Below are 72,089 nucleotides of genomic sequence, written 5' to 3' on the forward strand. Positions count from 1 at the left end.
ACAAAAAACAGGTCAGGTCATACTTGCCAACCTTGAGACCTCTGATTTTGGGAGGTGTGGGGTGGGGGGCGTGGTCGGGGGTGGGGCGGAGGCGTGGTTTGGGCGGGAGCGTGGTTAAGAGGAGAGTATATTTACAGCCAATTCACCAACTCGAGTATTTTGTGTATATATATATATATATATATATATATATATATGTATGTATATATATATATATATATGTATATATATATGTATATATATATGTATATATATATATATATATATATGTATGTATATGTATATATATATATATATATATATATATATATATATATATATATATATATATATATATATATATATATATGTATGAAATACTTAACTTTCAGTGAATTCTAGCTATATATATTTATTTTATTGTATATATAGATAAAAGAAATAGTTGAATTTCAGGCGGCACCTATCAAATACACAGTAATAAAAACACAGTTGTTCTACTAACTGTACTGTGCTTGCTGGTTACTAAAAAAAACAACAACACTTACCTTTCACTATTTGAGTAATGTCCCTTCCGAGTTTCCAGAAGATGGCGCTAGTATGTGCTTTGCCCTGCCGTCTCTCGCTGTCAACTCTGTTCGTTTTTGTGTTGTTTGCGTCTATTTTCATCTCTGTCAGCTCACTGCTTGTGTATGACCGCCAAACACTGTTGGATCTTTGCCCCTTTCCCACTGATATGATCAACTTCGACGTTGGTTTTTCGACGTCCCAGGCAGTATTTTCACCTGGCCGGATTCCTGCCTTCCTTTCCCGCCTCGTTGCTCCTCTCCCCCGCCACCTGCGGGCTGTGTGTCGGGCCCCACCTGGATTAGTTGCGCCCTTGGACGTGCTAGTCCCCGCCATGTTCAGTCTTGTGAATGCAAGATCTTTGACAAACAAAACGTTTATCCTGAAGGAATTCTTCACTTCCCGCGGACTTGACTTCCTCTGTGTGACGGAAACATGGCTGAGAGCCGGTGAGTCCGCCCCTCTTAATGAACTTCTTTCTCCGGAGTTTTCCTACTTTAATTCTCGGTGGTCGTCCAGTCGAAAAGGAGGAGGATTAGCAGTCATTTTTAAAAATGACTTTAAATGCCATCAGATCCGCCTGCAATCCTCCCTTTCAAGCTTCGAACTGTGCATGTTTGAGCTGGAGGGGGCGTGGCCTCCAGCTCCAGCTGAATTTCGGGAGATTTTCGTGAGAAAATTTCTTCCGGGATGTTTTCGCGAGGGGCGCTGAATTTCGGGAGTCTCCCGGAAAATCCAGGAGGGTTGGCAAATATGCCAGCCATTATTTGAGGAAATATGGTATTTATTTTTTAAGAAATACCCACTACTTTCTGAACTTGCGCAAATAAACACCTTTAGCCACAGTTCGGAGAAATGTGGTATTTATCATTATTTTTTAAATTGTACAAAAAAGTCCTCCTGTCTAAACACCTTACCTCTTGACATGCCGTTTTCTACAGTTGTGTAAATAAACACCACCAGCCACTATTTGAAGAAATATGGTAGAGTATTTATTATTATTTTAAAAATGGAATTGTAGTACTATTGTCATTATTTCGTAGATACAAATATACAAACAAACAAAAAACAGCCTTATTTCTAAGAAATAAACATTACTTTCTACAGTTGTATAAATAGACACTTGGAGCCGCTAACTGAGAAAATATGGTATTGATTAATACTTTTGTCAAGTAATTGTACAGAAGGCCTATTGTCTAAATGCCTTACTTGTCAGAAATACCCACTAACTTCTGTAGTTGAGTAAATACATACTCCCAGCCATTAATCGGGGAAATATGTTATGTTTTCATCATATTTTTATATATAATTGTACAAAAAGATGTATTCTCTAAATACCTTACTCATTAGGTAGTTTAGTAAATAAACACCTCCAGCCACTAATCAAGGAAATATGGGATTTTTTATTTTTTAAATGCAGTTTGTACAAAAGTCCTCTTGCCTAAACACCTTACCTCTTGTAAACACATGCATACAAAAAGACATAAAGACCTCCAGTCACTATTCGAGGAAATACTTTACAGTATTACTGTTATTTTTAAATAGAATTGTACAACAGTCCTCTTGTCTAAACACCTTACCTCTTGTAAACAGATGCTACTTTCTGCAGTTGAGCAAACAAAGACCTCCTGAGTCTATTGGAGGAAATACAGTGTCTATTTGTAGGAATATATACTCATTAAAAGAAGATATAACATCGATCCATCAATTTTCTACCGCTTGTCCCTTTTGGGGTCGCGGGATAGGCTCCAGCACCCTCTGAAGATATAACGCAAAAGTGCAAAATGTTAGAAAGTTAGTATGCTAACAGTTAGCATATGTCACGTACCAAGTTATAAGGTTCAAGGTGGCAAAATGGGAAAAAAGGTTAGCATGTTAATGTTAGCATGCTAACAGTTGCCATATGTCACATACCAAGTTATAGGACTGAGGTGTACGGTGGCAAAATTGGTTAAAAAAAAGTTGGCATGCTACCCGTTAGCATATGTCAAGTACAAAGTTACATGACTCTGGGGTAAATAGCAGAGGTGGGACCAAGTCATTGTTTTGCAAGTCATAAGAAAGTCTCAAGTCTTTGCCCTCAAGTATCGAGTCAAAGTCCCGAGTCAAGACAGACAAGGCCCGAGTCAAGTCCAAAGTAAAGACTGGAAAGTCTCAAGTCAAGTCCCAAGTCCTGCATTTTTAGTTTCGAGTCCTTTCAAGTCATTTTAGCCACAAACTAATACATTTACACAGATTGTGTATGCTTTTAAAAATGCTGTATTTATTTATTAAAACAAGTGCATTTGAAATTGCAGGGAAAAAAATAGTGCTGACATTGCACTTCATGATAACCAGTCATTTTAAACATTTAACTCATTCCTTTGCAGAATAAACACATTTGAAAAAACAAGTGCAACTGTACTCATTTGTACAAAAGTGTTAACATTGTATCCCCGTGGCATATTGCATTTTAACTAGTTCCACAGCAGTTTCTATCCTGTTCTTACCTTATCTCATTGATCTCATCTCATACTGTATGTGTGTTTATGTGTGCATGCACATGAAAAACATAACAAATACATGAACATAACAATGAACAGAGTTGTACTTTTTAGATGTCAGTACCCTATGGAATATGCACACATATTTTTAATATAGTATACATTTTAACTGACCTTTATGTAGATGGCTAAAATATGCGATGCTCCTGACCGCTGTCTAACCTTATGTTACTGTGTGTGATACATTGACTAACGTAACATTATGTGTAGGTACCTCATGCAACCCTGCTTAAAAAAAAAAAAAATTTGACAAAAAGTATGAATAAAGTAGTAAACTGCAGTGGACGCAGAAGATTCCCGTGTTTACAATAACGTTATAACGTTAACAGTTTACAGCCTCGCTGATTTAACCACACAACAAATAAAAGTTACGTTACTTAGCCAATAAATGTTAGCTTACATTCAAAACGTACCATTCTCTGCAACTTCAAATGTCGAACGAAGTTGGAAGTTGTTGCGTCTGTCTGTATTCTTCGAACCGCATTTTTTGCATAGTGCAATTAGTTTTTTATGGACCAACTCGTAGTTTTTATACCCGAACAAAACTATCTTTGGTATCATTTTTCCTCACTGGCGCGTTGTTTTACAGCGCTTCTTCGTTGGTTGTCCTGCAATATGATTGGATTAATGCTGTGGGATGAAAACAACGTGGATCTAATTTGATTGGATGTTGTACTGACAGGCAGCACATGCGCACACAATGAAAGATACGGAGCGCTCCTGAATAACTTTTTAATCGTTGGGTTTTGGGGAAAGTAGCAAGTCTTGTCAAGTCAAAAAGTTCAAGTCCAACACATTGATGTTAAAATCTAAGTCGAATTGCAAGTGTCTTTACATTTTGTCAAGTCGGGTCTAAAGTCATTAAATTCATGACTCGACTCTGACTCAAGTCCACACCTCTGGTGAATAGTAACAAAATTTGCAAAAACAGTTAGCATGTGTCACATACCAAGTTATATGACTCAGAGGCATACGCATGCACAATTAGCGGAAAATGCTAGTTTTAGCACACATCAAGTACCAAGTTATATGTCTCTAAAGCAAGGGTCACCAACCTTTTTGAAACCAAGAGCTCCTCCTTGGGTACTGATTAATGCGAAGGGCTACCAGTTTGATACACACTTAAATAAATTGCCAGAAATAGCCAATTTGCTCAATTTACCTTTAATAAATAAATATATATGTATAATTTAAAAAATTGATATTTCTGTCTGTCATTCTGTCGTACATTTTTTTTCCTTTTACGGAAAGTTTTTTATAGAGGATAAATGATGAAAAAAACACTTAATTGAATGGTTTAAAAAAGGAGAAAACATGAAAAAAATGAAAATTAAATTTTGAAACATAGTTTATCTTCAATTTCGAATCTTTAAAATTCCAAATTCAACCGAAAAAAAGAAGACAAAAACTAGCAAATTCGAATCTTTTTGAAAAAATTTAAAAAATAATTCATGGAACATCTTTAGTAATTTTTCCTGATTTAGATTAATTTTAGAATTTTGATGACATGGTTTAAATAAGTTAAAATCCAATCTGCTTTTTGTTAGAATATATAACAAATTGGACAAAGACAAATCATTATTTCTTCTAGATTTTCCAGAACAGAAATAAAAAAAAAATAAATTAAAAAGACTTTGAAATAAGATTTCAATTTGACTTTACAGATTTTTTAGATTTGCCAGAATAATTTATTTGAATTTTAATCATAAGTCTGAAGAAATATTTTACAAATATTCTTTGTCGAAAAAACAGAAGCTAAAATGAAGAATTCAATTAAAATGTATTTATTATTCTTTACAATAAAAAAAAAATACTTGAACATTGATTTAATTTGTTCAAGGAATTTAAAATGTAAAAAGGTATATGTGTTTAAAAATCCTAAAATCATTTTTAAGGTTGTATTTTTTCTCTATAATTGTCTTACTGAAAGTTATAAGAAGCAAGGTAAAAAAAATAAATAAATAATTTATTTAAACAAGTGAAGACCAAGTCTTTAAAATATTTTACTGAATTTTCCATTTCTATTTGAGTTTAAATACAATTAAAAAAATAGAGGCAGCTCACTGGTAAGTGCTGCTATTTGAGCCGACGACTCATCTGGTCCTTACGGGCTACCTGGAGCCCGCGGGCACCGCGTTGGTGACCCCTGCTCTAAAGTGTAAGGGCGCAGAATGGACAAAAGAGTCAGCATGCTCACATTTGGCATACATCACGTACCAAGTTAGAAATAGAGTAGAAATATTTACTCATTTAAAGAAGAAATGTCACACACCTTTTTAACACACCTTATTTTCCGCTGTTGAGTAAATAACCTATTTGAAGAAACAGGGGTGCAAAGTCTCCTGGGGCCTTTTTACAGGAGTGTGCTTCTTCCTGATTTTGGATCTCAACTTTGACCTTTTTGAAGAGTGCGGCATTAAACAAGGAGCATTTATTGCTATTAGTGATTGTGTTGATATGAGCAACAGGCAATGTTCAGTCAGCAAAGTTAATGAGCTACAAAGTCATGCGATAACTAAGACATTCAAAAGTACCTGCTACACACACACACACACACACACACACACACACACACACACACACACACACACACATGCTTGTATTTCTTACCTTCTCGAGACCTCTGAAAAAATCCCCCCTCTTTAGGACCACCCTTTCTAGATATATAAAGAAGTGTATTTACAACATTAATAATATGTACATACTATGCAAATATAAAAAAGCTTTTTCTGAAAAATGAGTTGGAATTTTACAAGAAAAAAGGTCACAATTTCATAAGAACATTTTTGGCAGTATTATAATAAAAGTCATAATTTTACTCAACGCAAGTCAAAATTTTACAAGAAAAACTGGATGTTCGTAAAATTTTATGAAAAAAGTCGCAATTTTGCTTGACAAAAGTCACAATTTTATAAGAAAACTTTAAAAAGTCGGCGATATTATAATAATAATCGGAATTGTACCTGGCAAAATAATGACAGAAGTCATAATTTTACTAAAAAAATGTCACTATTTTACAAGAACAGAAAACAAATAGGCAATATTTTGATAAAAGTCTGAATTTTATATGATAAATGTCACCATTTTGCATTAAAAGGTAATATTTTACATAAAAGAGCAATCATTTTACACAAAGAAGTAATAATTTAAGAGAAAATATTGCAATATTACAGAAACAACAAATATAAGAAGAAAAACTTGGAATTTTGGCAGTATTATAATAAAAGTCATAATTTTACTCAACGCAAGTCGAAGTTTTACAAGAAACACTGAACATTGGTGCAATGTTATGATAAAAAGTTGGAATTTTACTCAGTAACAGTCCAAAAAAGCTTATCATTTTGGCAATTTTATGAAAAGAGTTGTAATTGTACTTGACAAAAGTCACAATTTTATAAGAACACATTGCAATATTATAATAATAATAATCTGAATTTTACTTGGCAAAATTATGACAAAAGTCATGATTTTACCCAAAAAATGGCACTATTTTACAAGAACAACAAAAACATATTGTGATACAAGTCAGAATTTTATAAGACAAATGTCACCATTTTGCATTAAAAAGTATAATTTTACATTAAAAATCAATAATTTTACAAGAAAATATTGCAATATTACAGAAACAGAAGGAATATAAGAAGAAACACTTGGAATTTTGGCAGTATTATAATAAGATTCGTAATTTTACTCATCGCAAGTCAAAGTTTTACAAGAAACACTGAACATTGGTGCAATGTTATGAAAAAAGTTGGAATTTTACTCAGAAACAGTCGCAATTTTACCAAAAAAGCTTATCATTTTGGCAATTTTATGAAAAGAGTCAGAATTTTATAAGACAAATGTCACCATTTTGCATTAAAAAGGGAAATTTTACATTAAAATTTAATAATTTTACAAGAAAATCTTGCAATATTACAGCAACAGAAAGAATATGAGAAATTGTTTCCAATTTTATAAGAAAAAAGTTGACACGCTGCTTTTAGTTAATTTTTTTTAATTTTTTGTTTGTAACTGGTTTTTAATCTTCATTATTTACTTCAAGTTATCACAGTATGACTCTATATACATATTTTTTTCATTTTCTTTATTCACTTTGGCCAAAGGGGTGGCATTGCAATTTCTTGCACACACGTGTTATTACATAAGTTGGCCAGAGGGGGAGCACTTCAAATTTTTACACACACTTGTTATTTCATATGTTGACCAAAGGGGGAACACTTTTAAAACCCACACACAGTCAATTTGAAAAATCTTTCCTTTTGGGACCACCCTATTTTTGATAGATTTCACCACCAGGGGTGCAAATGAGATATTCTCTATTAAATGCAATGGTTTACCATATGGAGACCATGATTTCGGTCCTAACTTGTTTACCGGTCCTCATATCCTTGTTGATGTCTGAAGAAGGGTAGAAATACAAGAACACACACACACACACACACACACACACACACACACACACACACACACACACACACACACACACACACACACACACACACCCATTCAACTTCAGCCACTCCCACCTTGGCTTGCCGCACAGATCCAGGCAACGTCTACTTCTATCCCGAGGCTGAACCGACATGACGAGACCGTCGCTGCTTGGTGTGACGGCCTTCTGTTTCTGCGTCTTTGTTGCCGGCGGCAATCCCGACCACAATGAGGCCGAGTCCCTCCCGGAGAAGGATGGAGTTTTACAGCTGGAGAAAAGACATTTCAACAGAGCGCTGAGGAAATACAAACAACTATTGGTGCATTTCTGTAAGTTCTTCTCCAGTATGTATTCAGTCATGACTAAATTGTCCTGAAAAGCTCAGTCAAAAATGAGCTAGAATTTGTTCAGAACATAGTAAATCCCAAACGGTATTGAGCAACATTAGAAAAATACAGTGTGTGTAACTCCGCCCCCTTCAAACTATTCTGGGGTATCAAACCGGGGTCTGCAGATTAAGAGTCGAGGGTGATTGGAGAAGTCAAAAGCCAAAGTTGTCTTGAATGTTAAGTTAATTTCTTGTCCTGTCATCGTCGTCCGGACAGAAGGATCACACGACAGTGCAGCTGGATCAAAAGAGACATCGGAGACGCTTTACGGAACCAAAAGTTATTTTATTGCAAGCGAGGGTCATTATACAGGTCTGCAGTACCTGGAGGAAGACAGGTCAAAAATGAAGGACTCCTGCCTTGGAGAAGCCAAACCATCAGTTTTATATTCCTACTAGGGCTGGGCGATATATCGATATACACGATATATAGCAGGTTTCTCTATGTGCGATATAGAAAATGACTATATCGGGATATTCGAGTATACGTTCTCACGCAGTTGCTTTTAGCTGCGGGCATTACACTACAGGCTCTCCTCGCTCTTTCCTGTCTCTCCTTCTCACAAAGACTTAAAACAAGCACACTTTCTTACATACGTCACATACTGTCACGTCATAAGTCACATACGTATACGCCCTCGCGGAGCAGAGAGGCAGCAGCATGGGTAACGTTAGCTGTGATGCTAGCGGAGCCGTGCGAGTGGTAATACGAGAGAAAGAAGGTGCGAATGAAGGAAGAATGAATTCCTGAGAAAAACAGCAGGGGGTCCGTCGTCTGGCGGAGGTTTGGCTTCAAGTGGGAATATGTCGAACAGAAAACCGTAAAAGTGGCATTACTGCTAATATGTAGCATCATTTGAAAAGGTTGAAGTGAATTATATTTATATAGCGCTTTTCTCTAGTGACTCAAAGCGCTTTACATAGTGAAACCCAATATCTAAGTTACATTTAAACCAGTGTGGGTGGCACTGGGAGCAGGTGGGTAAAGTGTCTTGCCCAAGGACACAACGGCAGTGACTAGGATGGCGGAAGCGGGAATCGAACCTGCAACCCTCAAGTTGCTGGCACGGCCACTCTACCAACCGAGCTATGTTAAGTACATAACTCCATGTGTTCAATCGATATTTTGAAGTAATTAGAATATAAAACCTGTTTTCATTTTTTTTTACCTTTTTTTGTTAAGTACATAAATCCATGTGTTCGATCAGAGTTGTCATGCCTTCAGTGACAATCTACAATGTAAATACTCATGAAAATAAAAAAAACCCATTGAATGAGAAGGTTTGTCCAAACTTTTGGCCCCACTTTTCTGATGGCATCATTGATTTTCTGTTTTTGTGGTATCACTATAGTGGTTTCAAATAGCTAAAAGCAGACAGTTTTGTAGACTGAGGTAACCGTTGGTACATTTTCCAGGGCCAGAAATGTGTGTGTATGTACAATACTAAGTCAAGTGTCAAGGCGACAAAAGTAGTACCTAACAAGTGACAAGGAGTTTAATAAGTGTCCTAGTATGAGTGTGCATCCTGAAAAACAGTCCAGTGGTTTGTTGCAACATTCACGATAACGTGTAGTAGAATCACATTCATTCAGACCTCAACTCAACCAAAAAAAAAAACATAATTATTTCATCTGCTAGTCACCTGCTAGAGCAGGGGTCGGGAACCTTTTTGGCTGAGAGAGCCGTGAAAGCCAAATATTTTAAAATGTATTTCCGTGAGAGCCATATAATAGTTTTTAACAATGAATGTAACTAAAAGCCTGCATTTTTTTAGTAAGACCAACATTTTTAGAGTATTGTAGGTCTCTTATTCTTTTTAATAACATTGTTATTCTGAAGCTAACCAATAATAAATCAAATACTTCTTATCATGAATCCGACTTCTTGAACAGGTGCGGTAGAAAGCTGATATTTTGACACTGTGATTACCAGCGTAATTATGTAGGTAGGTAAGTATTGTTATTGCCCAAGTACAACACAACTTTGTTGATTGACTGATTTGATTAGAACAGGGGTGCCCACACTTTTTCTGCAGGCGAGCTAATTTTCAATTGACCAACTCGAGGGGATCTACCTCATTTATATATATCATTTATATATATTTATTTATGAAAGAGACATTTTTGTAAACAAGTTAAATGTGTTTAATGATAATACAAGCATGTGTAACACATATAGATGTCTTTCTTTCACGAAGACAAGAATATAAGTTGGTGTATTACCTGATTCTGATGACTTGCATTGATTGGAATCAGACAGTAATGATGATAACGCCCACATTTTCAAATGGAGGAGAAAAAAAGTTGTCCTTTCTGTACAATACCACATGAAAGTGGTTGATTTTTGGCGTCTAATTCATCCAGCTTCCATACACTTTACAAGAAAAACATTGGCGGCAAATTCCGTAGCTTGCTTGATTGACATTCACGGCACCCGAGGGTCTTGTGAGATGACGCTGGCTGCTGCCAGTTCATTATTATGAAAAAATGACAGAGAGGAAGGCGAGAAACACTTTTTATTTCAACAGACTTTCGCGCCGTCCCTTCCGTCAAAACTCTAAAGGCCAACTGCACATTTCCTATCTTCACAATAAAAGCCCTGCTTCATGCTGCCTGCGCTAACAAAATAAGAGTCTCGGAAAGCTGGCTTGCACAAGTGATGTGCACGCCAGCTTTCTGAGGGATCGCTTGTGCACACCAGTTTTCCGAGACTCTGTATTTAGTTAGCGCAGGCAGCATGAAGCAGGGCTTTTATTGTGAAGATAGGAAATGTGCAGTCGGCGTTTAGGGTTTTGACGGAAGGTACGGCGCGAGAGTCTGTTGAAATAAAGAGTGTTTCTCGCCTTCCTATTGGTCATATTTTAATAATAATGATCTTGCAGCAGCCAGCGTCATCTCACGAGACCCTCCGGTACCGTGAATGTCATTTAAGTGACGTCTTGGTGAAGATTGATGATCACTAATTTTTAGGTCTATTTTTTTTAAAAGCCTGGCTCGAGATCGACTGACACACCCCCCGCGGTCGACTGGTCGCTCGCGATCCACGTAATGGGCACTCCTGGATTAGACAAACAAACAGTGTTTAGGGTCACAGAACAGCTATGGGGAGAAAAAAAAACTCCAGAGCAAAGCATATATACGTATCACAACATACATCTCCAGACTTGCAACAGAGGGGAGGGAGTGGGGGGCTACGGTGGCGGGCTGCAGCTCTTCAGACACTGCCCAGTTGTCCATCACCCCTAAGGGATTCGCGTCAAGGGCGTTGGATGAATTATTCATTACTTATCGTGTTAAGCAATGTCAGCTAAGATTTATCTTGAGAGCCAGATGCAGTCATCAAAAGAGCCACATCTGGCTCTAGAGCAGGGGTAGGGAACCCATGGCTCTAGAGCCAGATGTGGCTCTTTTGATGACTGTGTCTGGCTCTCAGATGAATCTTAGCTGACATTGTTTAACACAATAAGTAATGAATATGTCCGCTAGTAATCACAGTGTCAAAAATAAAGTTCAAACTATAAAACATTCTCATGCATTTTAATCCATCCATCCGTTTCTATTGCGCCTGTTCAATAAGTCGCATTAATGGTCAAACGTATTTTATTTATTATTGGTTAGCTTCAGAATAAATATGTTATTAAAAAGAATAAGAGATGCACACATTTAGTCTTTGTAATCAGGGAAAGTCCAAATAAAAGTGGAGGCATAGAATTCTCTTGTCAGAGCGTGGGACGACACTGTACAAAGGTACAGGTCTACGCGTTTCTCCTCATTGAGCTAAACCGAATCCTGTCTCTGTTTAATTCCTTGCTGCTTGTCTGTTTAATATGTCACCAGTGTTTGAACCTGACAGTTGTATTCAGGGTTAACAATATTATACGGCTCTCACAGAAATACATTTTAAAATATTTGGCTTTCGTGGCTCTCTCAGCCAAAAAGGTTCCCGACCCCTGCTCTAGAGCCATAGGTTCCCTACCCCTGTGGTAGAGAATGAAGAGTGTTTGAAACTTCGCATGTCAACATCTCCGTTCGGTGCCACACACCCACACCATCAAAATGCCGAGGCAAACATTTCCAGATCAACACCGTATGAAAAAATCAGTCAACAGAATTGAATAACGTCCGTAGTAACCTACCACATAACAAACGACGAATACTATTTGATTTTTTTTATTATGCAGCTAATTTTTATTCGACACTTTAAATGTCTCTGACAATCTTGCACTTTCTGTTTTGGAAAGGACATGAACGTTTGTGCCACTGCTTAATAACTGTTTAATAAATACAGTTTTGGTCAATTGACTTAGTTGTGATTTCCCTCTCTGCATGAAAGTTTAAAAGTAGCATATATTAATGCGGTATGAAGAAGAATGTTTTAATGTATCCATCCATCCATCCATCATCTTCCGCTTATCCGAGGTCGGGTCGCGGGGGCAACAGCCTAAGCAGGGAAACCCAGACTTCCCTCTCCCCAGCCACTTCGTCTAGCTCTTCCCGGGGGATCCCGAGGCGTTCCCAGGCCAGCCGGGAGACGTAGTCTTCCCAACGTGTCCTGGGTCTTCCCCGTGGCCTCCTACCGTTCTTGGACGTGCCCTAAACACCTCCCTAGGGAGGCGTTCGGGTGGCATCCTGACCAGATGCCCGAACCACCTCATCTGGCTCCTCTCGATGTGAAAGAGCAGCGGCTTTACTTTGAGTTCCTCCCGGATGGCAGAGCTTCTCACCCTATCTCTAAGGGAGAGCCCCGCCACACGGCGGAGGAAACTAATTTCGGCCGCTTGTACCCGTGATCTTATCCTTTCGGTCATGACCCAAAGCTCATGACCATAGGTGAGGACGGGAACGTAGATCGACCGGTAAATTGAGAGCTTTGCCTTCCGGCTCAGCTCCTTCTTCACCACAACGGATCGGTACAACGTCCGCATTACTGAAGACGCCGCACCGATCCGCCTGTCGATCTCACGATCCACTCTTCCCTCACTCGTGAACAAGACTCCTAGGTACTTGAACTCCTCCACTTGGGGCGGGGTCTCCTCCCCAACCCGGAGATGGCATTCCACCCTTTTCCGGGCGAGAACCATGGACTCGGACTTGGAGGTGCTGATTCTCATTCCGGTCGCTTCACACTCGGCTGCGAACCGATCCAGCGAGAGGTGAAGATCCCGGTCAGTTTTAATGTAGACACATAAAATCATCTTACTGCTGTGTTTATATTCATTCAAGGCCAAGGCAAAATATCGAGATATATATCGTGTATCGCGATACGGGCAAAAAATATCGAGATATTAAAAAAAAGGCCATATCGCCCAGCCCTAATTCCAACCCTCTGTCTGTCTGTGTGTGTGTGCTGGATCTGGAGCATGCATCCTGACCCATCCATCCATCCATTTTCTACCGCTTGTTCCCTTTCGGGGTTGCGGGGGGCGCTGGCGCCTATCTCAGCTACCAATAATAGAAAAGAATAGTATAGACTTTATTGTCATTATATTTGCATATAACGAGATTAAAGACTCCAATTTAAGGTGCGGTAGTGGGAACAAATATGGGGTAAAACAAATAACACAAGAGGTAATGAAAGAAAAAACTAACAATTGAAATAAACAGACTACTCTCCAATAAAAATAACAAGCAATCCTGTACAATATACAAAACACTATAGAAATACAAAATACTGTACAATATACAGAACAAGACAAGAGTCCCGAAGTAATAAATAGCAATCAGTGTCGGACGTATTGTACTCAAAGGGTAGTATTGCACAGTAGGGTATTAGGGCAGGATATTGTGAGTGAGTGACTTATTTTTATATAGCGCTTTTTCTCTGGTGACTCAACGCGCTTTACATAGTGAAACCCAATATCTAAGTTACATTCAAACCAGTGTGGGTGGCACTGGGAGCAGGTGGGTAAAGTGTCTTGCCCAAGGACACAACGGCAGTGACTAGGATGGCAGAAGCGGGAATCGAACCTGCAACCCTCAAGTTGCTGGCACGGCCACTCGCCATTGTACAGGGGTGAATTATTATTATTATAAGGTAGAGTTCAACATGGTGACAGCCCTGGGAAAAAAGTTGTCTCTGAGCCTGTTTGTTCTGGCTCTGGTGCACCTGTAGCGCCTGCCCCATGGTAGCAGGGTGAACAGGTGGTAGCCAGAGTGTGTGCTGTCTTTGGTGATGGTGGGGGTTTGTGTGTAAGTGACTGGAAAACAACAAATGCCGATCGTAGCTTAGATGTTTACATCAAGCTAAACATTTAGTCTCTTCTCACGGATAGGGCCATCACCGTTGCATACCAATGTCCAATTGTATTGCCTTTTCTTCCGGGACAACTATTCCAATCCACACACAAATGTGGGTACTACTGGGCCCTATTTTATCATGTGCTCAAAGTTAAATACCTACTACTTGACCTGGTGGTTTGCTTTCTCCAGATTATTTTAAACATTCACCATATGTAGATCATATTATGAGTTAATTATTTCACTTCAAGGGCAGCACAGTGGACAAGGGTTAGTGCAAGTGCCTCACAATACGAAGGTCCCGAGTAGTCCTGAGTTCAATCCCGATCTTTGTGTGTAGGGTTTGCATGTTCTCCCCGTGACTGCGTGGGTTCCCTCCGGGTACTCCGGCTTCCTCCCACTTCCAAAAACATGCACCTTGAGATAGGTTGATTGGCAACACTAAATTGTCCCTAGTGTGTGAATGTGAGTGTCAATGTTGTCTGTGAATCTGAGTTGGCCCAGCGATGAGGTGGCGACTTGTGCAGAGTGTACGTCGCCTTCCGCCCGAATGCAGCTGAGATAGGCTCCAGCACCCCCCGCGACCCTAAAAGGGACAAGCGGTAGAAAATGGATGGATGGATAGTTCACTTCAAATGTCTGCAAAAACATGTTAGTTAGGGTGATTGACGACTAAGGGCCTGATCTATTAAATGTTTGCATGGTAAATGGTAAATGGGTTATACTCAAAGTGCTTTGACACTATTTCCACATTCACCCATTCACACACACACATTCACACACTGATGGCGGGAGCTGCTATACACGGCGCTAACCAGGACCTATCAGGAGCAAGGGTGAAGTGTCTTGCTCAAGGACACAACGAATGTGACTAGGATGCTAGAAGGCGGGGATTGAACCAGTAACCCTCAAATTGCTGGCACGGCCACTCTCCCAACTTTGCCACGCCGTCCCCATGTGCACGTACTAACATGTCTACAAAAACACGTACGTTAGGTTAATTGATGAATAAACTGTCTTGGATGTCAACACAAACATGTTACTGTAGTTTAGTTAAAGACAAAATGGTTTGATTGATTGATTGATTGATACTTTTGTTAGTAGATTGCACAGTTCAGTACATATTCCGTACAATTGACCACTAAATGGTAACACCCGAATAAGTTTTTCAACTTGTTTAAGTCGGGGTCCACGTTAATCAATTCATGGTAATTCATTGTTTCCATGTCTACGAAACACATACGTTATATTTCAATGAAGACTAAATTGTGTCTCATGTCCATAAAAACATGTGCGATAGGCTGATTGAAGACTAAATCGTCTTGGACATTTGCCTAAACACTCATTAGTTTTGTTGAAGACAATATGGTATTCATTGTCTACGAAACACGAATGTAGTTTTGTTATGGACCAAATCTTTGATGTTTCATGAAAACACATACTTTTGGTTCATTGACAACTAATTAGTCTTTATGTTTATGAAAAGACCTGTCAGTTGTGTTGAAGACTAAATTGGCTCTCATGTCTACACAAACAAGTTTTAGTTTTGATGGAGACTAAATTAACTTCAATGTTTCCGAAAACACGTACGTTTGTTTTGTTTAAGACCAAATCATCCTCAATGTTTATGAAAACACATATGTTAGTTTTAAGACCAAAACAAAATCACATACTTCAGTTTTGTTAAAGACCAAATGATCTTCAATGTTTACGAAAACACGTATGTTCGTTTTGTTTAAGACCCAATAATCTTCAATGTTTACGAAATCACATACTTCAGTTTTGTTAAAGACGAAATAATCTTCAATGTTTACGAAAACACGTCCGTTCGTTTTGTTTAAGACCAAATCATCTTCAATGTTTATGAAATCACATACGTAAGTTTTGTTAAAGACCAAATCATCTTCAATGTTTACGAAAACACGTAAGTTAGTTTTTTTAAGACAAAATCATCTTCAATGTTTATGAAATTACATACGTCTGTTTTGTTTAAGACCAAATCATCTTCAATGTTTACGAAATCACATACGTCAGATTGTCAAAGACCAAATAATCTTCAATGTTTACGAAAACATGTACGTTTGTTTTGTTTAAGACCAAATCATCTTCAATGTTTACAAAATCACATACGTCAGTTTTGTTAAAGACCAAATCATCTTCAATGTTTACGAAAACACGCAATTTAGTTTTTTTTAAGACCAAATCATCTTCAATGTTACAAAAACACATTAGTTAGTTTTAAGACCAAATCATCTTCAATGTTTACGAAATCACATACGTCAGTTTTGTTTAAAAGACCAAATCATCCTCAATGTTTACGAAAACACGTACTTTTGTTTTGTTTGGGACCAAATCTTCTTCAATGTTTATGAAAACACATACGTTAGTTTTAAGACCAAATCATCTTCAATGTTTACAAAAACACGTACGTTAGTTTTGTTTAAAACCAAATCATCTTCAATATTTACAAAATCAAATATGTCAGTTTAGTTAAAGACCAAATCATCTTCAATGTTTACGAAAACATGTAAGTTAGTTTTGTTTCAGACGAAATCATCTTCAAAGTTACGAAAACACGTACTTTTGTTTTGTTTAAGACCAAATCTTCTTCAATGTTTATGAAAACACATACGTTAGTTTTAAGACCAAATCATCTTCAATGTTTACGAAAACACGTACGTTGGTTTTGTTTAAAACCAAATCCTCTTCAATGTTTGCGAAATCAAATATGTCAGTTTAGTTAAAGACCAAATCATCTTCAATGTTTACGAAAACATGTAAGTTAGTTTTGTTTCAGACCAAATCATCTTCAATGTTACAAAAACACATTAGTTAGTTTTAAGACCAAATCATCTTCAATGTTTACGAAATCACATATGTCAGTTTTGTTTAAAAGACCAAATCATCCTCAATGTTTACGAAAACACGTACTTTTGTTTTGTTTAGGACCAAATCTTCTTCAATGTTTATGAAAACACATACGTTAGTTTTAAGACCAAATCATCTTCAATGTTTACGAAAACACGTACGTTAGTTTTGTTTAAAACCAAATCATCTTCAATTTTTACGAAATCAAATATGTCAGTTTAGTTAAAGACCAAATCATCTTCAATGTTTACGAAAACATGTAAGTTAGTTTTGTTTCAGACCAAATCATCTTCAAAGTTACGAAAACACGTACTTTTGTTTTGTTTAAGACCAAATCTTCTTCAATGTTTATGAAAACACATACGTTAGTTTTAAGACCAAATCATCTTCAATGTTTAGGAAAACACGTACGTTAGTTTTGTTTAAAACCAAATCATCTTCAATGTTTACGAAATCAAATAAGTCAGTTTAGTTGAAGACCAAATCATCTTCAATGTTTACGAAAACATGTAAGTTAGTTTTGTTTCAGACCAAATCATCTTCAATGTTACAAAAACACATTAGTTAGTTTTAAGACCAAATCATCTTCAATGTTTACGAAATCACATATGTCAGTTTTGTTTAAAAGACCAAATCATCCTCAATGTTTACGAAAACACGTACTTTTGTTTTGTTTAGGACCAAATCTTCTTCAATGTTTATGAAAACACATACGTTAGTTTTAAGACCAAATCATCTTCAATGTTTACGAAAACACGTACGTTAGTTTTGTTTAAAACCAAATCATCTTCAATTTTTACGAAATCAAATATGTCAGTTTAGTTAAAGACCAAATCATCTTCAATGTTTACGAAAACATGTAAGTTAGTTTTGTTTCAGACCAAATCATCTTCAAAGTTACGAAACACATACTTTTGTTTTGTTTAAGACCAAAGCTTCTTCAATGTTTATGACAACACATATGTTAGTTTTAAGACGAAATCATCTTCAATGTTTAGGAAAACACGTACGTTAGTTTTGTTTAAAACCAAATCATCTTCAATGTTTACGAAATCAAATAAGTCAGTTTAGTTGAAGACCAAATCATCTTCAATGTTTACGAAAACATGTAAGTTAGTTTTGTTTCAGACCAAATCATCTTCAATGTTACGAAAACACATTAGTGTAGAGGAAGACAAAATCATGTGTCAGTTTTGATTAAGACTAAATTGTCTTTGATGTCTTCGAAACACGTGTGTGTGTGTTTCATTGACCACTAAATTGTCTTTGATGTCTACGAAAACATATTAGTTAGTTCAAGATCAAAAGATGTTTACAAAACACATACGTTAGTTTTGTGAAAGACTAAATTGTCTTTGATGTTTACAAAATCCCGTACTTTAGGTTCATTGAGCACTAGTTCGCCTTTGCTGTTTACGTGAACAGGGACATTAGGTTAATTGAAGACTACATCGTCTGATGTCTACAAAAACCTTCAGTTCTGTTGAAGAAAAAAGGATTTTCGATGTCTACAAAACACGTACCTTAGTTTGTTAAAGAACAAATTATCCTCAAAGTTTATGAAAACACATACTTTAGGTTGATGAAAAACAAAATAGTATTTAATGTTTATGGAAACAAGTATGTTGGTTTTGTTTAAGACCAAATAATTTTCGGTGTTTACAAAAAACATGTACGTTAGTTTTGTTTAAGACTAAATCGTCTTCAATGTCTTCACAACACGTGTTTGTGTCTTCCATTAATGATTTCCATCTTCTTGGATGTCTACGAAAACATGTTAGTTTCGTTCAAGACAAAATGGTTTTCAATGTCGAGTAAGACATACGTTAGTTTTGTTGAAGACAAAATTGTCTGCGATGTTTACAAAAACACGCACTTCATGTTTAAGATAACAAGTGAGTTATTTATGTTTAAGACCAAATAATCTTCGATGTTTATGAAAACAGGCACGTTAGTTTAGTTAAAAAAAAAACAAATTTTCTGTGTTTACAAAAACTCGTACGTTAGTTTAGTTTAAGACCAAATCATTGTCGCTGTTTATATGAAAACATGTACTTGAGGTTCATTGACAACTAACTACGTTCATGAAGTTTGTTGTGTTGAAGACGAAATAGTCTCTGATGTTTACAAAAACATGTACATAAAATTTGTTTAAGATCAAAACATGTCGGGGCAGCATGGTGTAGTGGGTAGAGCGGCCGTGCCAGAAACATGAGGGTTGCAGGTTCGCTTCCCACCTATTGACATCCAAATCGCTGCCGTTGTGTCCTTGGGCAGGACACTTCACCCTTGCCCCCGGTGCTGCTCACACTGGTGAATGAATGATGAATGAATGATTGGTGGTGGTCGGAGGGGCCGTAGGCGCAAACTGGCAGCCGCGCTTCCGTCAGTCTACCTCAGGGCAGCTGTGGCTACAAATGTAGCTTACCACCACCAGGTGTGAATGAATGATGGGTTCCCACTTCTATGTGAGTACTTTGAGTATCTAACAATAGAAAAGCGCAATATAAATCTAATCCATTATTATTATTATCTTGAATGTTTACGAAAACACATTATTTTAGTTGAGTTCAAAATCAGGTGTCAGTTTTGATGAAGACTAAATCGTCTTGGATGTCTTCACAACACGTGCGTGCGTGTTCATTGACGTCTAAATCGTTAGTTTTTGTTAAAGAACAAATCGTCTTCGATGTTTACAAAAACATGTGTTAGTTTTGATGAAGATTAAATCGTATGCAATGTCTACCAACCACATAAGTTAGTTTGTTTTAAGACCATATAATTAACATTTATGAAAACATTTTAAAAAAATGATGTTCGATTTCTATGAAACATGTACGCTAGTTTTGTTTAGAACCAAATGATCTTCGATGTTTACGAAAACACGCACTTTAGATTCATTGACCACTAAATGATCTTCGTTGTCTACGAGAACACGTACGTTAGGTTAATTAAAGACCAAATCGTCTCGGATGTTTACAAAAACAATCATTCGTTTTGTTGAAGACAAAATTATTTTCAACGTCTATAATTTTACATTTAAACCAGTAAAGTTACATTTACTGGTTTAAATGTAACTTAGATATTGGGTTTCACTATGTAAAGCGCTTTGAGTCACTTGAGAAAAGCGCTATATAAATATAATTCACTTCACTTCACTACGAAAAACGTACGTTAGTTTTGTTCAAGAACAGTTCATCTTTGATGTTTGTAAAAACACATACTTTAGGTTGATTAACAACTAATTAGTCTCTAGTGTTTATGAAAACACATGTTTGTTTTGATGAAGACTAAATCATCTTTGGTGTCTATGAAACACGTACGTTAATTTCGCTCCTCATGCTGCCGCCGTGTTTATTTTGCCCCTCGTTCATCTTCTGTTCCTGACTGTGCAGACGCTCCGATGTCCGGAGACGCTCATCGTTTGTCCGAAGTTTTTCAAAGAGCTGCGGCAGATCTTCGGGGATCAGAGGTCAAACTGGCGTCTGTGGACGTGATGAGAGACAAGGAGTTGGCCAAAGAACTTAACGCAACGTCAACCCCTAGCATCCGCCTCTACATTTTCGGGGATCAACACAACCCTGTTCTGTGCCCCGGTGAGTTTCAATCGTACATGTACTGCATGTGTTTTAAAAAAATACTTATTTTGTTTGTATACATTACGGTTGTAACTCAGTGTGATGCAAAATGAGTATAAATTAATGACAGTAGCTAAACCTAGAAAAAACAAATTCCGCAGAAATTTTGATGGGCCTTTTTGAGTTGTACGGCAGCAAAATTAGCTATAAAAAAAGTTAGCATGTGTCAAATATCAAGTTATATGATTCTGAGATGTACAGCTGCAAAATTAGCAAAAAAAAGTTAGCATGTGTCAAAGTATCAAGTTATATGACTTTAAGGTGCATGGCTGCAAAAGTAGCTAAAAAAAGTTAGCATGTGTGAAATACCAGGTTAATTTAGCATGTGTGAAATACCAGATTAAATGACTCTGAGGTGTATGGCTGCAAAATTAATTCAAGAAAAAAACTTAGCATGTGTCAGGCACTAAGTTGAAAGACTCTGAGGGCTACGGCTGCAAAATTTGAAAAAAAAACCCCCCAAAAGTTAGCATATGTCAAGTACAAACTTATACGACTCATAGGTGTTTGGCTGCAAAATTAGTGTAAAAATGTAACATGTATCAAGTAGCAACGATGATGTGTACGGCTGCAAAATTAGCTAAAAAAAAGTTAGCAATGTGTCAAGTACCACGTTATATGACCCTGAGGTGTGGGGCTGCCAGATTAGCTAAAAAAGTTAGCATGTGTCAAGTACCAAGTTATATGACTCTAAGGTGGTACGGCTGCAAATTTAGCTAAAAAAAAGTTACCTTGTGTCAATACGACTCTGTGGTGTATGGCTGCAAAATTTGCAAAAAAATAAAAGTTAGCATGTGTCAAGTACCAATAAATATGACTCTTAGGTGTTTGGCTACAAAATTAGCTTAAAAATGTAGCATGTATCAAGTAGCAACGATGACGTGTACGGCTGCAAAATTAGCTAAAAAGAAGTTAGCAATGCATCAACTAGGAATTTATATGACGTTGAGGTGTGCGGCTGCCAAATTAGAAAAAAAAAGTTAGCATGCGTCAAGTACCGAGTTATATGACTCTAAGGTGGTACGGCTGCAAATTTAGCTAAAAATAATGTAGCTTGTGTCAATACGACTCTGAGGTATATGGCTGCAAAATTTTCAAAGAAACAAACAAAAGTTAGCATGTGTCAAGTACCAATGAATATTAGGTGTTTGGCTACAAAATTAGCTAAAAAATGCAGCATGTATCAAGTAGCAACGATGATGTGTACGGCTGCAAAATCAGCTAAAAAAAAGTTAGCAATGCGTCAAGTACGAAGTTATATGACGTTGAGGTGTGTGGCTGCCAAATTAGCACAAAAAAAAGTTAGCATGCGTCAAGTACCAAGTTATATGACTCTAAGGTGGTACGGCTGCAAATTTAGCTAAAAATAATGTAGCTTGTGTCAATACGACTCTGAGGTATATGGCTGCACAATTTTCAAAAAAACAAACATAAGTTAGCATGTGTCAAGTACCAATGAATATTAGGTGTTTGGCTACAAAATTAGCTAAAAAATGTAGCATGTATCAAGTAGCAACGATGATGTGTACGGCTGCAAAATTAGCTAAAAAAAAGTTAGCAATGCGTAAAGTACAAAGTTATATGATGTTGAGGTGTGTGGCTGCCAAATTAGCAAAAAAAAATTTTGCATGTTTCAAGTACGAAGATACATGACTATAAGGTGGTACGATTGTAAATTTAGCGGGAAAAAAAAGTTAGCATGTGTCAATACGACTCTGAGGTGAATGACTGCAAAATTTGCAAAAAAACAATGAAACGTTAGCAAGCTAAAGTTAGCATGTTTGCACCCAGTGACTGCTGCTTTGCAGCATGTGAAAACAGGCCCATTATAAATGTTGGGATCTCAGGTTAGCAGTGAGTCATAAAACATTGGCATTACATCTGTGGCTGTAAGCAACCTCCCAGAGTGCCATACTCTGGGAGGTTGGCACTCTGGCTGTAATGAATCTAATGGATGTGTGATCTTGAAAGTTCCTCAGAGCTCCGCCTCCATTGTGACGTGGCTGAAAAGGAGGGCGGGGTCTGTAGCTGACCTTGTCATCACTGATCTAAGCCAATCAGTGACCTCAGAGGAGCCTCTTGTGGTTGGATTTTTCAAGGTAAAATTCCTTTTTCCTTGCTTCCTATTGGCTAATTAAGATTGTTGACTAGTGTGTGTGTGTGTGTGTGTGTGTGTGTGTGTGTGTGTGTGTGTGTGTGTGTTCTTGCAATGCTGACTTAATGGGGACATTGCTCTGTTTACACAGTCACCTTTAGGGGACCTCTGACGGTATGGGGACAAAAAAACAGGTCCCTTAAAGGGAAACCATTTTAAATTATATTCAGCTCCATTCTGAAGATCCTTAAGTGATTTTTTAAGCATTGGCCCATAAAACATGTTTACTGGTTAGTTTGAGTGCGAAATATTTGCACATCAGCCCCCTCATCGGGCTGTATCTGGTACTGCACTCGCTGCTCTGCTCACACTTCTTCCGTGTATAATTAATCACTTCCACCTGGTCCCCATAACGAAGGTGGTGTGTTGTTTTGTTTTGTTGTGTGTTTTTTTTTTAAATGTTCCTCAGTAGTCACATACAAATGTGTGTGTATTATGCAAAATTATTTAACTTTGGTCCTCATGAACCATATTGACTCTTTTTCCTCAGGGTCCCCAGTAAGAACGATCGGCACATTAATTCATCAATCCAGAGATTTAAAGATGTGTATGAGCTAACTGGGCAGTGGACATTTTAACAAAATTTTTTGTGCCACCACAACCTGTAGAAAGGGTGGTCCCCACAAGTCCTGAACAACATGGTCCCCGTTCCAAATGATAACCAGTATGCGTGTGTGTGTGTTTGTGTGTTTGTGTGTGTGTGTGTGTGTGCGTGCAGGACCTGACCAGCGAGTACGCCCAGGTGTTTTACGCGGCCGTGGTCAACCTCCCAGACGTTAGTTTTGCGGTGACGCAAAACAGGGACGTCATCAGTAACTACGACGTCACGGATGACGCCGTGCTGCTCCTCAAACAGTCCGAGCTCGTCCAGGTCTTCGAAGTGACACCTCAGACCTCCGCCGAGGACCTGATCACGTTCGTCACCGTCTACCAGATGGAACCCGTCACGGAATACACCGGAAAGGTCAGGTGTCCAATGAGTGGTGCACTTCAACACACAGCCGCCAGGGGGCAGCACATGTCTAGACAGTATTCCTAGCTATTTATTTGGGTTTATTTATATTGGATTTATTTGATATTTCACTATAAATATTTTAACAGATCTTCTTCCCTTAGAGAGGCATACTTACAAATATCGTTTGATAAAAATATATCGAACACCACACATCCATCCATCTTCTTCCGTTTATCCGAGGTCGGGTCGCGGGGGCAGCAGCCTAAGCAGGGAAGCCCAGACTTCCCTCTCCCCAGCTACTTTGTTCAGCTCAGTCACTATTAAAAGACATATGTTTGACTTTTGTTAATTAATGTAATTATGATAAAATAGAAATAGTGCTGCTATCTGTGTTTCGACTTTCCGGCTTGGGGTCGAAGGGCAAAGTTGTTTGAAAAACAAATGCAGAATTAGCTTTAAAAAAATGTGCATGCTAATTTTTGCATAATAACATGCTAATGTTAGAATGCTAGCTCAAAAGCAGTCAGCATACTTACATGAGTGAGGAAATCCATGACTTTCTGGTTTAAAGGTACACAATTGCTAGCAGGCTAACGTTTAACATATACTTGCAAGAATTAAAATAAACATTGTATAGTTGAGTCATCTGCGATGAGGAGGCGACTTGTCCAGGGTGTACCCCGCCTTCCGCCCGATTGTAGCTGAGATAGGCACCAGCGCCCCCCGTGACCCCAAAGGGAATAAGCTACCGGTAGAAAATGGATGGATGGATAGTTGAGACATTAAATACAATCAAAATAGCCTGAAAAATGTATCATGAATAAATAACACGTTTGATTTAAAATTGATTAAAATACTGTATTAAAAATGATAATCAGCAAATAAATAATAACTTATAAGATGCCAGGAATAAGAATCTGTGATTTTAGTGGTTCATAACAGTAGCAAAAAATTGCATGCTAAAACCAGAACTGTTTGTATCGTTGCAAGATGCCGCCATCCATCCATCCATCCATCCATCCATTTTCTACCACTTGTCCTTTTTGGTGTTGTGGGGGGTCGCTGGAGCCTATCTCAAAGGCGGTAGGGGTATACCCTGGACAAGTCGCCACCTAAGATAAGTCAATCAATCATCAATCAATGTTTATTTATATAGCCCTAAATCAAAAGTGCCTCAAAGGGCTGCACAAACCACAACGACATCCTCGGTAGGGCCCACAAAAGGGCAAGGAAAAACTCACCCCAGTGGGACGTCGACCATGATGACTATGTGAAACCTTGGATCTAACATAACCGTGAAAATCAAGACCAAAGTGGATCCAATATAGTAGCGACAGTCCCATCCAAAGTGGAGCCGGCAGGAAACCATCCCAAGCGGAGGCGGATCAGCTGCGCAGAGATGTCCCCAACCGATACACAGGCGAGCGGTACACCCTGGGTCCCGACTCTGGACGAACGGTCCATCCTGGGTCCCGACTCTGGACAGCCAGTACTTCATCCATGGCCACCGGACCGGACACCCTCCACAAGGGAGGGGGGCAGAGCAGAAAAGAAAAGAAACGGCAGATCAACTGGTCTAAAAAGGAGGTCTATTTAAAGGCTAGAGTATACAAATAAGTTTTAAGATGAGACTTAAATGCTTCTACTGAGGTGGCATCTCGAACTGTTACCGGGAGGGCATTCCAGAGTACTGGAACCTGAACGGAAAACGCTCAATAGCCCGCAGACTTTTTTTGGGCTTTGGGAATCACTAATAAGCCGGAGTCCTTTGAACGCAGATTTTTTGCCGGGACATATGGTACAATACAATCGGCAAGATAGGATGGAGCTAGACCGTGTAGTATTTTATACGTAAGTAGTAAAACCTTAAAGTCCCGTCTTAAGTGCACAGGAAGCCAGATGCCGCCAAGAATCAAAATTACATAAACATTCTAATGTTGATTTATAAATCCATCCATCCATTTTCTACCACTTGTACCTCAATTCAAATAAAAACAATGAAAAATGTATAACTAGAATGTATCATATTTTTTTTTAATAAAGTTCATAACATACATCAATAATGAATTATTTCAACATGCACCCATCCATTTACTACCGCTTGTCCCTGTTTTGGGGTCACGGGGGGTCGCTGGAGCCTATCTCAGCTGCACTTGGGCGGAAGGCGGAGTACACCATGGACAAGTCGCCTTCTAGGATGCCGCCAAGTATCAACATGAAATAAACATTTGAGCCAGCACCCCCTGTGACCCCAAAAAGAGAAAAGCGGTAGAAAGCTGTAGAAATTAAATAAACATTCTAATGTCGATTTATAAATCCATCCATCCATTTTCTACCACTTTTACCTCAATTCTAATAAAAACAATGAAAAATGTATGATTTAGAATGTATCATATATTTTTTCAATAAAGTTTATAAAATACATTAATATTGAATTATTTCAACATCCATCCATCCATCTATTTTCTACCGCCTGTCCCTTTTGGTGTTGCGGGGGGTTGCTCGAGCCTATCTCAGCTGCACCCAGGCTGAAGGTGGTGTACACCCTGGACAAGTCGCCACCTAAGATGCCGCCAAGTATCAAAATTAAATAAACATTCTAATGTCGATTAATGAATCCATCCATCCATTTTCTACCACTTGTACCTCAATTCAAATAAAAACTATGAAACATTTATGATTAGAATGTATCATATTTTTAAAAATAATAATGAATTATTTCAACATATTTTATTTAAACTAATTTACATACTCCAAACAAAGAAATACCCCAAAAATATTCATTAGCAAATAAACAATATACCCATCCATAAGATTGCATTTGTTATTGTTTCAACATTAAGAAAAAGCCCATTATAAGTTAGACCTTAAATGGATAAATAAATGATTGTATATTTACAGAAAGTTTGTTAAAACATGTGATGTTATGTTTGGAACGCAGACGGTGTCTCAGATCTTGTCTTCGCCCGTTTTGAACCACGCCCTCCTTTTTGTCAACAAAAGCGCCGCGGACTTCCAAGACCTGCACTCAGCCTTCCATCAGGCTGCAGAGGCCTTCAGGATGAAGGTAGAGCAACGCATGCACACACACACACGCACACACACACACACACACACACACACTCACTCACACACACACACACAAGCACACACTCACACGCTCACACACACACTTCCTAGTATTTCTTACCTTCTTGAGACCGATAAAAAAAATGCCTACCTCTTTAGGACCACCCTTTCTAGATGTATAAAGACATGTATTTAATCCATTTTATTTTTTATTTAAATTTTTTTTTGGGGTCATGAAAAAGGGACGTTTTTGTCATGAAAAAGTGAGGTTTTTGTGGTTAGTGCACTAATTGTAAGTGTATATTGTGTTTTTTATGTTGATTTAATAAAAAATAAAAATAAAATAAAATGATTTATTTTATTTTATTTTATTTTATTTTATTTTCAATAAAAATGAATGAATGAATCAATCAATGTTTATTTATATAGCCCCAAATCACAAATGTCTCAAAGGACTGCACAAATCATTACGACTACAACATCCTCGGAAGAACCCACAAAAGGGCAAGGAAAACTCACACCCAGTGGGCAGGGAGAATTCACATCTAGTGGGACGCCAGTGACAATGCTGACTATGAGAAACCTTGGAGAGGACCTCAGAAGTGGGCAACTGTTACCGGGAGGGCATTCCAGAGTACTGGAGCCCGAAGAAAAAATTATTCTGCCACCCGGTACCAATCGGGCCACGGCCTGGTACCGGGCCGCGGCCCGGTGGCTGGGGACCACTGATCTAAGTCTTTACAAGGTAATAACCATGAAACACGGTTGATTACATATGTTGGCCATAGGGGGGGGGAGACTTAAATTTTTTACACACTTGTTATTTCATATGTTGACCAGAGGGGGAGCACTTTCAAAACCGACACACAGTTAATTTGAAAAATCCCTCCTTTTTCAGACCACCGTTATTTTTTGATAGATTTCCCCACCAGTGGTGCAAATGAGATCTCTATGTTTTGTTTTTTTGTAATGTGCTTTAACGAGTCACGGACCACAGATGGCCCCTGTTCCGCACTTAGGGCAACCCAGCTGTAGAAGCTAACAGTTAATGCCCACTATAGTCTTAGTACCGTAGTGTATCTGTTCATCCTTCTTTAGCTGCCATCTTGTTTCATCATATATTTCTGCCTTTGCACCTGTCAGTGTTTACTTTTGTTTGGACATTAAATTAACAAAAAATCCTGACTTTGGAGCAAGGTTCACAGACTCTAGTATTTAGCTCTCTATTAAATGCAATGGTTTTCCGTATTGGGACCATGATTTCGGTCGTAACTTGTTCACCGGTCCTCATATTGAAGGTAATTTTCCTTGTTGATGTCTCAAGAAGGGTAAAATACAAAACACACACACACACACACTCGATGACGGGCTCCCGTGTGTGTTCAGATTTTGTTTGTCCTGGTGAACGTCTTTGAGCCTCGCAACGGCCGCCTGATGGAGTACTTCCGGGTTCGAGACTTTGAGGCCCCTCTCGTCCGATTGGTCAACCTGACGGACCATGTGACCTACCACCTGCCCTCTGACAAGCTGGACCTGGACACCATCAAGACCTTCTGCCGCTCCTACTTGGACGGCAAAGCCAAGGTAACTTCGCTTGGACACGACATGTCACGTGGCCTCACGCTCGTAAAACGTGTGTGTGTGTGTGTGTGTGTGTGTGTGTGTGTGTGTGTGTGTATGTGTGTGTGTGTGCGTGTGTGTGTGTGTGTGTGTGTGTGTGTGTGCGTGTGTGTGTGTGTGTGTGCGACAGCCAAAGATGCAGAGCGAGCCGATACCTGAAGGATGGGACGAGCGTCCAGTGAAGGAGCTGGTAGGAAGCACTTTGGAGAAAGTGGCCTTTAATCCCGACAAGACTGTTTTTGTCCTGTTTTGTAAGTAAATCACACACAACTAACTTATAATGTGTGTGTGTGTGTGTGTGTGTGTTAAATGTGTCTCAACTAATATCGATACACACATCGATACATTCATCGATAACTAAGTATCGATAAATAAGTGGTTGAATATTTTTGACCAGAAGTGTAGATAGTGTCAGGCTTGCCCCTGACAGTTTGTCTATGTTTTAGTTTTTTCCTCTGCATTTGTCTGTTTCCTGTGTTTAGTATTTCCTGTCTTTTAGTTCCTGTCAAGTGCTCTTAATTTGTCAGCTTCCTGTCTTGTTCCCAGAGTGCCGTGTTCCTCCTCAGAGTGTTTAGTATTTCCTGTCCTCAGTTCCTGTCTAGTGCTCTTATTTTGTCAGCTTCCTGTCTTGTTCCCTGAGTGCTGTGTTCCTCCTCAGAGTGTTTAGTATTTCCTGTCCTTAGTTCCTGTCTAGTGCTCTTAATTTGTCAGCTTCCTGTCTTGTTCCCATAGTGCTGTGTTCCTTCTCAGAGTGTTTAGTATTTCCTGTTCTTAGTTCCTCTCTAGTGCTCTTATTTTGTCAGCTTCCTGTCTTGTTCCCTGAGTGCTGTGTTTCCCTTCAGCTGCGGCTGATTGGCATCTGGCCACACCTGTTGCCAATCAGCCGGCTCCTATTTTTACCTCCTTTGTCTTGTGTCAGTTGCTGGATCATTGTATTGTCATTTGTATTGTCGTTGCTATCGTGTCTTGTCGTTTTGTTACAGCTACTACCTGTCGTGCTACATTTTGTCCTGGTCGTCGTAGCGGTAAGCCGTTTCTGTTAGCAATTAGATGTTACCAGTTTTTCCTGTTTGCAACCCGCTAGCTTCCACGCTACACCCTTTTTTGTTTCTTGCTAGCTTCTTTGCTAAAGACCCTTAGTTTGTTATCCGCCTCGTGCGCGGTTTGTGTTAGTACCGTTTTGTTTGATTTTGTCTTAGTATTTTTATTAAATCATGTTTTCTTGTTCAATGCCTGCCTCCGTCTCTGCATCTTGGGGTTCGACACCAAATAACTCTAACAGATAGAAGATGTTACAACAGAAAGTAAGCAGGTATTAACAGTAAATTCTCGAATGGTTTTATTATTTTATTATGTTTATACACCAACTAATATATTGTTACTTACCGTATTTCCTTGAATTGCCGCCGGGGTGCTAATTAATACAAAACCTCTTCTCACTCCGGCACTTACCAAAGGCATGTGGTAAATTTAGGCCTGCACTTAAAAATTTGAGTGTGATGTAAGGATACATCATGAAAAGCACATTTAATAAAAAAAACCTTATTATGGTCTTACCTTTACCTATAAATGAAGTCCATGCGCAGATCCTTCTGATCAAAAGCATCGATAACTTGTTTATAGAAGTCTTCCTTATCTTTCTTCAGTTTTAAAAGTCTCTCTGTCTCAATGGAGATCTTCCTGTATTACCCCCTGCTTCGATTGAAAGTCCAGTTTAGAAAACTGTTTTATTTTAGATATGTAATCCTCCATGTTAAAAGTGCAAGCGAGAGGAAAAAATAAACACACGCTGATCACTCTTGCTGCTTGTTGTCACTTCTTCTGCGGCCGAGTAGTCGCAAGAAGGATCACTAGCGCCCTCTACCACCAGGAGTCGGGAGTCATTTAATGACTCATATTTGACACACGCAGCTACGGTGTATTAATAAAACATAGCTGCTTATTGTTGTTTTTAGCATATTTAATAGCTTGGACCTTAAATCCTACTGAATAGCTCTTAATCTTCTTCCCTTTCTGCGATTTCAAATTATGGAAATCAGCCTCCTCCATTTTGAAAATGATGACAGGTGAAGTGTCACTCGTGACGAGTTTGACCTGACGGAAATCCTAGGCATATGTTAATTATTTTGCGAAACGAGTTTGACCCGGCGGAAATTGTACACATGCGCTAATGAAAATTATATTTTGCAAAACGAGTTTGACCCGGCGTTAATCCTGAGCCGGCGGTAATGCTAAGCATGCGCTAATTATTTTGCGAAACGAGTTTGACCCGGCAGTAATTCTAGACAGGCGCATACAATATACCCGGCGGCAATTCAAGAAAATACGGTATATCGTTGTTGCAATATATATTGCATAATAGATTTTAGGCCGTATCACACACTGTGCTTGTGTCTCTGTAGCTTTAATGCTAATTAGCTGTCTTTGTCCTCACTGGTGTCTCTTTTGTGTATTTTATCCACTTGTTCAAAACATTCATCCATCCATTTCCTACCGCTTGTCCCTTTTGGGGTCGCGGGGAGTGCTGGAACCTAGTAGATTTATTGGGGACGGCTTTATCTTTATCTTAGGACGTGTAGCAAACCTGTTTTGTTTACGTGTACCTAATGAAGTGACTTGCTTATATTTCAGACATTCCTTATAGCCCGCAGTCCCGTGGCGTCTTCTCGCTGTGGGAGGATCTCGCTCGGGCTTTGGCGGCTCGCGACGACGTGGTCATCGCTCGCATCGACGCCTCAGCCAATGACATCGCCATGTCGGTGCAGAAGGCCTACCCGTCGTTCTGCCTCTTCCCGGCTCTTCACGCAGAGAGAGTACGGCATACAGTTCACGATTAGTATTATTGCCACTGTCAGGTCGGCGTGATGTCATTGGGTGGAAGTCATGAGAAGATTATGTGCCTCCAAAAACGGGGGGGGTCAGCGGGGTATGCGGGGGATAATTGTTTTACGACCCAAAGTGGGCGTGGCTTCCACGTATACCTCCAAAAAAGCTGGGCTGGCAGGGGCCGCGGGGATGAAGTGAAGTGAATTATATTTATATAGCACTTTTTCTCTAGTGACTCAAAGTGCTTTACATAGTGAAACCCAATATCTAAGTTACATTTAAACCAGTGTGGGTGGCACTGGGAGCAGGTGGGTAAAGTGTCTTGCCCAAGGACACAACGACAGTGACTAGGATGTCGGAAGCGGGGATCGAACCTGCAACCGCTATGACATCACACTCATAGGGCATGGCCTGAACCAGAAACAGAAAGTAACATTTTAATTTTGTAGTTTTGACTCATAAACCCGCCATCTTGGTTGCAGTCCAGAAGTCATAATTATTTATGCTTCCTACAGGCTAAAAAGGGTATTACAACCATCTTGGTTGTAGTCCAGAAGTAATAATTATTTATGCTTCCTACAGGCTAAAAAGGGTATTACAACCATCTTGGTTGTAGTCCAGAAGTCATAATTATTTATGCTTCCTACAGGCTAAAAAGGGTATTACAACCATCTTGGTTGTAGTCCAGAAGTCATAATTATTTATGCTTCCTACAGGCTAAAAAGGGTATTACAACCATCTTGGTTGTAGTCCAGAAGTCATAATTATTTATGCTTCCTACAGGCTAAAAAGGGTATTACAACCATCTTGGTTGTAGTCCAGAAGTCATAATTATTTATGCTTCCTACAGGCTAAAAAGGGTATCACAACCATCTTGGTTGTAGTCCAGAAGTCATAATTTTGTATCAATCAATCAATCAATGTTTACTTATATAGCCCTAAATCACTAGTGTCTCAAAGGGCTGCACAAACCACCACGACATCCTCGGTAGGCCCACATAAGGGCAAGGAAAACTCACACCCAGTGGGACATTGGTGACAATAATGACCCAGTGGGACGTCGGTGACAATGATGACTATGAGAACCTTAGAGAGGAGGAAAGCAATGGATGTCGAGCGGATCTAACATGATACTGTGAAAGTTCAATCCACAATGGATACAACACAGTCGCGAGAGTCCAATCCAAAGAGGATCCAAGACACAGCAGCGAGAGTCCCGTTCACAGCGGAGCCAGCAGGAAACCATCCCAAGCGTAGGCGGACCAGCAGCGCAGAGATGTCCCCAGCCGATACACAGGCGAGCAGTACATGGCCACCGGATCGGACCGGACCCCCTCCACACGGGAGAGTGGGACATAGAAGAAAAAGAAAAGAAACGGCAGATCAACTGGTCTAAAAAGGGAGTCTATTTAAAGGCTAGAGTATACAAATGAGTTTTAAGGTGAGACTTAAATGCTTCTACTGAGGTGGCATCGCGAACTTTTACCGGGAGGGTATTCCAGAGTACTGGAGCCCGAACGGAAAATGCTCTATAGCCCGCAGACTTTTTTTGGGCTTTGGGAATCACTAATAAGCCGGAGTCCTTTGAACGCAGATTTCTTGCCGGGACATATGGTACAATACAATCGGCAAGATAAGATGGAGCTAGACCGTGTAGTATTTTATACGTAAGTAGTAAAACCTTAAAGTCACATCTTGAGTGCACAGGAAGCCAGTGCAGGTGAGCCAGTACAGGCGTAACGTGATCAAACTTTCTTGTTCTTGTCAAAAGTCTAGCAGCCGCATTTTGTACCAACTGTAATCTTTTAATGCTAGACATGGGGAGACCCAAAAATAATACGTTACAGTAGTCGAGGCGAGACGTAACAAACGCATGGATAATGATCTCAGCGTCTTTAGTGGACAGAATGGAGCGAATTTTAGCGATATTACGGAGATGAAAGAAGGCCGTTTTAGTAACGCTTTTAATGTGTGCCTCAAAGGAGAGAGTTGGGTCGAAGATAATACCCAGATTCTTTACCGTGTCGCCTTGTTTAATTGTTTGGTTGTCAAATGTTAGAGTTGTATTATTAAATAGAGTTCGGTGTCTAGCAGGACCGATAATCAGCATTTCCGGTTTTTTGGCGTTGAGTTGCAAAAAGTTAGCGGACATCCATTGTTTAATTTCATTAAGACACGCCTCCAGCTGACTACAATCCGGCGTGTTGGTCAGCTTTAGGGGCATGTAGAGTTGGGTGTCATCAGCATAACAGTGAAAGCTAATACCGTATTTGCGTATGATGTCACCTAGCGGCAGCATGTAGATGCTGAAGAGTGCAGGGCCAAGGACCGAACCCTGGGGAACTCCACACATTACCTTAACGTAGTCCGAGGTCACATTGTTATGGGAGACACACTGCATCCTATCAGTAAGATAAGAGTTAAACCAAGACAGGGCTAAGTCTGACATACCAATTCGTGTTTTGATACGTTCTAATAAAATATTATGATCGACGGTATCGAAAGCAGCGCTAAGATCGAGGAGCAGCAACATAGATGACGCATCAGAATCCATCGTTAGCAATAGATCATTAGTCATTTTTGCGAGGGCTGTCTCCGTGGAGTGATTTGCCCTGAAACCGGATTGAAAGGTTTCACATAGATTGTTAGACGCTAAGTGTTCATTTAACTGCTCCGCAACAATTTTTTCAAGGATTTTTGAAATAAAGGGAAGGTGAGACACCGGTCGGTAATTTACCATGAGGTCAGGGTCGAGGTTAGGTCTTTTAAGAAGAGGATGAATAACCGCTTTTTTGAATGCTAGGGGAACAGTGCCCGAGGAGAGTGATAAGTTTATAATATTTAGCACTGATGGACCTAATAATACAAAGAGCTCCTTGATCAGTTTCCCAGGAAGAGGGTCAAGTAAACATGTTGTCTGTTTTATTCCATTTACACGTTGTAACAATTCCTCTAATGTTATTTCCTCAAAACGAGAGAAACTATTTTGGAGGGCAGTATCCGCCGTATATACAATCGTGTCAGTGTTAATAGAACCCCGTTGTAGCTGGGACGCATTGTCTTTAATCTTCTTTCTAATGACTTCAATTTTCTTACTAAAGAATTGCATAAAGTCATCAGCTGAGTGGGTTGAGCTACTGGAAGGGGTCCCTTGTTGGGTTAGCGATGCTACCGTACTAAACAAAAATTTAGGATCGTTTTTATTACGGTGGATGAGATTTGAGTAATATTTAGCTTTAGCTAAGGTAAGCATGCGTTTATAAGTTATTAAACCATCTCTCCATGCTTGATGGTGCACCTCAAGTTTAGTCGTGCGCCATTTGCGTTCCAGCTTTCTACATAATAATTTCTGAGCTCTAGTTTCTTCTGTAAACCACGGGGTGCGCTTTTTTGGAGCCTTTTTTAATTTTAGCGGTGCTATGTTATCAATGGTTTCGCGCAGGGCGTCGTTAAAGTTGTTAGTGAGGTTATCAATAGAGCCCACATACTTTGGGAATGGTGCCATTACCGAGGGCAGTAGGTCAGCAAGAGTTGTCGTTGTGGCTGTATTAATGTTGCGGCTGCTATAGCAGTTATTATTATTATTAGTTTGACGAACATGCGTCTGAACCTCGAATTTTATAAGGTAATGATCGGACAATACTTTAGTATACGGGAGTATCGTAACTTTGGAAACGGTGATGCCCCTGACAAGCACTAGGTCTATCGTATTACCGTTGCGATGCGTGGGTTCATTTATTATTTGTGTGAGACCACAGCTATCAATTACAGTCTGGAGCGCTACGCACGGTGGGTCCGATGGGGTATTCATATGGATATTAAAGTCCCCCATTATGATTATATTATCGGCGTGTGTCACTAGATCAGCAACGAACTCTGAGAATTCATTAATAAAGTCCAAATAGGGCCCTGGGGGGCGGTAGATAACAGCCAGGTGTAGAGGCAGCGGTGTGACAGACCTCATAGTAAGCACCTCAAACGATTTATATTTATTATTTATGTTAGGACTAAGGTTAAAGTTTTCGTTGTATATTAGTGCGACCCCCCCACTCCTTTTGAGCGGACGGGCAATATGCGCATGTGTAAAGTTAGGAGGACATGCCTCATTTAGCGCAAAAAAGTAGTTTGGTTTAAGCCAGGTTTCGCTAAGACCGATGACGTTAAGATTGTTGTCTCTGATAATATCATTAACTAACAACGTTTTAGGAGACAATGATCTTATGTTTAAAAAACCTATATTATAGGTAGTGGGCTGTTTTAGGGAGTTTTTGATCAAATTATCCGTAGTAGCAATATTAATAATGTTGTGTTTATTATGCCCAGTGCATTTAGTATAGTTACCACCATATCTAGGAATTGATACGACAGGAATTTTCCGATTGTTTGATTGTTGCTTTGATAAACTGCACACATCATGGTTAGCCACCTCAGTAACGGGGATTTTCCGATTGTTTGTTTGTTGCTTTGATAAACTGCACGCATCATAGTTAGCCACCTCAGTAAAACACATGTCCAACTCTGAAACACTCAAAGCAGAAAAAACTTGTTCTAATTTAACTGACTCCTTACCCAGACCAGTAGTCTCGCATTTTCCATCTAAATCCGTCTTCGGGATGGAGGAAAGTGGTGTTCTGTGGGGATTAGCCTTCTGCTTTGTTTTTAGGCCCGCTCGGCATCCGCGTTTCCGATCACACCGCTGGCGTCTGCTCCGTAGACGGCCCCCGCTGCTACTAGACTCCCCTGCTTCACAGGCCGCTGGATGTAGCCGCCGATGTATTCCCATGCTAGTTAGCAAGTCTAGCACGCAAGTGTCTATCAGTCCAAAACGGCCCGATATGTCCACATCCAGAAGTGTCTGGCGGTCGTACGTGATCACGAAGTGACCACGATGTGAGCCAGCCATAAATTTTGTGGAATTGTCCGGTATTTCTGCCAAATGTTCCATCTTTAGCAGGAGCTCCTCGAGAGCGCAGCCCGTCCGGGCGCCGCCATCTTGCTTCCTACAGGCTAAAAAGGGTATTACAACCATCTTGGTTGTAGTCCAGAAGTCATAATTATTTATGCTTCCTCCAGGCTAAAAAGGGTATTACAACCATCTTGGTTGTAATCCAGAAGTCACAATTATTTATGCTTCCTACAGGCTAAAAAGGGTATTACAACCATCTTGGTTGTAGTCCAGAAGTCATAATTTTTTATGCTTCCTACAGGCTAAAAAGGGTATTACAACCATCTTGGTTGTAGTCCAGAAGTAATAATTATTTATGCTTCCTACAGGCTAAAAAGGGTATTACAACCATCTTGGTTGTAGTCCAGAAGTCATAATTATTTATGCTTCCTACAGGCTAAAAAGGGTATCACAACCATCTTGGTTGTAGTCCAGAAGTCATAATTTTTTATGCTTCCTACAGGCTAAAAAGGGTATTACAACCATCTTGGTTGTAGTCCAGAAGTCATAATTATTTATGCTTCCTACAGGCTAAAAAGGGTATTACAACCATCTTGGTTGTAGTCCAGAAGTCATAATTATTTATGCTTCCTACAGGCTAAAAAGGGTATTACAACCATCTTGGTTATAGTCCAGAAGTCATAATTATTTATGCTTCCTACAGGCTAAAAAGGGTATTACAACCATCTTGGTTGTAGTCCAGAAGTCACAATTATTTATGCTTCCTACAGGCTAAAAAGGGTATTACAACCAGTGATGTTTTAAGCTGGTTGTAGTTTATAAGTCACAATGATTAATGATTCCTACAGGCATAAATACAGTTTTATGCCTGTAGGAATCATACATCTTTATGATTCATGGACTGCAACCAAGATGGCGGGTTTATTAGTAAAAACTACAAAATTAATATGTCGACCGGATATGGCGTATACCGTATTTCCTTGAGTTGCCACCGGAGCGTTAATTAATTTAAAACCTCTTCTCACTCCGGTGCTTACCAAAGGCATGCGGTAAAGGTAAGCATGCGCTAATTATTTTAAAGCCTCTTCTCACTCTGGCACTTACCAAAGGCATGCAGTACAAATTTGAGTGTGATTTAAGGATACATCACGAAAAGCACATTTAATTTGAAAAAAAAAACCTTATTATGGTCTTACCTTTACTTATAAATGAATCCATGCCAACTCCTTCTGATCAAAAGCATCGATAACTTGTTTATAGAAGTCTTCCTTATCTTTCTTCAGTTTTAAAGGTCTCTCTGTCTCGATGGAGATCTTCCTTTATTACCTCCTGTTTCGATTGAAAGTCCAGTTTCGAAAACTGCTGCAATCAGTTAGCTCGGCCCCTCGCGGGCGACGACAGAATTATCCTCCGACAACTCCCCCTCCCGTTCTGCTCCGTGGGTGATCTCTTTATCCCATCGCTGCCACCATGAAGTGTTATTGTATAAATAATACTCTGGGTATTTAGGACTGGAACATGCTTTATTTCAGCCCGGTTGTTTACGTAGCCAGCTGTTGTGATCCGGTCCCTGGATCACATCTTTAGTCTTTGTTTGAGTCCTTTTTGTGTATTTTCTTATTATGTTTGGTCTCTTCCGTTCCCTGAGTTGTGTGCACTTTCTTGTTTTGTATTCATCACCATGGCGACTTCATTTGTTCCACCTGCACTGGCTCCTGACGCACACCTGTTTGTGATTATTGTTTTAGTATTTAAGCCCGCCTGCTACCTTAGTTCTGCCTGGATGTTTTGTTTGCTCTATGCAACAGTTGCGTTGGTTATTCTACTTTTGTATTACCTTGCTGAGTCGGATTTTAGCTTCCGCGCGCTCGGCACGCACCACTTTGGTCTTTTAAACTCGATGCTAATTTTTAGCATTAGCCTTTTGTGCGCTCCAGCACGCCTTTTCTTTGCCTTTGGTACAAGTGTTATTTTGTCATTTTTTTATATTAAACACGTTCCTACCTTCTATCATGCCTGGTCCTGTAGCATCCGGGGGTGACAACTGGCGTATTCAAAATGCGTCCAAAACGCAGCAGAAAACATCCAGGCAGAACTAAGGTAGCAGGCGGGCTTAAATACTAAAACAATAATCACAAACAGGTGTGCGTCAGGCGCGTCAGGTGGAACAAATGAAGTCGCCTGGGTGATGAATACAAAACAAGGAAGTGCACACAACTCAGGGAACGGAAGAGTCCAAACATAATAAGAAAATACACAAAAAGGACTCAAACAAAGACCCGAATCACAACAGCCAGCATAGGAGTAGTGGTGTTACATCCTAAAAGGTCCGTCGTGCACCCCACCGCATCATATCTGTTCCCAGCACATATCACGTCACTCGTTGTCACTTCTTCTGCAGCCGAAAAGTCGCCCTCTACCACCAGGAGGCGGGAGTCATTTAATGACTCATATTTGACACACGCAGCTACGGTATGTTAAAAAAACATAACTGCTTACTGTTCTTTTTAGCATATCGGTATTCAATAGCTTGGACCTTAAATCCTACTGAATAGCTCTTAATCTTCTTCCCTTTATGCGATTTCAAATTACCGGTATTGAAATCAGCCTGATGACAGGGGAAGTGTCACTCATGACGTCACGAGTTTGACCCGGCGGTAATACTAAGCATGCGCTAATTATTTTGCGAAGCGAGTTTGACCCGCCAGTAATTCTAGGCAGGTGCATACTATATGCCCGGCGGCAATTCAAGGAAATAGGGTACTTACTGTTTCCGGGTTAGGCCATGGCCTATAAGTGTGACGTCATTGACCACTGGCCCCCCTTTTTTGGAGGTATGTAGAGGCCACGCCCCATTCCGGGGGGTTCATAACCCCCCCCTTCCACCCTGGAGGCACCTAATGTGTCATGTGACCTTCCCGACAGGCGATGTTTTACACGGGCAGGAGGACGCTGAAGGACCTACTTCGCTTTGTCCATGAAGAGATGGAGAAATCCAAAAAAGACAGAATCAAGGTGACGGCGAAGCGTTGATGTTGACGTTTGGTGGCTAAAAATAAACCTTTGGTGGACGTTTTTGTTTCCTAAAAAAGGAGGACGAGGACAGGAGGAAGTACAGGAAGGCCTTGGAAGCTGAAGAGGAGAAGAAGAGCAGCAAAGATGAGCTTTAAGTCTGCTTGAAAACAACGGAATAAAAGTCAAAACAGAATATGTTGTCTTTTTTTTTTTTTACCAAACTAAATACTTTTATAGCCGAAACATCAAGAATAACCTTCTAAAAAGTAGTTTTAACATGACGAGAACCTTCTAGACATGAAACAACAAACATAAAGTCTCCTTTCATGCTAATAATCCAATATTGTAATGCTGTCTGAGGCTGAGCCAATCAGGGGCCACGATACTGAACAGTGCTCTCTGACTGGTTTGGTCTCATTTAGTAGCATATTGATACTTTTATTCATTTAGTTATTTCATGATTGTCATTTTCTTAACTTAGGTCAAAATAAGTTAAAAACGGCAGTAACTTTAATGACATACATACACACACACATATATATATATATATATATATATATATATATATATATATATATATATATATATGTATAGCATGCACCCTCGCCCCTCCCCCAAAGTCAGCTAATAATACTTAAAATGTCTTATCGTATTGTTAGCCACTGATAAAGGAATATTTATATATTGTTACATAATCTGATCGAGAAGGAGAATAATAATTGAAACAAATAATACAAATACAATGCATTTCAAACAGATATTAATAAAAAAAAAAACTACATTTTAAAATGTCATTTACGATCTCGTTATGATTAAATTTAACCTCTGTATCCTTTTTATATATATATATATATATATATATATATATATATACATATATATATATATATATATTGTTTCATTACAGCACGTATATATATATATATATATATATATATATATGTATATATATATATATATATATATATATATATATATATATATTAAAAGGATACAGAGGTTAAATTTAATCATAACGAGATCGCAAATAAACATTTTAAAATGTAGTTTTTTTTATTAATATATGTTTGAAATGCATTGTATTCGTATTATTTGTTTAAATATTATTCTCCTTCTCGATCATATTATGTAACAATATATAAATATTTCTTTATCAGTGGCTAACAATACGATAAGACATTTTAAGTATTATTAGCTGACTAACGAGATCGCAAATAAACATTTTAAAATGTAGTTGGTTTTTATTAATACCTGTTTGAAATGCATTGTATTCGTATTATTTGTTTAAATATTATTCTCCTTCTCGATCATATTATGTAACAATATATAAATATTCCTTTATCAGTGGCTAACAATACGATAAGACATTTTAAGTATTATTAGCTGACTTTGGGGGAGGGGCGAGGGTGCACGCTTGACTGCTCGCCAGCTAATTGCAACATTACTAAAATATTATTGATAATAGTTTATTCATGTATTTTGGGTTGTTATTACTACTATCATTATTACAATAACACCAAAAAATAAAAATAAAATAATCAATGGGTAGTCCAGGTTATTATTAGGGACCGATGTCCCTTTGGGACAGAGGACCCTATTAAATTTGTAAGGTTTTTTTATTATTCTTTATTATTATCATTATACCGCCATCTCTTTGAGCTGTAATTTGACCGCCTTAACATGCTTCAAAATTCACCAAATTTGACACATCAAAATGGCGATCTAATCAAAAAAACCAAACCCCAAAACTCTAAATTGCGCTCTAGCGCCCCCTAGGAAGAAAACACAGACAAAACTGTTTGTAACTTCCAGTAAGAATGTCGTAGAAACATGAAACAAAAGCACTATGTAGGTCTCAGTTAGACTTATATTTCATCCACTGAGACCTCCCGGCTAAAATCAACAGGAAGTTTGCTATTCCCACTTCAATACAAAAATTGGCTAAAAAATATCGCTTTTTTTTTTCAAACCTTATCTCCTCTGAGGGTGTTTGTCGTTTCAGCTTCAAATAAGCACAGAAGAGGGGTTGAACCCTTCTGATTAAAAGTTAAAGAAAGTGTTTTAATTATAACTCCGGTTCGGATTTTATAAGCCCGCAAAGAACCATTGCGCTGTTGCTGTTGTCACAAAATGGGGGCTTTCTGCTCAGACAAAACCAAACCCCAAAACTCAAAACTGCGCTCTAGCGCCCCCTAGGAAGAAAACACAGACAAAACTGTCTGTAACTTCCAGTAAGAATGTCGTACAAACATGAAACAAAACCACTACGTAGGTCTCAGTTAGACTTATATTTCATCCACTAAGACCCCCCGGCTAAAATCAACAGGAAGTTTGCTATTCCCACTTCAATACAAAAGTTGGATAAAAAAATATCGCTTTTTTTCAAACCTTATCTCCTCTGAGGCCGTTTGTCGTTTCGGCTTCAAATAAGCACAGAAGAGAGATTGAACCCTTCTGATTAAAAGTTAAAGAAAGTGTTTTTATTACTACTCCGGTTCGGATTTTATAAGCCCGCAAAGAACCATTGCGCTGTTGTTGTTGTCACAAAATGGGGGCTTTGTGCTCAGACAAAACCAAACCCCAAAACTCAAAATTGCGCTCTAACGCCCCCTAGGAAGAAAACACAGACAAAACTGTCTGTAACTTCCAGTAAGAATGTCGTAGAAACATGAAACAAAAACCACTACGTAGGTCTCAGTTAGACTTATATTTCATCCACTGAGACCCCCCCGGCTAAAATCAACAGGAAGTTTGCTATTCCCACTTCAACACAAAAGTTGGATAAAAAAATATCGCTTTTTTTCAAACCTTATCTCCTCTGAGGCCGTTTGTCGTTTCGGCTTCAAATAAGCACAGAAGAGAGATTGAACCCTTCTGATTAAAAGTTAAAGAAAGTGTTTTTATTACTACTCCGGTTCGGATTTTATAAGCCCGCAAAGAACCATTGCGCTGTTGTTGTTGTCACAAAATGGGGGCTTTGTGCTCAGACAAAACCAAACCCCAAAACTCAAAATTGCGCTCTAACGCCCCCTAGGAAGAAAACACAGACAAAACTGTCTGTAACTTCCAGTAAGAATGTCGTAGAAACATGAAACAAAAACCACTACGTAGGTCTCAGTTAGACTTATATTTCATCCACTGAGATCCCCCCGGCTAAAATCAACAGGAAGTTTGCTATTCCACCTTCAATACAAAAGTTGGCTAAAAAATATTGCTTTTTTTTCAAACCTTATCTCCTCTGAGGCCGTTTGTCGTTTCGGCTTCAAATAAGCACAGAAGAGAGATTGAACCCTTCTGATTAAAAGTTAAAGAAAGTGTTTTAAATACTACTCCGGTTCGGATTTTATAAGCCCGCAAAGAACCATTGCGCTGTTGCTGTTGTCACAAAATGGGGACTTTCTACTCAGACAAAACCAAACCCCAAAACTCTAAATTGCGCTCTAGGGCCCCCTAGGAAGAAAACACAGACAAAACTGTCTGTAACTTCCAGTAAGAATGTCATACAAACATGAAACAAAAACCACTACATAGGTCTCAGTTAGACTTATGTTTCATCCACTGAGACCCCCCCGGCTAAAATCAACAGGAAGTTTGCTATTCCCACTTCAATACAAAAGTTGGATAAAAAATATCGCTTTTTTTCAAACCTTATCTCCTCTGAGGCCGTTTGTCGTTTCGGCTTCAAATAAGCACAGAAGAGAGATTGAACCCTTCTGATTAAAAGTTAAAGAAATTGTTTTAATTACTACTCCGGTTCGGATTTTATAAGCCCGCAAAGAACCATTGCGCTGTTGCTGTTGTCACAAAATGGGGGCTTTCTGCTCAGACAAAACCAAACCCCAAAACTCAAAATTGTGCTCTAGCGCCCCCTCGGTAGAAAACACAGACAAAACGGTCTGTAACTTCCAGTAAGAATGTCGTACAAACATGAAACAAAAACCATTACGTAGGTCTCAGTTAGACTTATATTTCATCCACTGAGACCCCCCGGCTAAAATCAACAGGAAGTTTGCTATTCCCGCTTCAATACAAAAGTTGGCTAAAAAATATCGCTTTTTTTCAAACCGTATCTCCTCTGAGGCCGTTTGTCGTATCGGCTTCAAATAAGCACAGAAGAGCGTTTGAACCCTTCTGATTAAAAGTTAAAGAAAGTGTTTTAATTACTACTCCGGTTTGGATTTTATAAGCCCGCAAAGAACCATTGCGCTGCTGCTGTTGTCACAAAATGGCGGATTTCTGCTCAGACAAAACTGTAGGACTGTCATACACACATGAAACAAAAACCTCAATATAGGTCTCACTGAGACCTATATTTCATACACTGACCACCCCCAACTAAAACCAACAGGAAGTTTGCTATTCCCACTTCAAAACAACAATTTCGTTACATTTGCCATGCATTAGAGTCTCAAAATGGCGGCACGACCTTATAAAATGCCCAAGTCACTTTACAACTGTTATCACTATGAGACTGATGTATAACACATGTGTATACAACTTTTTCTCTGTGTAATAATCCATCCATCCATCTTCTACCGCTTATCTGGGCTTGGGGCGCGGGGGGAGCAGCCAAAGCAGTCCCGTCCATCGCTGCTTGCAGCTTTAATTAATTCATGAATCTTATATTTTGTTGAAATATTATGTTATACAATTCTATTATTTAATGTAATCGTAATTAAATTGCAAAATAAAATAATACAATCTAGTGGGTTTTTTTTTTTTATATTTTCCTATTTAAAATACATTGCATTGTGTTATTTGTTCAGTTCAGTTTCAGTTGATTTGGAACGTGCATATCACATATTTCCAGTTGTTTCATTACAGCACGTCCGAAAATGAGCAGTAAGAAGCTGAGTTTATTTAATCCTACCCCTTTTCATAACATATAGCAATTTTATCCAATTTCCTTGTTCTCTGTAACAGAACAGTGACCAAATAATAAATATATCATAGTAAGTAAATAAATATTAAATACATAAATAATCCATCCATCCATTTTTCCTACCGCTTATTCCCTTTGGGGTCGCGGGGGGCGCTGGTGCCTATCTCAGCTACAATCGGGCGGAAGGCGGCGTACACCCTGGACAAGTCGCCAACTCATCGCAGGGCCAACTCAGATAGACAGACAACATTCACACTCACATTCACACACTAGGGACAATTTAGTGTTGCCAATCAACCTATCCCCAACTTATTTTTAGATAAATAATATTTCATGATGTTCATTATAATTATTTTTTGCACTGTTAATTTTGATTATTGAGACTGTCAGAGTTATTTGTTGTCGAACCCCAAGATGCAGAGACGGAGGCAGGTATAGAACACCAAAACATGATTTAATTCAAACTAAACAAGAACAAACAAAAAGCACGCACATGGGCGGATAACAAACTAAGGGAGCTAGCACTGGAAGCTAAAAAACAAAAAGGAACTTTAGCATGGAAGCTAGTGGATAGCAAACAGAAAAAACTGGAAATGACTAATGCTAACAGAAACAGCTTACCGCTACGACGACCAGGACAAAATGTAGCAGCTATAACAAAACGACACGACATGTAGCACGACAAGAGTGATATGTGGCAAAGACAATACAATGATCCAGCACTGACTGGAGGAACAAAGCAGGTAAAGTAGGAGCTGGCTGATTGACAACAGGTGTGACCAGATGCCAATCAGCCGCAGCTGAGTGGAAACAGGACACAGGGAGACAAACAGGAAGCTGAACCAAAATAATAGCACTAGACAGGAACTAAGGACAGGAGATACTAAACATAGAGGAAACAGACAAATGCAGAGGAAAAAACTAAAACATGGACAAACTGTCAGGGGAAAGCCTGACAGAGACTTTGTTATGATAACCTGATCCTAAGATATGTTCATACTGTATTTTACATCGATGGTTGAAAATAAAACAGCAAATTAATATTATTGTAATAATATAATGAATAATTTGAGAATAATGTTGATAACAATTAAAATTATTGCATCTTTTATCACGTTATTTATTACTAATGTTAATACAATAAAACAGACATCTAAAAATATCTTTATTTAGTCATTATGTGATCATTATTATGCATATTTAATGAATTTTATATTAAACCGAAAAAAACATTAAAACATGAAAAAGTACTTTTTTTAATGTTTATTATTGCATTTTAGTATAAATCAACAGGTCTATTGCTCACTCAGATTACAGAAAACTTGAAAAATGTGGGAAAAATGTAAATGAAAGTTTGTGAATAAGCAGCAGTCTGGGAGTGACGTCATAGTGTGGCTGCAGGAGGAGGAGGAGGAGGAGGATGAAGAAGAGGCTGCATCCAGCTGCTTTGTGGCCGCCTCGTCTGCGTCTCTCCGCGGTCAAAGAACAGCAGCAGCACCGCTAACGCCGGCGGAGCGCAGGGCTGCGAGTCGGCGATGGAGCCAGCGGCCGCCTTCGGTGCCGCCAAGGCCGGGAACATCGCCTTCGACCCGGTCGCCTTCTTCACGCATCCTCGGACCATCTTGAGGCTTCTGTCGTGGGTATGAGCACCTGCGATCTTGTCCTTCTTTCATGGAGGAAGGCCTGCGTCTCTTTTGTCTCTCCGCGGCTTCGCGGTCGCCTCGGAACAGACGCACAATTATTGCATTTAATCACAATTCTTGCAGCATCTCAGACGCTGCAAGGTGAGCCAACAACTGCCGTTAACGTTTTTATTTTGTGTTCCTGAAAGCATCTTTTGTCCCCAGATGTGGCGGACATCCACAGCAATGAATTTTAATGGGAAAAGCATGAATTAGTTCATTATTCAGCAGGGGAAAGTGGAAAAATGTAGTATATTATGTATCTTAATTCAATATTCTTATTAATTATCACCGTTTTATATGTAGACCATAAAGACAAAATTGTCCTTTTATGTAATCAAACAAAACATGGATTTGAAATAAAAAAATATATTTATATTTGCAAAGAAAAAATATTTGCAGCCAAAAAATAATGGATTAAAAAATTAAAAATACATTAATATTTCGAAATAAAAAAATATTTTTTCCAAATAAATAAAAATATTTTAAAGTTAATTTATTTCAGTAACTCGATTATAATGGTCAAACTCCAAAACTTGTCGACTGAAATATTTCAAGAACTACTTTTAAAATGTCTTAATATTTGTGATGATTACATAGCTTACAGCCACTAATGCGGGGGGGAATTTTAACGGAAAAGCATGAATTAGTTCATTATTCAGCGGGAGAAAGTGGAAAAATGTAGTATATTATATATTTTAATTCAATATTCTTATTAATTATCACCGTTTTATATGTAGACTTTAAAGAGAAAAGTGTACTTTTATGCATAAAAAAAAACATGGATTTTAAATAAAAAATATATTTATATTTGCAAAGAAAAAAATATTTGCTGCCAAAAAATAATGGATTAGAAAATTTAAAATACATTAATATTTGCAAATACAATTTTTTTTTTTTTCCAAATAAATAAAAATATTTTAAAGGTAATTTATTTCAGTAACTCGATTCTAATGGTCAAACTCCAAAACTTGTCGACTGAAAAATTTCAAGAACTACTTTTAAAATGTCTTAATATTTTTGATGATTACATAGCTTACAGCCACTAATGCGGGGGGGAATTTTAACGAGAAAAGCATGAATTAGTTCATTATTCAGCGGGAGAAAGTGGAAAAATGTAGTATATTATATATTTTAATTCAATATTCTTATTAATTATCACTGTTTTATATGTAGACTTTAAAGAGAAAAGTGTACTTTCATGCAATCAAAAAAAAACATGGATTTGAAATAAAAAATATATTTATATTTGCAATGAAAAAAATATTTGCAGCCAAAAAATAATGGGTTTGAAACTTAAAAATACATTAATATTTGCAAATACAAAAATATTTTTTTTATAAATAATAAAACTATTTTTAAGTTAATTTATTTCAGTAACTCAATTCTAATGGTCAAATTCCAAAACTTGTCGACTGAAATATTTCAAGAACTACTTTTATTTAAAATGTCTTAATATTTGTGATGATTACATAGCTTACAGCCACTAAAGGCCTACTGAAATGAGATTTTCTTATTTAAACGGGGATAGCAGGTCCATTCTATGTGTCATACTTGATAATTTCGCGATATTGCCATATTTTTGCTGAAAGGATTTAGTAGAGAACATCCACGATAAAGTTTGCAACTTTTGGTGCTGTTAAAAAAGCCTTGCCTGTACCGGAAGTAGCAGACGATGTGCGCATGAGGTCACTGGTTGTAGAGCTCCTCACATCTGAACATTGTTTACAATCATGGCCACCAGCAGCGAGAGCGATTCCGTCCGAGAAAACGACGATTTCCCCATTAATTTGAGCGAGGATGAATGATTTGTGGATGAGGAAAGTGAGAGTGAAGGACTAGGAATAAAAAAAGAAAGCAATCTGAAGTTGTCTTTATTTTTAAGTTATTCTTCCGTGATTTTACCACTTGGGAGTAGATTTTTCTCCAAGTGGCCCCCCCATCTAAAATGAGTTTGACACCCCCACCACTAATGACACAATACGTATTTTCATACAATGCTTTTTCCAAGTTCAATGTCGTAATTCTATATTATATTTTCAAAACATCACTCTGACCCGTAATACCAACGTTAATTACTATTTCTTAAAGCTATATCCAAAAATATGTAACTTTAATAAAAACAACGACTTTTCATGGTCCTGTGTAGAACTTCATTTGGAAAAATGCGCATTTAATATGCTTTTTGTCCCAATAGCTCACTCCAATAAGAGTACAATTCAAGGTATGTATCAGAACTTTGCCTTTACAAAAGCATCTCGTGTCAATACATGGACTTTGGGTTTTTTTTTTTCCGGGAATGCAAAGGAAAGTTGGCACGAGCAAGACGTGAATGTAAGTACATCCTTTATTTTTAACACTATAACTAACAAAAGGCGCGCACAATGGCGGAGAACAAACTTGACTACTGAAAACAAAAACTAGCACAAAGGCATGACTATGGACAAAAGACAAAACTCAATAACTGTGACATAAAAAATAAAAAAAACTTACGTGGAATGGGCAGAAGGGAAACTATGGACAGTGTGGTTAACAGGCATGGCATGAAGGGAGTAGAGATAAAGTCGCCAGGCTGACCACCTGGCAACTACGGGTTTAAATAATGCAGGTGATGAACAGATGCGTGACATGACAGGTGAAACTAATGAGTTGCTATGGTAACAAAACAAACCAAGAAGTGCAAAAATAGGAACTGATTGTCCAAAAAACAAAACTGAACATGACCAAAACAAAACATGATCCCATAGACGTGACATCTAGAAAAGATTGGTCCCGGACGACTACGGCGTATACCGCAGGGCATACTTAAAACGTCGGGTCTGTGCCTTTAAAAAGTCCAAATCAATACGACGTTTGAAGTCTTTGCATTAAAGTAGAGTTTGTTTGTGTTGTTCTTGTCGGAATAATTGTATCTAAGTTATCACAAAACTTGTGTTACATTGAGTTCAGCTCGCCCTGCGGGAGGACAAAAGATGTCTTTGATCCTACCAAGCAGGAGGCTTGTAAAACTCCACTGTGTACGATGGGAAGCAACATGAAGGCGTCAGTTTCTTATAATCCACAGGAAGATTTTGTCTTCACCTGAGATCTACAAAGTGAAGCAGGACCTGACTCCCCTCCAGGCACCTTTTCTTTAAACTGATTTGTAACGAAGAGCAGCGGCTGTTTACGACCCCCTTCCCTTAGAAACGGCTGTTGCCATGTAATCAGGGAAAGTCCAAATAAAAGAGGAGGCGTACAATCTTTCGTCAGAACGTGGTGGAACACTGTACTGTGGGGCGGTAAAGGTAGAGTGGCCGTGCCAGCAACTTGAGGGTTGCAGGTTTGATCCCCGCTTCCGCCATCCTAGTCACTGCCGTTGTGTCCTAGGGCAAGACACTTTAACCACCTGCTCCCAGTGCCACCCGCATTGGTTTAAATGTAACTTAGATATTGGGTTTTACTATGTAAAACCGCTTTGAGTCACTAGAGAAAAAGCGCTCTATAAATATAATTCACTTCACTTCACTTACAAATTTACAGGTGCACGCGCTCTCCTCAATGGAGTAAAATTGAATTCTGTCTCTGTTCAATTCCTTGCTTCTTGTCTTGTTTAATAGATGTCCTCAGTCTTTGAACCCGACAGTTCTGTATAGCGTATGCATCTGTTGTCCTGTACATGCATAAGCCCCGCCCCTTGAAGTCACAAATGACAGCAAAAGCGACCGTTCCCCCTAAAACTGAATGTCGTCCCGCAGGTGTTCTCCATCGTGGTGTTCAGCTGCATCGTCAACGAGGGCTACATCAACATCGGCAGCGAACGCTTGCTCTGCGTCTTCAACAACAACGCCGACGCCTGCAACTACGGCGTCACGGTGGGCGTGGCCTGCTTCCTGGGTAGCATCTGCTTCCTGGTCCTGGACGCTTACTTCCCGTCCTTCAGCAGCCTGCGGGACAGACGGCGCGCCGTTCTGCTGGACCTCGTCTTCTCCGGTAATAAAAACGAGGACAGAACACTCCATGGTTACAAAATATCGGAATAATGCGACAATAGGTGATGACGCTCAGTATATGCGCGACAACGTCCGATGTTTCATCAGAAGTAATGTTACAGTCTTCTGCAATAAAAACGAGGACAGAACACTCCACGGTTACAAAATATCGGAATAATGCGACAAGAGGTGATGACGCTCAGTAAATGTGCGACAACGTCCGATGTTTAATCAGAAGTAATGTTACAGTCTTCTGCAATAAAAACGAAGAACGAACACTCTATGGTTGCAAAATATCGGAATAATGCGACAATAGGTGATGACGCTCAGTGAATGCGCGACAACGTCCGATGTTTCATCACAAGTAATGTTACAGTCTTCTGCAATAAAAACGAGTACAGAACACTCCATGGTTACAAAATATCGGAATAATGCGTCAATAGGTGATGACGCTCAGTAAATGTGCGACAACGTCCGATGTTTCATCAGAAGTAATGTTACAGTCTTCTGCAATAAAAACGAGGACAGAACACCCCATGGTTACAAAATATCGGAATAATGCGACAATATGGGGGGTGACGCTCAGTAAATCTGCGACAACGTCCGATGTTTCATCAGAAGTAATTTTACAGTCTTCTGCAATAAAAACGAGGACAGAACACTCCGTGGTTGCAAAATATCGGAATAATGCGACAATAGGTGATGACGCTCAGTGAATCCGCGACAACGTCCGATGACGCTCAGTGAATGCGCGACAACGTCCGATGTTTCATCAGAAGTAATGTTATAGTCTTCTGCAATAAAAACGAGGACAGAACACTCCATGGTTACAAAATATCGTAATAATGCGACAATAGGTGATGACGCTCAGTAAATGTGCGACAACGTCCGATGTTTCATCAGAAGTAATGTTACAGTCTTCTGCAATAAAAACGAGGACAGAACACTCCATGGTTACAAAATATCGGAATAATGCGACAATAGGTGATGACGCTCAGTAAATGTGCGACAACGTCCGATGTTTCATCAGAAATAATGTTACAGTCTTCTGCCATAAAAACGAGGACAGAACACTCCATGGTTACAAAATATCGGAATGATGCGACAATAGGTGATGACGCTCAGTAAATGTGCAACAACGTCCGATGTTTCATCAGAAGTAATGTTACAGTCTTCTGCAATAAAAACGAGGAAAGAACACTCCATGGTTACAAAATATCGGAATAATGCGACAATAGGTGGTGACGCTCAGTAAATGTGCGACAAAGTCCGATGTTTCATCAGAAGTAATGTTATAGTCTTCTGCAATAAAAACGAGGACAGAATACTCCATGGTTACAAAATAACGAATAATGCGACAATAGGTGATGACGCTCAGTAAATGCGCGACAACGTCCGATGTTTCATCAGAAGTAATGTTATAGTCTTCTGCAATAAAAACGAAGAACGAACACTCTATGGTTGCAAAATATCGGAATAATGCGGCAATAGGTGATGATCCTCAGTGAATGCGCGACAACGTCCGATGTGTCATTAGAAGGAATGTTACAGTCTTCTGCAATAAAAACGAGGACAGAACACTCCATGGTTACAAAATATCGGAATAATGCGTCAATAGGTGATGACGCTCAGTAAATATGCGACAACGTCCGATGTTTCATCAGAAGTAATGTTACATTCTTCTGCAACCAAACGACTGATAATATCATGCCAACATTTAAGACAGCTTAGAACAACTTCACTCTTACTTTTCATCAACAATCTACGACTTTGACTTTGATCGGGATTAGCACTTTTTCAATAGATAACGTGTCATTCGCAATTAATGTTATTTTTCGACAAAACAGCGTAATAATCTTTGGCAGTTCTCAAACAGACTAACTCGATAAGATTTTTTTTAAATTGCGTACTTTTAGGGACGATCTCGGTTTTAGTTTTATCGCTGCTGACGCATACAAAAATATCGCACTTTATAATAATAATAATAAAAAGTTTGCTTCTTTTTTTTTTCTCGCCAACCCTTATTTCATCAAGAATCTAAGACTTTTTTGGAAGGAAAATTGATCGGGATTATCACTTTATTTCAACATCGTCTAAAAGAAATAACAATTGTGCTTACAGTTAAGCAAAAAAGGTTAGCATGTAAACAGTTAGCATATCTCAAGTGCCAAGTTATAAGACTCTGTGGTGTTCGGCTGCAAAATTGACTAAAAAAGTTAGCATGCTAACAGTTAGCATGTGTCAACCACCAAGTTATATGACTCTGCGGTTTTTGGCTGCTAAATTGACTAAAAAAGTTTGCATGCTAACAGTTAACATGTGTCAAACACCAAGTTATGTGACTCGTCGGTGTTCGCCTGCAAAATTGGCAAGAAAAGTTAGCATGCTAACAGTTAGCATGTGTCAAACACCAAGATATATGACTTTGCGGTGTTCGGCTGCAAAATTGACTAAAAAAGTTAGCATGCTAACAGTTAGCATGTGTCAAACACCAAGATATAGGACTTTGCGGTGTTCGGCTGCAAAATTGACTAAAAAAGTTAGCATGCTAACAGTTAGCATGTGTCAAACACAAATTTATATGACATTGTGATTTTTGGCTGCTAAATTGACTAAAAAAGTTTGCTTTCCAACAGTTAGCATGTGTCAAACACCAAGATATATGACTTTGCGGTGTTTGGCTGCAAAATTGACTAAAAAAGTTAGCATGCTAACAGTTAGCATGTGTCAAACACCAAGTTATATGACTCTTTGGTGTTCGCCTGCAAAATTGGCGAGAAAAGTTAGCATGTTAACAGTTAGCATGTGTCAAACACCAAGATATATGACTTTGCGGTGTTCGGCTGCAAAATTGACTAAAAAAGTTAGCATGCTAACAGTTAGCACGTGTCAAACACCAAGTTATATGACTTTTCGGTGTTCGCCTGCAAAATTGGCAAGAAAAGTTTGCATGCTAACAGTTAGCATGTGTCAAACACCAAGTTATATGACTCTGCTGTGTTCGGCTGCAAAATTGGCAAAAAAGGTTAGCATGCAAACAGTTAGCATGTGTCAAGTGCCAAGTTATACGACTCAGATGCAGACGGCGGCAAGCTTAGCTAAAAAGGTTAGCATGCTAATGTTAACATGTTAATGTTAGATTTCACACTGTATTTTACCGTTTTTCAAATTGAAAGTAATTCCGCGTAAATAACATCGTACATTTTTACGAGAAAATTCTGGCGAATGAGCTGCCAGATATTTTTTTTGCCATATTATCTATATATATACATATATATATTTTTTTTACAATCAGTAGCCAAATATTCGGTAATTTCGTATCAAAGACGTTCTTTTTTGGAGCATTTGCACTTCATTTCTGCGATTGTGGTCAATCAAAGATGAACATTTGCATCTTTTTAGGGGTTGGTGTAGCTTGTTACGAATTATCGGATTTCTGCGCCATGGAAGCGACATCCAATGATGACGTCACGGTCTAGCTGGAAGATCAAAGCCTTTACTAACCGTCCAATCAGACTTCTCTGATTCATCCGCTACACATTTGCGTGCTATCTGAGGATTGCTATGACATTAGTCAAACACTCTATAGTGTAAACAGTCAACGGCTTTTTCTTGGCCCCGCCCCCACAGGCCTGGCCAGCTTCCTGTGGTTCGTCGCCTTCTGCTTCCTGACCAATCAGTGGCAGGCGACGTCTCCCGATGAGCTGCCGCTGTCGCAAGGCTCCGACGCCGCCCGGGCAACCATCGCTTTTTGCTTCTTCTCCGTCCTCACGTGGGTGAGGACCTACTGTATTACGTATTCGTATGTAATGATATGTTTGATGATGTCATATATTAGGTGGTTTGAGTGGATGAAATCTGCTTTTACAAAACAAAATTGCTCATATTGCTCTACAATGTGAGAAAAAAAGAAGAAAAAAAGGGGGGGAAGTTATAAAGAAAAAATTGAAAAAAAAATAAAAAAATGGGAAAAGGGGGGAAAAATAAAAAAGGAAACGAAAAAGGGGATCAAAGGGAAAACATTTTTAAAAATTGGGAAAGGGGAACATATTTTAACAATTAAAAAATTAAACAAAAAGGGGAACAAAGGGAAAATTGGGAAACGGAAAAAATGGAAAAATGGGGGAAAAAAAGAAAATAAAAAGGGGGGGAAGTTATAAAGAAAAAATGGAAAAAAATGAAAAAAATGGGAAAAGGGGGAAAATTTCAAAAGGAAAAAAAGGAAAAGAAAAAGGGAACATGGGGAAAAATAAAGATACAAATGGGAAAGGGGAAAAAGTTTAACAATTAAAAAAAAAGAAAAGAAAAAGGGAAGAAAGGGAAAAAAAATGGGGAAAAATGTGAAAGGGGAAAAAAATGGAAAAATGAAAAAATAAAATAGAAAGGGGAAGTAAGTTATAAAGAAAAACATGGGGGAAAAAAGGGAAACATTTTTTAAAAAAAGTAAAAGTAAAAAGAGAACACAGGGAAAAGTAAAGATAAAAACGGGAAAGGGGAAAAAGTTTAACAATTAAAAAAAATAGAAGAAAAAGGGGAAAAAAGGAAAAAAATGGCGAAAAAATCAAAAAGGGGAAAAAAAAGGAAACATTTAAAAAAATTAAACAAAAAGGGGAACAAAGGGAAAAAATGGGAAAGGGAAAAAGATGGAAAAATGGGGGAAAAATAAAATAAAAAGTTATAAAGAAAAAATGGGAAAAATGGGAAAAGGGGGAACATTTTAAAAAGACATAAAAGGAAAAGAAAAAAGGAAACTCAGGGAAAAATAACGATAAAAATGGGAAAGGTGAAAACATTTTACAGTTTAAAAAAATAAAAGAAAAAGGGGAAAAAGAGGGAAAAAAGTAGGGAAAAATGAGAAAAGGGAAAATAATTAAAAATTAAGAAAAAATTAAACAAAAAGAGGAACAAAGGGGAAAAGATGGAAAAAAGGGGAAAAAAGAAAATAAAAAGGGGGAAGTTATAAAGAAAAAATGGAAAAAATATTAAAAAAGGGGAAAAGGGGGGAAATATAAAAATATAAAAAAATAGACATAAAAAGAGGAACAAAGAGAAAAAAAAATGGGAAAGGAGAAAAATTGTTTAAAAAATTGAAGAAAAAGGGGAACGGAAAAATATGGGGAAAACAATGGGAAAAAGGGAAAAAATGGAAAAATTAAAAAAAAAAGACGAAAATAAAAAGGGGAACAAAGGAAAGAAACTCTACTTTTGAGGTCTTGACTTTAAAATGCAACAAATGAAAGGCTTTAATAGAATTTTCAATGTGTATAATAGAATTAAAATACATTCATGTGTTGCTAAGGAAATATTACACAAATATTTCTTACATTATTTTAATTAAATCATTTGACTTGAAGTCGCTCTAAATTGTATTGCAAAACAAATAATTGAAAGTATTGAAAGTAGGCGTGTCCTGATACAACTTTAGCCTTGAGTATTGGGCCGATACCAAAACTGATCCGATACGATATCGACAGGAATCCTACATAATTGTACTATTTTGTAGTGTGGAGTATTACAGAAGAGTTGAAACACCTTTTTATCATTACATGTCCGCAATGGACTTATGCTGTCTTTAAGTTGAAGTCATCCTTTTTCTCGTTTTTCAGCCACAATGATTCTGAATTCCTGTAAGTTGAATGATGCGGACACATTTGTTACTGGAGACTTTCACATACTGCCTTGGAGACTTAGTACGTGTGAGCTATAAGGATTTAATACTTGTTTATATTGACAAATGTTCTTATTTACACCACAATATTGTGCAATTATTATCACATATGTCAGGGGTCGGGAACCTTTTTGGCTGAGAGAGCCACGAAAGCCAAATATTTCAAAATGTATTTCCGTGAGAGCCATATAATATTTTTGAACACTGAATACAACTAAATGCGTGCATTTCTAAGTAAGACCAACATTTATAGAGTATAATAAGCCTCTTATTCTTTTTAATAACATTGTTATTCTGAAGCTAACTAATAATAAATAAAATGTCATGTCTGTTGATCATGTTAAGTGCTGTTTGTCCTTTGGACTCTTTAAGTTCCTGTTTTTTTCCACTCCCTTGTCTGATTTCCTTGGTTACTCATTTTGTCCACCTGTCTCTGGTGGACAAAACACCTGCTCACCTGCTTCCGAGTACTATTCAGAGGCAGTATTTAAGCACGTCTTTGCCAGTCAGTCGCCCTGGCGTCAATGTGATCTTTTCTTGCTCTGTGCTGACTTGTTTCATGCCTTGCCATAGTTTCGTGCTTCATGCCATGCCAAGTAAGTTTTGTTTGATTTATGTTCATAGTCTGTTTATGCGTTAGCTTTGTACCTTAGCCCAAGTTGTGCCTCCACTGTGAGCGATTTTTGTTTGTATCTTTTTTTAGTTTAAATTAAATCATGTTTTTACCTAAATTCCATGTCCCGAGTAGTCCGTCTGCCTTCCTGGGGGAACGAGCCTGCAGCAAGCTGCGACCCCCCATCGTGACATAAAATACTTCTTACCATTAATGCGACTTCTTGAACAGGTGCGGTAGAAAACGGATGGATGGATTTAAATGCATGAGAATGTTTTATATTTTGCACGTTATTTTTCGCACTGTGATTACCAGCGAAATTATTCATGATTATCGTGTTAAGCAATGTCAGCTAAGATTTATCGGAGAGCCAGATGCAGTCATCAAAAGAGCCACATCTGGCTCTAGAGCCTTAGGTTCCCTACCCCTGACATATGTCGAGCCGGCGTGCGATTGTGTGCTTAGCTGTTGTGTAGCTGCTTCTGTAAATGACTTGACTAAATTAGAAGAAAAGACCAACATTGTTGACGTTAAATCTCACTTCGTAAAGATCGATGACTGGTGTTATTTTATTACTTCTGCTCATTGATTGGCTGGATGAGGTCACATGGTTGCCAGGTATGAGCCGATGCTAATGCTAACACGCTAACGTGCCGTTCCAACCCCCAGGCGGTCCTGACGCTGAGCGCGCTGCGCCGCTATTTGTCCGGCTCCCACGCCAACCTGTTCACCTGGCAGCACCTGGACCCCGCCCCCGGCCACGCCCACGCCACGCCCTACCCCATCGCCAACGGCGCCACCATCGTGACCACCAAGCCCTACCAGGCCCCGCCCTTCACCGAAACCCTGGACCCCCAGAAGCTCACGCAGCAGCACAGACCGGTGGCGCCCGCCTTCTAGAGACCGCGGCGAGGAGGGCGGGCTCCCCCAACCCCCTCCGTTACCATGGCAACCGCTGGCTCAACTTAGATCGCTTTGTCCCTCTGTGTCTTCACGCGCACACTCGCCGACACAACACACACACACACACACACACACACACAAATTGGTCTCATACACGCTGGCTGACCAATCCCACGCATCCCATTGGCTGAAAATGTGATTGACAGGCAGCTTGACCAATAGGAAGCGTTTCGCTTCCTCGTAGAGAGCAGGCCAGCCTCCTGTGAAATATTCATGTGTTCAATGTTTGATTGTCTTTTCCTCAAGTGTGGGATGGAAAATGTCATCAAATAAAAGCATTTAAAAAAAAAAGGTTGTAAAATAAAAGCATTAAAAAAATGTAATAAAATAAAACCGGCTTCACGATCAAAGAAAGGCTTGCAATTTGTTGTTCATCTTCATGTTCAATTCTCCCACCTTTGACCCCCTGATATTCAGCAGAGGTACTACAGCTACTCCATACTGCATGTACTAACATAGTAGTAATATACACTACATGTACTAGATACTGCATGCACTAAAAGTACTAATATACACTACATGTACTAGATACTACATGTACTAACAATACAAAAATAAACTACATGTCCTAGACGCTAAATGTACTATACACTAGTGTACTAGATACTGCATGTAGTAACTTAGTAGTAGTATACACTACATGTACTAGATACTACATGTACAAACATAGTACTAATATACATTAGATGTACTAGATGCTAAATGTACTATATACTACATGTACTAAATTAGTAGTAGTATACACTACATATGCTAGATACTACATGTACTAACATAGTACTAATATACACTACATATACTTGATGCGTAATGTACTATACATGACATGTTCTAGGTACTACATGTACTAACATAGAAGTAATATACACTACATGTACTAGATACTACAAGTACTAACATAGTAGTAATATACACTACATGTACTAGATGCTATATATACTACACAATACATGCACAAGAAACTAAATGTACTAACATAGCAGTAATACACACTGCATGTACTAGATACCACAAGTACTAACATATTAGTAATATACACTACATCTACTAGATACTGCATGTTCTAACAGTACTAATATACACTACATGTACTAGATGCTATATATACTACACAATACATGCACAAGAAACTAAATGTACTAACATAGCAGTAATACACACTGCATGTACTAGATACCACAAGTACTAACATATTAGTAATATACACTACATCTACTAGATACTGCATGTTCTAACAGTACTAATATACACTACATGTACTAAATGCTACATGTACTATACACTACAATTACCAGATACTAATGTACTAGCATAGTAATAATATACACTATATGTACTAGATATTCAATGTACTAACATAGTACTAATAACTACATGTACTCGATGCTATATGTACTAACTTAGTACTAATATAAACTACATGTACTAGACACTACATGTACTAGCATAGGAGTAATATACACTACATTTACTAGATACTACATATACCAACATTATAGTAATATACACTACATGTACTAGACTCTACATGTACTAACATAGTAGTAATATACACTACATGTACTAGACTCTACATGTACTAACATAGTGGTAATATACACTACATATACTTGATACTACATGTGCTAACGCAGTAGTAATACACTACATGTACTAGATACTACATGTACTAGCGTAGTAGTAATACACTACATGTACTCGATTCTACATGTACTAACATAGTAGTAATATATACTACATGTACTAGACTCTACATGTATTAACATAGTAGTAATACACTACATGTACTTGATGCTACATGTACTAACATAGTAGTAATATACACTAAATGTACTAGATACTACAAGTTTAAACATAGTACTAATATACACTACATGTACTAGATGCTACATGTACTAACATAGTAGTAATATACACTACATGTACTAGGTACTACATGTACTAACATAGTAGTAATATACAGTACTACTACATAGTACATGTGCTAACGTAGTAGTAATACACTACATGTACTCGATGCTACATGTACTAGCACAGTAGTAATATACGCTACATGTACTAGATACTACATGTACTAACATAGTAGTAATATACACTTCATATACTAGATATTGCATGTACTAACATAGTAGTAATATACACTACATGTAGTAGATGCTATATGTACAACATAATACATGTACTAGATACTACATGTACTAACATAGTAGTAATATACACTACATGTACTACATACTATATGTACTTTATAATACATGTACTAGATACTACATGTACTAAGATAGTTGTAATATACACTACATCTACTACACTCTACATGTACTAACATAGTAGTAATATACACTACATTTACTAGACTCTACATGTACTAACATAGTAGTAATATACACTACATGTACTAGACACTATATGTACTAACATAGTAGTAATATACACTACATGTACTAGACTCTACATGTACTAACATAGTAGTAATATACACTACATTTACTAGACTCTACATGTACTAACATAGTAGTAATATACACTACATGTACTAGACTCTACATGTACTAACATAGTAGTAATATACACTACATGTACTAGACTCTACATGTACTAACATAGTAGTAATATACACTACATGTACTAGACTCTACATGTACTAACATAGTAGTAATATTCACTAGATGTACTAGACTCTACATGTACTAACATAGTAGTAATATACACTACATGTACTAGACTCTACATGTACTAACATAGTAGTAACATACACTACATGTACTAGACTCTACATGTACTAACGTAGTAGTAATATTCACTACATGTACTAGACTCTACATGTACTAACATAGTAGAAATATTCACTACATGTACTAGACTCTACATGTACTAACATAGTAGTAATATACACTACATGTACTAGACTCTACATGTACTAACATAGTAGTAATATACACTACATTTACTAGACTCTACATGTACTAACATAGTAGAAATATTCACTACATGTACTAGACTCTACATGTACTAACATAGTAGTAATATACACTACATGTACTAGACTCTACATGTACTAACATAGTAGTAATATTCACTACATGTACTAGACTCTACATGTACTAACATAGTAGAAATATTCACTACATGTACTAGACTCTACATGTACTAACATAGTAGTAATATACACTACATGTACTAGACTCTACATGTACTAACATAGTAGTAATATACACTACATTTACTAGACTCTACATGTACTAACATAGTAGTAATATACACTACATGTACTAGACTCTACATGTACTAACATAGTAGTAATATACACTACATGTACTAGACTCTACATGTACTAACATAGTAGTAATATACACTACATGTACTAGACTCTACATGTACTAACATAGTAGTGATATACACCAGTGGTCCCCAACCTTTTTGTATCTGCGGACCGGTCAACGCTTAATAATTTGTCCCGCGGCCTGGGTGGGGAGGTGGGGAGGTGGGGAGGTGGATGGGCGGTCCTTTTTTCTTTTTTTTTTCTTTTTTTCTTTGTCATGAAAAAGGGAGGTTTTTGTGGTCAGTGCACTAATTGTAAGTGTATATTGTGTTTTTTATTTTGATTTAAGAAAAAAAATGAATAAAAAATTATTCTGCGGCCCGGTTATAATTGGGCCACGGCCGCGGCATGGTGGTTGGGGATGACTGATATACACAACATGTACTAGATACTACATGTACTAACATAGTAGTAATATACACAACATGTACTAGATACTACATGTACTAACATAGTACTAATATACACTACATGTACTTGATACTACATCTATTAACAAAGTAATAATATACACTACATGTACTAGATGCTATATGTACTACACAATACATGTAATAGATACTACATGTACTAACATAGTAGTAATATACACTACTACTAAGATACTGCATAGTATTAATGTACACCACATGTACTAGATGTTATATGTACTACAGTACATGTACTCTCCAATAGTACTAGCATACGCTACATGTAGTATTACAAGTCACATAGTACGTGTAGTGTATGTTAGTACTTAAGTATAGTGGATATAGTGTATAGTACTTATTTACAGGTACATGTTGCGTGTGTAGTGTGTATTAGGACAGGAGTAGTAAATACAGGAAATTACTAGTACAAGTCCGACAGGAAGTAGTTTTATTCCAGGACTGCAAGCCCCATTTTATTGTTGTGCATGTCATCGTCCACAATGTCAACATTTGCATCACTGAAAGTCCTCCTCAGGTTGCCATGGTTACCACAAACCATCGCCGCCTCACATTCCTCACATCAGCGGCGCTGCGTAAATAAAATAGAATATTTCCACTCACAACCTGAAAAAGCCCTTCAACGCACTTTTTTTTAATTTTTATTTTTTAAGTATTATTTTTCTGGAAAGGATCCAAACGTGTCCTCTGGCAAGGCTGGAAAGAAGAAGAAAAAAAGAAGACTCCGCCTCCAAACAGCAGGGGGCAGTCCAACACTTGCCTTGTGTCATCTAGTCTACCCTGAGAGTACAAAGACAGGAGGAAGCAGGGAGGCAGGTGACAGGACAGACTGGGGGACAGAGGTAGAGAGACAACCAAAACCCAGGTCACACTTCATTATGTTTGTTTACTAACAGGAAGTGAAGTCAGAACTAGTCCAGTCCACTGAATGCACTCAGGTGAAAACACTTTTCACTAAATAAATGTTGTCGATAATACTTCCTGTTATTGTGTCTGCATTCAAGTACAATCTTACTGAGAGCTGTTGAGAACCTGAAATTAGACCAAATGGATCCAACATGGTTCTGGGTCCAGGCTCTCTGGATGCCCATCGGCCCTTCTGGGGAACTTTCAGACCTGGATGAGATAGTCCTTTTTCGTCGCATCAAAAATAATCCCAACATATTTCGGGGTCTGTTGGTTCCTCTTACAGTTTGAGCCAAACTCTTTGGCGATGCCACAGACCATAACAGAACTGAACTTCCCCTACTCAACTAGAAATGCTAGCCTAACCCAAACCTTAATACCAACTTTTACCCGAGAAATGCTAACTTGACCTTATCCGAGCCCCGACTACAAACCCTGACCAAAGACAAAACTTAAAACCCAACCCCAAACCTAACTCTTAACCAAGCCAAACCCTAGAATGCTAACTTGACCCTAATCCTAAACACATCCCAACTACAAACCCTGACAATAGACCAAACCCTAATACCCAACGACAAAACTAACTCTTAACCAGCCTGAACCCTAGAATGCTAACTTGTTCTCAAACTTAACTAAACCCCAACTCCAAACACTGACACTGGACCATCCCCAAACCAGAACCTTAATTCTTACCCACCCTTATCTTAGAATGCTAATTGAAACACTTACCAAACCCCTGCCCCAAGCCTAACTCTAACCGATCTCTAAACCAGAACCCTAACTCCTGCCCACCCTTACCCGAGAATGCTAATTTGACCCTAACACTAACCAAACCCAACTCTAATCCATCCCTAAACTAGAAACCTAACCCCAACCCTAACTTTTAAACGTTAAATTGACTCTGACCTGAACCAAACCCTAACCCTAGCCCAACCATACAAACCTAAAACCCAACCCCAAAACAGAACCCCAATTCTTACCAAATAATGCTAACTTAACCTTAACCTTAACCAAACTCAAACTACAAAGCCTGACCCTTGCCCTAACTCTAAAACTCCACCTCAAATCTCAGCCAACTCCTTAACCTAGAATGCTAACTTGACCATAACTATACCCCAACTACAAACCCCCAGCATAGAACATACCCTAAAACTCAACCTCCCCTAACACTTAACAATCTTTACCCTAAAACACTAATTTGACCGTCAGACCTGCCCCAAACCCAACTCTAATCCATCCCCAAATTTCAACCCTAACTCTTGCCCAACCTTAACCTTAAAACACTAAATTGACTCTAACCCGAACCTGACTCTAGCCCAACCATTTAACCCCAAAACCAGAACCCATTTTTTACCAAAGAATGCTAACTTAACTCTAACCATAACCAAATGCAAACAAAACCTGACCTTTGCCCAAACCTTAAAACTCCTAATACACTCAGCATAGATCAGACCTTCAAACCCAACCCCAAACCCAACTCTTACCCAACTCTAGTTTTGGGACGCTAAATTGACTCCAACTACAAACCCTGACCCTAAAATCCAATCCCACATCTTACCCAACTAAACACAAGTCTTGGAACGCTAAATTGACTTCAACTACAAACCCTTTAACTTTAACCTTGACCTTTACCCAACGCTAGTCTTGGAACTTTAACTTTAACCTTGACTCCAACCCTAGCCAAACCAATACTTCAACTCCAGACCAAACATTTACACTGAACCATCCCCAAATCAGAACCCTACATCGTACCCACCCTGACCCTAGAATGCTAACTTAAACCTGACACTAACCAAACCTTTTCCCAAAACCCAACTCTAACCGATTTCAAAACTAGAAACCTAACTCTTGTTCACCCTTACCCGAGAATATTAATTTGACCCCAACACTAACCAAACCCCCACTCCAACACCCCCACTCCCAACACTCCAAAACCAACACTAACCCATCTCCAAACCAGAAACTTAACTTTTACCCAACTCTAACCGTAGAAAACTAAATTGTCTTTAATCCTAACCAAACCCTCACTACAAACCGTGAACCTAGCCCAACCCTACAACCTTAAAACATAACTCCTACCCAACGCTAGTCTTGGAACTGTAAATGGACTACAACCACAAATCATGACCCGAGCCTCAACCTACAACCTTAAAATCCCACCACAAATCTTACCCAACTCTAACCCATCGCCAAACCAGAACCCTAACTCTTACCCAACCCTAACCTTTGAACGCTGAATTGTCTTTAACCCTAACAAAACCCCTACTACAAACCGTGAACCTGGCCCAACCCTACAACCTTAAAACCCAACTCCTGCCCAACGCTAATCTAAATTGACTGCAACCACAAACCATGACCCGAGCCTAAACCTACAGCCTTAAAATCCCACCACAAATCTTACCCAACTCTAACCCATCCCCAAACCAGAACCCTAACGCTTACCTAACCCTAAGCTTAGTACGCTGAATTGTCTTTAACGCTAACCAAAACCCTACTACAAACTGTGAACTTAGCCCAACCCTGCAACCTTAAAATCCAACTCCTGCCCAACACTAGTCTTGGAACGCTAAATGGACTACAACCACAAACCATGACCCGAGCCTAAACCTACAACCCTCAAATCCCACCACAAATCTTACCCAAATCTAACCCATCCCCAAACCAGAACCCAAACTCTTACCCAACCCTAACCTGTGAACGCTGAATTGTCTTTAACCCTAACCAAACCCATACTACAAACCGTGAACCTAGCCCAACCCTATAACCCAACTCTTACCCAATGCTAGTCTTGGAACTCTAAATGGACTACAACCACAAACCATGACCCGAGCCTAAGCCTACAACCCGAAAATCCCACCACAAATCTTACCCAAGTGTGCTAACTCGACCCTAACCAGGGTAACCCAATTCTGTCTAAGGGTCTAATTCATCCAAGGGCAACCTTGATCTCAACCCTAACCAAACCTCAAACAGGAACCCCTAAAACAAACTCACCAGCCCCAAAACCATAGACCCTTTTTACGCTTATCCAAGTTCACTGCTAGTTTTGGAGTTTGACTGTACTTTAGTGACAGTTTTTAGAGATTGGACACAGCTGCCAGCTCTCAGAAGGACGCGGGGGTCGTGTGGATGTGGACTTTCAGGCACTCAGACCGAGGCTTTTGAGGTGTGAGGACAACAACAAGGACGTCTCTAAATGTGTGCAAAAAGCTGCACTGGGAGGAAGGGGAGGAGTCTCAACACATTCACGCCAGGACGAGGCAGGGGGCGTGGCCTCAAACAGGAAGTAGTCCGAGTCTTTTGGTGTGCTTTTTCATTCGTCCATGGAGTTGGACTCGGCGTGGTGGGGAGGAACGGTCGAGGCGTCAAACGACAAAGTTCGCCTCCTGAGCTCCACGCTGCTGTCCATCAGCTGGGTCGCCGCGGCGACCGGCTCCTCCCCCGGAGGCGGGCTCATCCGCTCCTTCCTGTTCCTGCCCGACACGGGAGACACCGATTGGCTGAGATGTCTGCTCATGTGCGAAAGTTGCGTGTGAGCCGAGGTGTTGATGCTGCGGACTTCCTCGTCGGCGTCGTCCGGCTGGGGGCCCGCCTCGGACCTGGGGGCCGGCGAGGGGGAGTCCCCGCCGGGGACGGTGTCCGCTTCTGACACGGGTCCGTGTTCAAGTCCTGTTACGCCGTCGCCGTGACCGCGACTCCTGCAGGAGATGACCCTCTGAGGCTGGGCGCACTTCAAGGTGTGGACGCTGGACGAGCGCTGGCGGGGCGGCGTGGAGGAGGAGGCGGCGGCGGGCGCAGGGGGGTCGGCGTCCGCCACGTTGTCCGCTGAGCCGCTCTGGTCCAGAGAGTCAGAGTGCACGGCCTCCTGCGCGCGCACAAGACCAGGGATCCATTAGAACAGGGGACGGCAACCTTTACCACTCAAAGAGCCATTTTCACAAAATAAAGAAAACAATGGGAGCCGCAAAACTCTTTTGAAAATTAAAATGAAATAACACTGCATACAGAGTTTTTTTTTTTTTTTTTGCTTTGCGCTGTGTATAAACCAGGGGTCTCAGACACGCGGCCCGCACCTTATTGAGAAAATTTAATGTAAGCGCGGCCCGCAAGTTTTACATGTATGCCGCTTGACAGCATCACACTTATGTTGAAGAGGTTCATTTAGTCCAGGGGTGTCAAACTCATTTTAGACGACGGGCCAAGTGGAGAAAAATCTTCTCCCAAGTGGGCCGAACTGGTAAAATCACGGCAAGATAACTTAAAAATAAAGACACAGATTGTTTTCTTTGTTTAAAAATAGAACAACCACGTTCTGAAAATGTCCATCCATCCATCCATTTTCTACCGCTTATTCCCTTCTGGGGTTGCGGGTGGCGCTGGCGCCTATCTCAGCTACAATCGGGCGGAAGGCGGGGTACAACCTGGACAAGTCGCCACCTCATCGCAGGGCCAACACAGATCCATCCATCCATCCATTTCCTACCGCTTATTTCCTTTCGGGGTCGCGGGGGGCGCTGGCGCCTATCTCAGCTACAATCGGGCGGAAGGCGGGGTACACCCTGGACAAGTCGCCACCTCATCGCAGGGCCAACACAGATACAAATCATAATGTTGTCGGGTTTATTTTACACTTACATGTTGCGGCTAGGAGACCCTGCCCCAAGTGGAGGAGTTCAAGTACCTAGGAGTCTTGTTCACGAGTGAGGGAAGAGTGGATCGTGAGATCGACAGGCGGATCGGTGCGGCGTCTTCAGTAATGCGGACGTTGTACCGATCCGTTGTGGTGAAGAAGGAGCTGAGCCGGAAGGCAAAGCTCTCAATTTACCGGTCGATCTACGTTCCCATCCTCACCTATGGTCATGAGCTTTGGGTCATGACCGAAAGGATAAGATCACGGGTACAAGCGGCCGAAATGAGGCGGGGCTCTCCCTTAGAGATAGGGTGAGAAGCTCTGCCATCCGGGAGGAACTCAAAGTAAAGCCGCTGCTCCTCCACATCGAGAGGAGCCAGATGAGGTGGTTCGGGCATCTGGTCAGGATGCCACCCGAATGCCTCCCTAGGGAGGTGTTTAGGGCACGTCCAACCGGTAGGAGGCCACGGGGAAGACCCAGGACATGTTGGGAAGACTATGTCTCCCGGCTGGCCTGGGAACGCCTCGGGATCACTCGGGAAGAGCTAGACGAAGTGGCTGGGGAAAGGGAAGTCTGGGTTTCCCTGCTTGGGCTGTTGCCCCCGCGACCCGACCTCGGATCAGCGGAAGAAGATGGATGGGTGATAGTATTCTATCTTTATTTGTCGTGTGTGGAAAACTTGCACATCCGGGTTTTTCGGATCACCAATCACCGACATGCCAGGCTCTTCCAGTTTTACGAGAATGTTCTGTTTTGCAATAAATTGTCTTTGTGCTTTTCAGCAATTGTCTTTTCCTCAGTCTCGTGCTCCACCATCAACCACCCCTCTCTCCTTCCCAGCTGCTGCCTTTAACAGAGCGACAGGTGATTAGATAAGCACGCTCAGGTGGGCCATCTACGCAACTGTCGCTCATCTCGAATTCGTTCCTGGCACACCCTGCTTTGTTGCAGGACTGCAGGCCACGCCCCCCCTCCACATCATTATATATATACTTTCTGAATAAATTATGTTAACAATGTTCATCAGTCAAATAAATTTCAATCCATCAGGATAAAAAAATAAAAAAATCCAATTACAGGATGTTATTTATGTAGTTTGCTAATTTGCCTCGAATGGTGCACTCACGTGTTGTTTTTCTTTTTTTCATACATATGTAGCATAATCTAGATTAGAAAGATACAAATAATTGCTATTGCGACATCTAGTGGACACATCTAGAACAGCATTTTTTCAATTCAAAAATTTCGGCTCATTTTTATACTTCGCAAACTCATCCCGCGGGCCGGATAAAACCTGTTCGCGGGCCGGATTAGGCCCATGGGCCATACGTTTGACACCCCCTACTGACGTGTATTTATAAATGGTTGATTTATATAGACTAGTAAGATACCTTACTAGCCCATATAAATCAATCATTTATAAATACAAGCATTACACTTGTCAACCCTCCCATATTTTCCGGAGGTTCCCGAATTCTCAAAGTATCTATTCTCGCTAATATCTGATGATATTCATCCTAACAACAATAATAAGGGAGTGCTATGAAAGCACTGCCTTTAACGCCCTCTACAACACGCACAAACAGCTTACCCGGCCAGATACACGTTGTATGTGGCTGCTGCAGACGCACGCTCACCGCTGCAAGACATACTTGTTCAACAGCCATACAGGTTACACTGAGGGTTGTAATATAAACAACTGTAACACTCTTACTAATATGCGCCACACTGTGAACCCACACCATACAAGAATGACAAACACATTTCGGGAGAATATCCTCACTGTAAGACAACATAAACACAACAGTACAAATACCCAGAATCCCATCCATCCCTGACTCTTCCGGGCTACACACTCTTGGGTAAGAGTTTGGTGCTAGCGGGTGCGTATAATAGCCAGGAAGAGTCGGGGATGCATGGGATTCTGGGTATGTGTACTGTTGTGTTTATGTTGTGTTACAGTGTCAATGTTCTCCCAAAATGTGTTTGTCATTCTTGTTTGGTGTGGGTTCACAGTGTGGCGCATATTAGTAAGAGTGTTAAAGTTGTTTATATTACAACCCTCAGTGTAACCTGTATGGCTGTTGAACAGGTATGCCTTGCAGGTATAAGCGTGAGTTGACAAGAGTTGCGTAGAACATGCGACCGGCTGACAAGCAGATAGAGTTGTGTTAAAGAGGATGTTAAAAGCCTTGCCACCACGGCACGTACTCAATATTGTAGACCGGGTGAAGACCGGAGAATGTTGTCCCCGGAAACCACCCGAAATAATCGGGGGGGTCATTGATTATGCAGCTGAGCCACATCAGATTGACCAAAAGGCCACATGCGGCTCCGGAGCCGCGGGTTGCAGACCCCTGCCCTAGTAGAACTTTTGTTGACTTGCAATTTCTCCTTCAGCCACTAGATGCTGAACCACACTGACGATACAAGTCCACGTGCAACACGACACAAGGGACTTTTTAACGAGCTCGTTAGCACAGGTAGAGAGAACATTCAAGTCCAAGATACCTGGAGCGGGATTCGAACACGCGCGAAAGAAAAAATTAACACATTTATTTCATTATTTTTTTTCAATTGAATTCATTATTTAACGATTCAATTGAATGTTTCATGATATAATTGTTGAAATAATTGGCGATTTGATCATTTATTTCTTTAATTGATGCTTGGTGACTTTATTTTATCCTCAAAGTCAGTGGGCGGATCCCAACACCTGATTGGTTAATGTAAAAGCACATTTAATTAAATATTTGAACGTTTATTTAAACATGTGATAATTTCATTAACAATTGATTACAATATTTTATGATTTTTAAAATTTATTTCAAGATTTAATTAATATTTTCAGGATTAATTAATTATCTAATTTGTTTAATAAATTTGGTAATAACATATTTAATCTTTTAATGAATGGTGACGTGTTTTATTATTCATTTCAAGATTGAATTATTTCAAGATTGTATCCATTATTGGAATTAATGAATGTAAAAGAAAATATAATTGTATAATCATTTAGTTAATTATTGATTTCCTTATTCAATTATTTTTTTAATGATTTTAATTCATTATTTTGGGGTTTGATTAATTATTTTAATTCATTTAACAATTTTGGTAATACGACTTGTCCAGGGTGTACGCCGCCTTCCGCCCGAAGGCAGCTGAGATAGGCTCCAGCATCCCCCGCAACCCCAACAGGGACAAGCGGTAGAAATGGATGGGTGGAATTTTGGTAACAACCTATTTCATTGTTTCATGTTTTAATGAATGATGACGTGTTTTATTATTCATTTCAGGATTGAATTAATTATTTCACGATTGCATTCATTATTGAAATTATTGAAGGTAAAACAACATTTAATTGTATAAATATTTAGTTAATTATTGATTTAATTATTTAACACATTTTTTTATGATTTTAATTCATTATTTTGGGATTTGATTAATTCTTTAAATCTACTTAACAACTTTGGTAACAACCGGTTTGATTATTTCACGTTTTAATGAATGTTTTCATGTTTTATTCTTCATTTCAAGACTGAATTCATTATTTCACAATTGTATCCATTATTGAAATTAATGAATGTAAAAGAACATTTAATTGTATAATCATTTAGATAATTGTTGATTTCATTATTCAATTAATTTTTTTAAGGATTTTAAGTCATTATTTTGGGATTTGCTTAATTATTTAAATTTATTTAACAATTTTTGTAACAACCTATTTCATGGTTTTTATCAAATGATGTCATGTTTTATTATTCATTTCATGATTTAATTTATTATTTCATGATCAGATTCATTATTGAAAACAATTAATGTAATTAATGGTACAGTAATTTAGGTAATTATCAATTAAATTATTTCATTATTTAATTTTTTTTGATGACTTTAATTTATTGTTTTAAGATTTTGTCAATTATTTTAATATATTTGATGTATAAATACAGTTAATTATTAAATTAGTTATTTTGTAACTGAGCTAATTATTGAAGACATTATTTATTATTTAATTATTTGAATAATTATGTCATGATTTAATTAAATATTTAATTATTCCATGAACCTGTGTGTCGGCACTTTATAAATTAATTTGTCGGTCAAAATCAAAGACGAGTGGGCGGAGCCTAACACCCGATTGGTTATCCCTTGTCATTTTCATGACCAAATTGGAAGGTGTTGAAATAGCGTGTAAAATCATTCATGCAAATGAGTAGCCATGCTACTATTAGCATTTAGCGAGCGCATTTTGAAAAAGTGGCGCCTTACTCGAGCAACAAAGGCAACAAACTATGTGAAATAATAGTAGTACTGACGGTAAAAGTACTACATTTCCTAATCACTAACATTTTTTTAGGTTTTTGTGATAATGAATGAATTGCTAATCTTGCATGATGTCAAAAAAAATGTTAGCACTTAGCTTGCAACAAGATGTTAAAATGTGATGTCAACATGTGGCTCACATCGCTATGTTAGTGTTGCTAACCGAGCATATTGTTAAAGCGTTGGTTTAGCATGTTATTCAGATAGCTATGCTAAGTTTGTTAACCTAGCATGATGTTAAAATGTGATGTTAACATGTAGCTCGCATAACTATGCTAGATTTGCTAATCTAGCATGACGTTAAAATACAATGTTAGCATTTAGCTGGCAACAAGATGTTAAAATGTCATGTTAACATGTAGCTCGCATAGCTATGCTAGTGTTGCTAATTGACCATATGTTAAAGTGACAGTTTAGCATGTCATTCAGAAAGCTATGCTAACTTGTTAACTGTTCTGTCTCCCTGTAATGTTTGTCTGATCTTGAATGGGATTGTGCTGAAAATTGTAATTTTCCTGAAGGAACTCTCCTGACGGAATAAATAAAGTACTATCTAATCTAATCTATCAACATGTAGCTTGCATTGCTATGCTAGTATTGGTAAACGAGCATATTGTAAAAAGTGTCAGTTTAGCATGTTGTTCAGATAGCTATGCTAATTTTGTTAACCTAGCATGATGTTAAAATGTAGCTCGCATAGCTATGCTAGTATTGCTAACCGAGCATATTGTAAAAAGCGTCAGTTTAGCATGTCGTTCAGAAAGTTATGCTAATTTTGTTGACCTAGCATGATGTTAAAATGTAATATTAACATGTAACTCGAATGGCTATGCTAATATTGCTAACCGGGCATATTGTAAAAAGTGTCAGTTTAGCATGTCGTTCAGATAGATATGCTAATTTTGTTAACCTAGCATTATGTTAAAATGTAATATTAACATGTAGCTCGCATAGCTATGCTAATATTGCTAACCGAGTATATTGCAAAAAGTGTCAGTTTGGCATGGCGTTCAGATAGCTATGCTAATTTTGTTGACCTAGCATGATGTTAAAAAGTGATGTTAACATGAAGCTCGCGTAGCTACGCTGGGGTTGCTAACTGAGCATATGTTAAAATGTAGGTTTAGCATGTCGTTCAGATAGCTATGCTAATTTTGTTGACCTCGCATGATGTTAAAATGTAATATTAACATGTAACTCGCATGGCTATGCTAATATTGCTAACGGAGCATATTGTAAAAAGTGTCAGTTTAGCATGTCGTTCGGATAGCTATGCTAATTTTGTTAACCTAGCATGATGTTAAAATATAATATTAACATGTAGCTCGCATAGCTATGCTAATATTGCTGACCGAGTATATTGCAAAAAGTGTCAGTTTGGCATAGCATTCAGATAGCTATGCTAATTTTGTTGACCTAGCATGATGTTAAAATGTAACATTAACATGTTGCCCGCATACCTATGCTAACATTGCTAGTCAAACATATTGTAAAAAGTG

The 72,089-nt window shown here is 38.9% G+C and overlaps 3 protein-coding genes across 3 annotated transcripts in view; 2 read left to right on the forward strand and 1 right to left on the reverse strand.

The window, feature by feature from the left end:
• The first annotated feature begins 7,636 nt into the window (after positions 1-7,636).
• zgc:136472 (uncharacterized protein LOC678514 homolog) lies at positions 7,637-39,390 on the forward strand. The gene is made up of 10 exons (XM_061883813.1): positions 7,637-7,853; positions 20,413-20,613; positions 22,627-22,754; positions 23,529-23,774; positions 26,707-26,832; positions 28,221-28,418; positions 28,585-28,705; positions 31,086-31,267; positions 39,112-39,201; positions 39,279-39,390. The coding sequence occupies exons 1-10, from the start codon at positions 7,676-7,678 to the stop codon at positions 39,354-39,356; spliced, it is 1,548 nt and encodes a 515-aa protein (XP_061739797.1). The 5' UTR covers positions 7,637-7,675; the 3' UTR covers positions 39,357-39,390.
• A 6,084-nt stretch (positions 39,391-45,474) lies between these two features.
• On the forward strand, positions 45,475-57,351 carry LOC133560650 (synaptogyrin-3-like). The gene is made up of 4 exons (XM_061913421.1): positions 45,475-45,723; positions 49,503-49,737; positions 53,367-53,512; positions 56,687-57,351. The coding sequence occupies exons 1-4, from the start codon at positions 45,619-45,621 to the stop codon at positions 56,915-56,917; spliced, it is 717 nt and encodes a 238-aa protein (XP_061769405.1). The 5' UTR covers positions 45,475-45,618; the 3' UTR covers positions 56,918-57,351.
• A 3,792-nt stretch (positions 57,352-61,143) lies between these two features.
• LOC133560660 (voltage-dependent T-type calcium channel subunit alpha-1H-like) overlaps positions 61,144-72,089 on the reverse strand; it is a 190,098-nt gene continuing 179,152 nt past the window's right edge. The window contains exon 35 of the mRNA XM_061913434.1: positions 61,144-65,501. Coding sequence (XP_061769418.1) covers positions 64,950-65,501 — 552 coding nt within the window. The 3' untranslated portion in view covers positions 61,144-64,949. The remainder of the gene's footprint in view (positions 65,502-72,089) is intronic.

The sequence above is a fragment of the Nerophis ophidion genome, linkage group LG01, assembly GCF_033978795.1.
Source record: "Nerophis ophidion isolate RoL-2023_Sa linkage group LG01, RoL_Noph_v1.0, whole genome shotgun sequence".
In the NCBI taxonomy this organism is placed as follows: Eukaryota; Metazoa; Chordata; class Actinopteri; order Syngnathiformes; family Syngnathidae; genus Nerophis; species Nerophis ophidion.

Coding starts and splice junctions, on each gene's coding strand:
- zgc:136472 (XM_061883813.1), top strand. CDS start 7,676: ATGACGAGACCGTCGCTGCTTGGTGTGACGGCCTTCTGTTTCTGCGTC. Junction 26,833..28,220: donor CAGAGGCCTTCAGGATGAAG/GTAGAGCAACGC, acceptor GTGTGTGTTCAG/ATTTTGTTTGTCCTGGTGAA. Junction 28,706..31,085: donor GACTGTTTTTGTCCTGTTTT/GTAAGTAAATCA, acceptor CTTATATTTCAG/ACATTCCTTATAGCCCGCAG.
- LOC133560650 (XM_061913421.1), top strand. CDS start 45,619: ATGGAGCCAGCGGCCGCCTTCGGTGCCGCCAAGGCCGGGAACATCGCC. Junction 45,724..49,502: donor TCTTGAGGCTTCTGTCGTGG/GTATGAGCACCT, acceptor GTCGTCCCGCAG/GTGTTCTCCATCGTGGTGTT. Junction 49,738..53,366: donor GCTGGACCTCGTCTTCTCCG/GTAATAAAAACG, acceptor CCGCCCCCACAG/GCCTGGCCAGCTTCCTGTGG.